Source organism: Pleurodeles waltl, chromosome 3_1, assembly GCF_031143425.1.
Source record: "Pleurodeles waltl isolate 20211129_DDA chromosome 3_1, aPleWal1.hap1.20221129, whole genome shotgun sequence".
Lineage (NCBI taxonomy): Eukaryota > Metazoa > Chordata > Amphibia > Caudata > Salamandridae > Pleurodeles > Pleurodeles waltl.
In genome coordinates this window covers 1,448,479,352-1,448,551,440 of record NC_090440.1, presented here as the reverse complement: position 1 = coordinate 1,448,551,440, position 72,089 = coordinate 1,448,479,352, and positions in this window count along the sequence as shown.

Here is a 72,089-nt window from a genome sequence, read left to right as displayed (position 1 = left end):
CAGTACCCTGAAGTAAGATCAAACGTACTCAGGAACTTGGCAGCGCCTAGCCTGTCAACGAGCTCATTAGCTTGGGGGATGGGGTGAGCATCAGTCCGTGTGACTGAGTTGAGACCCCGGTAGTCTACACAGAACCGGAGTTCTGGCTTCGCACCTGGGGCAGTAGCCTTAGGGACCAACACCACTGGGCTGGCCCAGGGACTACTGGATTTCTCGATGACCCCTAGAGTCAACATCTTGGAGACCTCCTCCTTGATGCTGGCCTTCACCTTATCCGACAACCTGTAAATTTTGTTCTTCACAGGGAGACTGTCACCAGTGTCAATATCATGAACACAGAGGTGGGTCAGTCCAGGAGTAAGGGAGAACAGGGGGGAGAACTGCTCCAACAGTTCATAGCAGTCTCCTTTCTGGTTTAGAGTTAGGGAGTCAGACAGAATGACCCCGCTTACTGACCCATCACCTTCTTGGGCAGAGAGGAGGTCGGGGAGAGGTTCACTCTCCTCTTCCGTTCCTTCATCTGTGACCAGAAGCATGTTGATCTCCGACCTCTCAAAATGAGCTTTTAGTCGGTTCACATGGAGCACCCTTAGGGGATTCCTAGGGGTTTGGAGGTCCACTAGGTAAGTGGCCTCCCCTTTCCGCTCCTTTATTTCAAATGGGCCAGACCAGCGGTCCTGGAGAGCTCTGGGCTCTACTGGCTCCATTACCCACACTTTGTCTCCAGGTTGAAACTCTACCAGGGTGGCCTTCTGGTCATACCAGTGTTTCATTACCTCTTGACTGGCCTCAAGGTTACTTTGGGCCTCTTTCCAGAAGCGGGTCATCTGGTTGCGGAGGGCCAACATATAGCTGACCACATCCTGAGGGGGTGTCTTTGGAGCTTTCTCCAATCCCTCCTGGACAATACTTAAGGGTCCCCTGACAGGGTACCCGTAGAGAAGCTCAAAGGGACTGAACCCTACCCCCCTCTGGGGGACCTCTCTGTAAGCAAAGAGAAGGCATGGTAAGAGGACGTCCCACTTACGCCTCATGGCCTCAGGGAGGCCACCAATCATGCCTTTCAGGGTCTTGTTGAATCTCTCCACAAGACCATTAGACTGGGGGTGATAGGGGGTGGTGAACTTGTAAGTTACACCACACGCATCCCACAGAGACTTCATGTATGCAGACATGAAGTTAGTGCCTCTGTCAGACACTATTTCCTTGGGGAATCCCACACGGGTAAATATCCCCATCAAGGTTCTGGCCACCACCGGTGCAGTTACGATCCTCAGAGGGATTGCCTCTGGGTAACGGGTGGCATGGTCCACCAAAACCAGGATGAACCTGTTGCCTAAGGCAGTTTTGGGGTCCAAGGGACCAACAATGTCGATGCCCACCCTTTCAAAGGGGGTGCCAACGACAGGAAGTGGAATCAGGGGGGCTTTAACCCTTTTTCCTACTTTACCACTGGCCTGGCAGGTAGGACAAGATCTGCAGAACTTATCTGATTGTGTCCTCATTTTGGGCCAATAAAAGTGGGTGACAAGCCTGTTAAAGGTCTTGCCCTGCCCCAAATGTCCTGCCAGGGGAATGTCGTGAGCCAGACCCAGTAGGAAGGTTCGGTAACATTGGGGGACCACGAGCATACGTGCTGCCCCAAAGGCCGGAACCTTAGGCTCACTGTAGAGGAGATCATTCTCCCAATATAGGTGGTGATCGCCAGAGGCGTCGCCTGCTGCCTGGTTTGAGGCTTGTTTCCTCAAACCTTCCAGAGTGGGACATTCTTTCTGCGACTTGCAGAATTCCTCCCTGGTGGGTCCACCCTCAACTTGCCAGCCAGCAAGCTCAGGTAAGTCACCTAGGGCGGCAATGTCTTCCCCAGTTGGCTCGGGAGCCTCCTCCTCAGGAGCCCCGTCAGCCACTGTGGGAACTTCTGGGGCCGGTTTCCCGCGCCCCTGGTCCCTCCTCCTGGCAGCTCTCTGGGCCATCGTTCCAAGCTCCAGATGCCCTTGACTTCCCTCTCGGTCAGCCATGGACCGTGTGGTCATGCAGACCCACTCAGGTAACCCTAACACCTCCAGGTGAGAGCTGAGCTCCACTTCTTTCCAAGCAGTGTGCTCAAGATCATTGCCTAACAGACAATCTACAGGCATGGCAGGACTCACAGCTACTTTCAGAGTACCAGAGACCCGCCCCCACTCAAAGGGAACCAGAGCCACCGGTTGGTGACTCTCGCGATTGTCAGCGACTCTGACCTGGTGGAATGTATTAGGTACTATCTGCTCTTTTGACACCAGCTGACTCTTGATAGTAGTCATACTGGCTCCAGTGTCACGCAGAGCCTCCACCTTCTGCCCATCAATGGTGACCCACTGCCGGTACTTGGAAGTATTTTTGGGCATGTGGGCCTGGGGCACCATTTCTCCTTCTCCCAGGGACACTAGGGAAATCTCTACCTGCTCCCCAAAGCTACTTGGGTCCATCTCCCCCCGAGCGCTACACTAGTCAACCCAGGTGCCTGTCCGGTAGTGGACGGTGCCCTCTTAGGGCACTGTAGATCGCCTTTGTAGTGACCATACTGGTAACACTCCATGCATTTGGGGCTAGATCTCCCTGACTTTTCATATGTCCCTGGCTTTTTCCCAAATTTGGAAAAGGAAGGGTTGCCACCCCCTCCCTGGTAATTCTTTTGGGGGCCTTTGGAGAGTTCCTTATCTGCAAGTTTATCTCCCCCCTCTTTCTTCTGTTGGGAACCCTGACCACCTTTGTGGGAGTCCCCCCAGGTACCTTCTTGGACACTCTGGTGCTAACCCAGAGGTCCGCCTCCTCAGCAAGCTTCCTGGGATCAGTCAGCTTACTATCCACTAGATGCTGGCGCAACTCTGTATAAGTAGTATTAAGCATATGCTCTCTCAGAATCAAGTCATATAAACCTTTATAATCTGCTACTTTGTTGCCCTGCACCCATCCATTCAGTGCCTTACTGGAGAAATCAAAGAAATCTACCCATGTTTGTGTGGTTTGTTTGGTGCTGTCCCTGAACCTCTGACGGTATCCCTCAGGGGTCAGCCCAAACTTGGCAAGTAAAGTGGCTTTCTGAAGTGGGTATGTGTTTTGATCAGGTTGATCCAATGTGAGAAGTGTGTCCCTCCCCAATGGCGGCACATAACCCCACATAGCTACCCCCCATTGCCCTTCAGGAACCTCATGAGCCCTTAGTGCAACTTCATAAGCAGCTAACCATTTATCTATGTCATCTCCCACCACAAAACTGGGCACCACATTTTTGGGTATACAAACCTTCTTTTCTCCAGCAGTTCCTGTCTGTATGCTGCCACCATTATTGCTGGATTCAGACTGTCTTGCCTTGATCTCCAGCTCCTTGAGACTCAGTTCATGAGCCAACAATAGTTTCTTTTCAGCCAAAGCTCTTTCAGCTTCCACCTGTTTGGCTGCTCTTTCAGCTTCCGCTTGTTTGGCTGCCCTTTCAGCTTCTGCTTGAATCTGTTTGGCTGTTCTTTCAGCTTCAATCTGTTTGGCTGCTCTTTCAGCCTCAGCTTGTTTGGCTTCTCTCTCTGCCCTCCTCTCCTCCTGTTGAGCCTTAATTTTCAGTTTTGCCATTTGCAATTGGAACTCCCTTTCCTCTCTCCTTTCCTCTGCGGTCAGGCTTTGCATAGAGACACTGCTCCCTGGTCTGGAAGGGGGCACAATTGCAGTGGTAACACCATCCACTGATAGTGAAAATTCCTCTGAGGGGCCATGTTCTGGCTCCTCTTCCTCATCATCCTCTAAATGGGCTTCTGCCCAGGCCCTCAGCGCAACTTGAAAGTCCTCCTTTCTGGAGGCCCCTTGGGTGGGTACCCTCAATGCCCTGCAGAATCCTCTTAGTTGTTTGACCGTATATGCATCCAACTGGACTAGGTCAAAGTCCCCTGTCTGAGACCCAGTCAGAGACATGTTGAGTGAGGATTTAGTTTTTGAAAATTGTCAGGAAAAAAATCGGGTTTTCAAAAAGAGATAAAAACCAAGTTGACCTTCAACTGTGGGTAGGTAGTGAAATACTTAGCTACTGTATGTCACTGCACAAATACAAGTCCTATCCTCACCGCTGATCACCAATGTTAGAAATGGGGTTTTTGGTTGGCAGTCAGGTTACCCCCTGTCCAAGCAAAAGCCCTCACTCTAGTCAGGGTAAGTCACACACAATCCAAGATTATCCTGTGCCCACCCTCTGGTAGCTTGGCACGAGCAGTGAGGCTTAACTTAGAAGGCAATGTGTAAAGTATTTGTGCAATAAATCATACAATACCACCATATAGCACCACAAAAATACACCACACAGTGTTTAGAAAAATATAGAATATTTTATCAGGATAATTGTAGGTCAAAAAGAATAAAGTTGCAATGGGAAATTGTAGAGATATCACTGAAAAGTGATACAAAGTGTCTTAAGTCTTTAGAATATAAACAAAGTCTCTTTCAAGCACAAGTACCTGGTTTAGCGTGGAAAAATCTCCTCAGAGGGCCACAAGGGAAGAGGTGCGTGGAAAAAGGGTGTGTGCGTCGATTTCTCCCCAGCACACCCGGACTTGCGTCGTTATTTTCCACGCGGGGAAGTCGGGCATCGTTTTCCTGCGCCCGGACAGTCTCTTTCTGTGGATCGCGGGGATTACCAGATGTCCCGGGTCTGTGCGTGGATTTTCCTGCTTGTTCTCCGGCTGCGTGTCGGTCTGCGGGGATGTGCGTCGAAATTACGATCTTACGGCAGGCGTCGTGTCGATTTCTCCTCTAGACTTCGATCTGCGGGGCTGCGCGTTGAAATTACGATCTCACGGCAGGCGTCGCGTCGATTTCTCCTCCAGAGGTCGGGCAGCGTTGTCCTTGTGAGGCCGTGCGTCGGATCTTCAATTGTCCCAAGAGCGTCGTGTCGATCAGCGTCGGTGTGCGGTGTTTTTCTCGCCGCGAAACAAGCTGTGCGTCGAAATTTTCGGCGCACGGAGCGTCCAAGTAAAAGAGAGAAGTCTTTTTGGTCCTGAGACTTCAGTGAACAGGAGGCAAGCTCTATCCAAGCCCTTGGAGAGCACTTTCACAGCCAGACAAGAGTTCAGCAAGGCAGCAGGACAACAGCAAGGCAGCAGTCCTTTGTAGAAAGCAGGCAGGTGAGTCCTTTGAGCAGCCAGGCAGTTCTTCTTGGCAGGATGTAGTTTCTGGTTCAGGTTTCTTCTCCAGCAAGTGTCTGATGAGGTAGGGCAGAGGCCCTGTTTTATACCCAAATGTGCCTTTGAAGTGGGGGAGACTTCAAAGAGTGGCTAAGAAGTGCACCAGGTCCCCTTTCAGTTCAATCCTGTCTGCCAGGGTCCCAGTAGGGGGTGTGGCAGTCCTTTGTGTGAGGGCAGGCCCTCCACCCTCCCAGCCCAGGAAGACCCATTCAAAATGCAGATTTATGCAAGTGAGGCTGAGTACCCTGTGTTTGGGGTGTGTCTGAGTGAATGCACAAGGGGCTGTCAACCAAGCCCAGCCAGACGTGGATTGTAAGGCACAGAAGGATTTAAGTGCAAAGAAATGCTCACTTTCTAAAAGTGGCATTTCTAGAATAGTAATATTAAATCCGACTTTACCAGTCAGTAGGATTTTGTATTACCATTCTGGCCATACTAAATATGACCTTCCTGCTCCTTTCAGATCAGCAGCTGCCACTTCACCAGTGTATGAGGGCAACCCCAATGTTAGCCTATGAAGGGAGCAGGCCTCACAGTAGTGTGAAAACGAATTTAGGAGTTTTACACTACCAGGACATATAACTACACAGGTACATGTCCTGCCTTTTACCTACACAGCACCCTGCCTTAGGGGTTACCTAGGGCACACCTTAAGGGTGACTTATATGTAGAAAAAGGGGAGTTCTAGGCTTGGCAAGAACTTTTAAATGCCAAGTCGATGTGGCAGTGAAACTGCACACACAGGCCTTGCAATGGCAAACCTCAGACAAGGAAAAGGGGCTACTTAAGTGGGTGGCACAACCAGTGCTGCTGGCCCACTAGTAGCATTTAATTTACCAGCCCTATGCACATAAAGTGCACCTTACTAGGGACTTATAAGTAAATTATTAGTCCAATCAGGTATGATTCCAGGTTACCATGTTTTAGGGGAGAGAGCATATGCACTTTAGCCTTGGTTAGCAGGTGTAAAGTGCGCAGAGTCTATAAACCAGCAAAAACAGTGTCCAAAAAGTGGAGGGAGGCAGGCAAAAAGTTAGGGGTGACTACCCTAAGGCTGTCAGGTCTAACAGTGGTTAAAGTAAAAGTGGAACAAGAGCAAGCACTGCACTACCACCATCTTTTTTTTACCTGCAGAAAAAGTAGGTGATTGCAATGGGTGAAGGAAACTGATGGGCACACTAAGATTGTGGTTGTTGTTTAGGGCCACGGGCACTTATTTTTGGGGACTGGCATTATTTGTCTGCATGTGATAACTATCGAGGGCAAGGGAGGGAAAACACACAAACAGACAGAGTAAGAGAAACATGGAGTGAGTACGCAAGAATCAGCAAGAGTGAGATAAGGGAGTAGGGCTGTGTGGTGGTAGATTTAACACTACCAGCCTTGGTATTTGGCATGCTGACGTTTAAATGCCCCAGCAACGGGCTTCTGAACAGCACTTTGGGCACTGCCACTTCTTCTATTATTATCTACCTACCTTCTGCTTCTCCTGCCACCTCTTTTGCAGCCGATGTTCTAAGCACTTAAGGTGGGCTACCGACATTGCACATGTAATAAATAAAGAAAATTGTATTATTAATGAAATAAAGCATGCTGGGAGGAATCTTTAATTTGAAAAGGCTCCTTCCTCATTCCCTATCTCAGTATCTCGGTTTGTCTCAACCCATTTCCTCTGTTTCCCATCAAAGCGATGAAACAGTTCAAAGGCAGTAGAACATGTTATATAAGAAGAGCACACCGTATGTCCTATAGGAAATGTACACCTTCATTCCCTAACGACCTTTTTTGCATCTGTAGGATGTAATTTGTTTGTGGCATACACAAAATGTAAATACGTGTAAATGAAATGTATACACTCAACAGCTAGGAAATCAAAAATTAAACACACTGTTTGTAATTCTAAAGTGTGAGGGAAAAAAGATTTGAATAGGATGGAGACATATCAAGACATTTAACTTGGTGATGAGCAAATGATAAACATTCACGGAAACCATCCTTCCACGCTTTATCATTTCTGTGCAATATACTATTATAATTAAAACTGTATGTCTGTGTAAATGTAGTGGCCATATCAATGGAACATATGCTGTCTGTAAGTTACAGTAAGCTTACACACAATAGTTTAGTTACATTAAAATATCACTTGCCTCATGCCTTTCGCTACCCCCACATAACTTGGCTGGAAGCAAAAGTTTGTTGTTCGAAAAACTGGGTCATGGTTGTAAAACTCTTGTGAAGCCCTGTTCTATGTAAAATCCCCCAACCCTCAGCTCCATCATAAACTTCTAAAACCCTTCATCATACCACAGCAATGATTCACCCCTTTTGAAAACAAAGCTTACATGTCTGGGCTAGACAGGAAAGGCCCACAGCATGACTCTGGAGAGCAAGTGTGGTTGAATTGAGTTCCTCCTTGAAAATTCAAGGTTTTTGACCTCCCTCCTCAACACATATGATAATCGTACATGTGCAGTGAGAACTTCCTCTGACAAAATTGAACCCAGAGTAGGGCTGTGAAGTTTTTGGGTTTTGAGGGACACACTATGATTGTCCTCCACCTTTCTTGAGTGTGACTTTCATCAACTCCCTAGGCTCTAGAGGACTGACAGTGGTGGTATCAACAGATTATAGTAGCTCAATGGGCCTTTGTACTTGTTATTTACCAGACAGAATAGGCAATTGGCCTCTGCTTTATTTTTAAACTAGTTTGCTAGTCCACACAATCAGGTCCTTTGCTCCCCTCATGGGTGGCAGGAATGGCATGTCTAGCTTCTGTGTGTAAAGGGTGCGTTGTTGTGGCTACAACCACACAAGAATCAATTTTGATTTCCTGGGCTAAATTGGTATCTAAAATGGAGGTTGGGGAGAACATCTGACAGTAGTGTGATCTGCAGGACTTGCCTAAAGCATTTCTTAAAGTCTTTTTCAGCAGACCAGACTTTTGGGTGTGATGGGCTGGAGAATGAGAAGTTGAAGAAAATTGCTTTGCCCCTTCCTGATACACTGTTCCCTGGAAGAGCTACCCCACAGTTTAACTGGTAATTAATTGGGGAAGTTTCATCCTCCTTTGTGCATTTGTTTTTAGTTTGCTCTGACAGGAGACTCTCATTTCTGATCTCCTTTACCTGCAGACCACTGAAGACAAAAACTATGACTGGAGCAGTTTAGGAGGAATGATCAGAAAGCAAGGACTGCCCAAAATCAGTCCCAGAGCTGGATCCTTGGGATACACAAATTCTTTAAGCAGCCTTGATATAAAGATGGAGAGGAAACTATCAACCAGTACACCAAGATGTCTTAGACGGAATCCAGCGTCCACACTGCTGGAGACCAGGAAACTCTTTTGTGTGCCAAGGTTGAGGTCACTGACTGACAAATCGTCTTTACGAGGTTTAAAACCAGGAATAAGGAACGCTGTGCAACCTGACACTAGAGGAGATGTTTGAGGATTCCCTTTAGAGGAGGAGTTGACTGGCTTCTGAGGAGGGGCCCTGAAGGGGCACTTCCAAATAGAGGACACCCTGAAAATGAGAAGTAAGAAGAGCTGAGGCAGGTGGTGAGGAATGCAGCTGCTTTAATGCCTGCCAGAATAGGAGGTGCTGTCTGGTGACCCCATGGCCCCTGTAGTGCACTGTGAACTTGTAGCACCTGTGATGGCTTGGTACTCATTAGGATCACATCTTTATAGCCTCTTCCCACACCAACATCAAAGTTTAGATTCATTGTTTGTGTGGCACAGCAAAGAATAATGAATTCACTTCAGCGGCCACACTCAGAGAATGGCAAAGACCCAAACGAAAAGTAGGCGCTACTATAAGACTGCAGTCACATTTATGCATCCGCCAGATCCTGTGCTGCATTATACCTGTATGTGTTTGGATGGTTGATGTTTAATTGGGTCAGAGGAAGACTCATTGCTGAAGGCCATCAGACACAGAGAGGCCCTGTGAAAGCTCAGGTTGTACTTGCATTGCTCACCTCTTCAGCAACAGAGCACTTCTGCATGTCAAAGTAAGGTCAGCAAGACCTCAGTGACACCAAGTGGGCTGTAGCGTGCATCACTACCATTCCAGATGAGCCATGCAAGACTGCACATCACTAAGAGTTCGGCTGCCCCCATTCTTTCTACAAAACACAGGACAATTCCTATTGGCCTAAACTCCAAGTATTGAGATTCACCACAGGGTATGATCCTGTAAAGCCTTAGTAGAGAAGGGATCAAGTAAATAAAACACATTCACAGCAGCTCCCCACTTGCTACATATTAACGTTTCATATGTAAAACACAACGCAGTACATCAACACTGTGTGTCAATGTATAGTTAATGTCTTATTATATCACTTCTTTTTGTTGATTACATGCATTCATCCTTCACCAAAACACCTTAAGCATTGCCAACATTATTGTTTCTTATATAAATTTGAAAAAAAAAGAAAAATCCAACATCAATCTATATTGCTGTATTGCAATGCTTTTTAACAAGCTGAAAAATCATGTACTAATACATAATCACCCTAAAGTTCAGTGTCCCTTCAATAGCTTAACAAGCTATCTGTGCACCTCTCTCTAGATTAGCATGCACTTGTGTGTTTAGTGCCCAGTATTGCAAGAGGAGTATGTTTTCAAATTATACGTCCTCTTGTTCAAGTATCATATAGTTTTTTTTGTACATTCAACAACACATTTAATGCAACACATGGGGATCATTGAAAAGATTCCTCTTGTCATATGTTGCCAAACCTCTTTGACCGCTTATGTTGGACCGATGCATTCAATAGAGGACATCATCAGGGCTTCTGGTTTGATTCAGACTACACAGTAAAGTATCAGGGCACTATTGATAAAATGTACTGATTGTGACAGTCTGAGCCCTGTCTGCTGTGGGACTCATGAAAATATTCTCTCTGCATTCTTTGTTGTTTCTGCAAGTTTGTTTCTAATTTTTAATATATTATTCTCTTTTCACTACAATTAATTTTTTTAAGTGTGCCATCTTTCTACTAAAAGCTCAATAAAATGATTGGTCCCAACACTTTTAAGCCTAGAACTCTGGAGCACAAACTTTCATGAACAAACATGTACTTGCTTTTGCACACTAGATGTATGTTTCATTTTGTGCTAAACATCTTTATTCTACCAATCAGAAATTATGATTTGAGATATGCAAATAATCTTGAGCAGACCAAATAAGGGTTGTAGGTACTTCTTGGACAATGCTAGGCAATATGATTCATAGGAGGGTGGATAAATAATATTTTCCCTATGTGTGATATTTCTGGTTTGCTCTAAATACCCCTCCATGTATAAGCAAGCAATAAAAAATTTTTTAAAATAACACAGAGCATACATGCTACTAGTTCCAAATTAGGAAAGTAAAGACCTCTAAAATGGTTCCCTCACAATGGTACCTAAGATTTAGTATTACCCCTCCACAGCAGTACGGTGTTTAAAAGCTATAGTTAAACATGTTTATTCAGTGATTATCCATTAATGGCAGATTTACTCATGTTTTTCTCTATTGTGTTGACTAAGCTTTCTTATAAACGTTCATATAGTACCTCAGGACTTCATTAAGGTCCTCATTACAATATCTCTATAGGTATGATTACTAATTATGATGCTTTGAGTTACCAATAGTGGTGGCATTGGTAACTTCCAGGTATCGCATGAGGCATCCTCAAGGTTCTTTGGAAGTGAGGAATCACTGGAGGAAGTCTTCATTTGGTTCCAAATTACCTTAGTTATTCCTCATTCCACACCTATGTTTGTTCCAGAGACTCTCCACCTGCTAACAGTAAATGGAATCTAGTGGTGAAATACTCTTGATCTATGGAGTTACCATGGATCTTGGTTTCCTGAATCAGTCAATGTCACCTGTTATGAGCTAAATTCGAATAACTGGGATCATCTTAACTAGCATGAAAGGAATAAGAGCTAGAATGCAATATCTGTAAAATAGTATTGTGTTAGAAAAGGGTAAATGTATCTTGACTGGCCAAATGCCCATATAAATAGAAACAATGTGTCAATTACATGCTCTTTTCTGTGAAGTAAGTGGCCATATTAAAATGGTTTTGGGATGTTTCTACAACAATGGACACTAATAAAAACATGATTCATGCGTTCAATTGAAAGTATTCTGTAGGAGCTTTCGACATGCAGGACTTTTAGCTGTCCCAAAACAACTGAACTTTAAAAGGTTCAACAAAAAACCTTCCTTTTTAAGCAAATTTCCTATCGCTGGAATGTGTTAGCTGCATTGTTTGTCAAAGAGAGCTAAAAAACAGTAAGGAGGAGAAAGGGTTATATTTCTAATACACAAGTAGCCTAATAAATATGTCAATATACGGGATACTAATCCTGCCACCTTTTTCTGGAAATATTTTATACATGGCCTACTCTGTATTTCTACAAAATAATAGCGTTCATCTTCCAATCATTTGTGTCTCACAATCACCTCTCCACTTTGTCAGTATGTCTGGTAATTTTCAGACAACACCCAAGATTACCTCTTCTCTGTCTTTACTCTTCCCTCCTTTAAACAGATTGTCATAATGTTACATGTCTTGTTTACTATTGTCAGTGTTTAGTTTCCTACATTATAAAACAGATGTTTGTGTCAAATCTATGTGCTGCGCCTAGAACTTAGACCCATGGCATTTTTATTAAAAATGATAATAAGTAAAAATAACATAATGCTCACTTATAGTATGAATGATTTTGAAAATTTAAAGATGCCTTCTTTGTAAATTAGGCTTTCATTTGTGATAGTAGTGTTTCTGTTTTCTTTTGATAAGTCTTGAAGAAGTCCTAGGAGCTATATTTCTGAAGGACGAAACACACTTGATAGAACTTTGAAAATTCAGTTATGGAACACACTACTGTACGAAAATCTGCATGTGGGTACAGCCAAAACGAAGTTTGTGAATAATGATGTTTTGTGGCCACTTTGCAATATAATTCCCAAATTCCAAATAAGAATCATTGAGTGGAGTGCAAGGTATCCATAATCTATTTGTTGTAATGTGAATAATATATTTGACATTAATGTTTCATAAATATAGGGCCAGATGTATGAAGAAATGGCCTTGCAAATCGCAAATAGTGATTTTTAAGAAATCGCTATTTACGAGTCGCAATAGGCCATGTATCATAATTGTGATTCGGAATTAGCGATGTCTTAAAAATAGCTATTTGTGGTTTGCGAGGCCGATTTACCGACTCGCAATTTGCATTTTCGCAAATTGCGATTCGGTAATTGAAAATCGCAAATTGAGACAAATTTCGAGAAAGCACACCTGGAGGAGCCTGATGACATCACAAGCAGGAAGTGAGTCATCCCAGGGAGTTTCAGGTGCCACACCCAAAGCAACATCCAGAGAGTGCAGCCCAGCCACACTGAGCAACACTCTGAAGGAGGCAGCACTCCTGAACAAGGATGGACACCTCAGCCAAAGGAAAGGAGAAGGGAGAAAGAAAGAGGATTCTCAAATTTAGCGAGCAAGAGCTGGAGGTGCTGACAGAGGAGGTGGTCAGGAGCCATGACCGCCTTTTTGGTAAAAGCTCACTCCAGGTGCCGGAAAGTGAGAAAAGGAGACTCTGGGCAGATACACAAACCAAGATCTGCGCTATTGGAGTGGCACAGCGCTCGGTCAATGAAATTAAGAAGAGGTGGTATGACCTGTGGTCCTGTGCGAAGGAGAGGGTGGCAAGAAGACTGCAGGAGGCCAGGGCCACAGGAGGCGGTCCACCCACAGAGGCACCATCCACCCCATTAGAGGACCTAGTGGAGTCCACACTCCTCCCTAAAGCAGTGACTGGGGTCAAAGAGATAGACACCTCCGGCACACCAAGTACCAGCCAAGGCAAGTGCAATATTGAATTGCAACCCCATATGTGTATGCACAAAAGCCCCTTAGGAATTAGCAAGTAATGTACAACATTGTGAGAAGTAGTCCATTCCACATCTTAGAAGCAGCACAACAATGCATTATGGGAGTGGCAGTCCACAACCCAGAGCTGAAAGTAGCACATACAATCTAATAAAGTAGAGCAACACCCAGAGGAACACAACACCCACAACACAGTGAAGAGAAGTACCTGTACCTTTATTACCATTGTGTGCCCTTACTTTCAACAATCATAACTGACATGCTGCATATTGTCGTTGCAGGTGGGTCAGGCCTAGCAGCCACAGCATGTGCCAACGTAGGGGAGACTGGCACCCATCCAGCCTCAGACTCAAACACAAGTGGTTCTCTCACCATTGCACCACTCCGACGCAGGCCCAGGACACTGCCACTGCCAGAGCTCAGTCAGGACTCGGATGAACAGCAGGAAGGGCCACATACACCATCCCCAACTGGCAGGTGCACCCAGATGCAGGAGGCCAGTTTTCAGTAGACCACAGCACCCCGCAAGATGGTGACAAATGCCTGTGCACAGGCGAATGAGGCAGGCGAGGGTCCATCCTTCTTTGGTGAGCTGGAAGCAGCTATGTTGCAGCAGCAGCGCCTACAGAACAAAAGGATAACTGGCTTACAAAAACAAATGCAGCAAAATAACACCAACATGGGGGGCCTGCATCGCCAGCTTGAGTGCCTGAATACGAATATAGAACAGCTGCATGAGGGATATGTGCAGGCATCGCAGGACACAAGGGAGCTCACTTCTGCTGTGCGGTAACTATGCCAGGAGCTGCGCCATGACAGGGTGAGCCACCGCAGACAGGAGCGACGATTCATGAACATGTTCGGGGGCTTCTGCCGCTCTGTCAACAGGCGAGCTACTTCAACCTCACTGATTGCATGTTGTGCAGTGGCTGCACAGGTGGAGGCAGCACCCAGCAGCAGGGATGTGGCTAACGGAATTGTCCAAATCACAAATGTGATTGACAACATCATGGGACAGAGGTCAGCCACACCTAGTGAGCTTGGACTGGGGGACACAGAGGACTCTTCCAGCCTCAGCAGTCTAGCTGTAACCGCAATGGACACCAGACGGCGCAGTGCCAGGCACAGCACTGCCACTGAGGCGGACAATCGAGGTGCCAGTGAGGTAACTGGGCACCGAGTGGTGTGCGTGGCCGCAAGAAGTAACTGCAGCGGCCAGAGGGGTAATGAGTTTACTATGAAGTAATAGTGCATTACTCTGAACTTCTATTGTTTCTAGTTTTTTTAACTCAATTCTTTTGCTATTCATTGGTCTAACATTACCTGACATTAAGGTAATAAATGTACTTCACTACAGATACATTTGCCAGTGCATTTGTGTTTTTCATACTTAGATCTGAAATGGTTGTGTGTGATGTCAGCAAGCCTTTGCCTTTCTTCTGCTGCACTGGTCCCATCTGCTGGCTGTAGGGGTGGTATGGGATCATCATCCTCACCAGATTCAGATTCACATATTTCTACTGGTATGCCCCTGGTGGTAGCTATATTGTGCAAGATTGCACAAGTAGCCACTATTGTACATGTGGTCTCTGGGCTGTACTGTAGTGCCCCTCCACTTTTGTGGAGGCACCGGAAGCGATTCTTCAGCAGTCCAAAGGTGTGCTCCACCACGTTGCGGGTCGCCCTGTGTGCTGCATTGTATCTCCGTTCAGCAGGTGTTGCAGGATTGAGGTAGGGTGTGTAGGTGCGCACTGCGTAGGCACTGTCTCCTGGAAGGGACAGAGGGTATGATGAGTAACTGAGCCATCTGACATCAGCACACCATCAATGCGCCATTGTATAGAGGGACAATACCTAGTAGATATCCTTCTCCAAACTCCCCAGCTAGCAGTCTTGTGTGAATGCCACTATGGCGAAAGATGTACAAATCATGTGTGCGCCCTGGGTACCTGGCCACGAGATCAGTAATGATGTATGAGGCATTGCAAATAACCTGTATATTCATAGAATGTTGATATTTACGGCTGCGGTACACATACTCTGTGGCTGATAGTGGACAGATTGCAACATGTGTCCCATCTATGGCACCTAGGACGTGGGGGAACTGTGCTATCTGGTTAAAATAAATTTTTGTCTGCTGTATATCCTGTGGGGCGTGGGGGAATCTGATGTACTGGTGTATCCTGCTCAGCATGGTGTTGATAAATGCATTGAAAAATCTAGAGAGGGTACGCTGTGATACCCCTCCAGCTGCTGCTATGACCCCTTGATAGCTCCCTGAGGTGAGTAGGTGGATGGAGCATAATACCTGCACATGGGTGGGTATGCTGTGAGTCCTTAGTGTTCTGCGCTGCAGTATGGGTTGTAGCTCAGCTATCAGATCAAGTATCATGGCTGAGTTCAACCTATACCTCTCAAATATTTCCTCCTCTGTCAGGTTAAAAAGTGTAATGCGCACTCTGAAAATGCGCTCCTGTCTCCTCCTTCCTCTCCTCAAACCTGCCAAGATCCTCATTCTCCTCACCATGACGTAGAGTGCAGCCATTGTGGAAAAGAGTCTGAGGCATTCTGGGCCTCCTTATATAGGTTGCACCTGGTTACCACCTGGTTTCACTTAGTGGTATTTTGCATGTGCAAAATGCCATTCTGCGAAAAATCGTAATTTGCGATTTTTTGATGCATCGATTTGCGACTTGGATTTTGCGAATCGCAATTTGCGCCTCACAATTTCCTACTGGAAAAAATGCGACTCGCAAAACCAGGTCGCAACGCAAAAAATTGCAATTTTTGTGATTTCTTAATTTTGGTCTGCGAATGCCTTTCATGCATCGCAGACCACGTTTTTGCATTCGCAAACGGCCGAATTTTGCGATTTGCACCGTTTGCAAGTGCAAAAAAGTTTCATACATCTGGCCCATAGTTTCTAATTTTTTTAAACTGATGAGATCTCATTTTGCAAAAGCAATCAAAGATTAACAGGTAACAGGATGACGACTACTTCTAACTCTAGTTTGAACAATGGTAAACTGGCTATGGCTCCAGGTTGAATAACCACTCCCAAAAGTATGATTTGCAGTCCTAATGGACAGTCGGACTCTTGAGTTGAAGAACCCTAGTTTCAGCAGTTCAAAGTGCTTCTCTTCTACAGCCTATTGTTATCTCCCCTTGCACGGTGAATTTTCTTTCATATCCTCGAATGAAGATTCTTTGGGTTTGAATTATGTCTGATTATGGTTTCATGTTTATTTATCATGATGGGTCCTTGAATTTCATTCTGCAATATACCAATATTTTCCTTATTTACTAGGTCTTTACTTGCGCTGAAAACATGCTTACACCTGCTCTATGCATGCCTACATTTAATAAAAAAGATAAACGTCACTGCAGTGTTTTTCATGTTGTTTTGGTTGATAGGAATACCTGATGCAATGTGTTCGCTGACCAGCTTGAAAATCTTAACCTAATGTTCCTTGGTGTCTTTCCTTGTAGGCTTCATATTTTTCATATATTTCCGTGTTTCAAGACCAAAATACAGGATGCTATGAATGTTTCCTTGTTGTCAGGTATCAAGAACAAGATCATTAAACATTGTCCATCTACAGCGGTAAGGTTGGGCTTTCCTAACTTCGTGACAATAGTGTTAAAACCCCTTTGATTAAAAGAAAGGTGGATTTAAGCTTACATATTATTTCAAAGTAATACAAAAAACTGAGAAACAATGAAAATCGAAACACACCCGTGAGTTTCATTCAGCTATGGCGCAGTCTGTTACTAGAATCTACAAAAGTGAAGTGCTGGAAAATGTTAAGCTTCATAGTGAAACTCCAATTGTATTGTTGTGCTGTGTAAGGATAATATGAAATTGAGATACTCTGTGAAATGGCACTTTTATTACACTTCGGAAAGACAAAAATCCATCTAAATTTTCAAACTCAGAAGTCCAGTTTTCACATATCATATGTGCGTTAGGCATGGCAATCACTATGAAAGAGAGAATTTTCCATTAACACTCAAAAAGTATTTTCACCAACACGGAGTCATAGTTTGCACAACAATGCTTTTATATTTAAAAAAAAAAAAAAGTCAGATTCCAGCAGCAGTATTTTGAGTATGGAGTGTTGTACCAATTTATGATTAAAATGCAAAGGAATGCTATTTCCCATGTTACTTATTCCCTTCTTTAGTTTTACTTGAATTTAAGGCTTCATATGTGGTTAGAGTGAAAATACAGATATTTTACCTTTTAGCCCAACTAATTTGCCTCACAAACAATTTACAAATGTGTGGATTTTTATCATAAAACTAAAACACTAATCACAAACATTAATCAATGTATGTCAAGAATAAACAAAGCAAGTTAGGGAAAAATAGCTGGAACTAGAATAAATAGTTTCTTTAAATAGTTAATCTGTTCATTGCAAATATGAAGCTGCTTATGACAGAAACAAATTCGTTTGAGAAAATGGAATTGGTCAGTAATTTGTAAATAACCCGGATACAATGTCCCATTATATGATTGAGTAATGGAGTGATTTTCATTCTTCACAATTCTGTTGAAGATTAATTTGACTGATTGTATTTAATTGCCCAGTCTTCCTCACTAATACACCATTGTTTTTATTAGTTTCTCTTACACGAGTTACTCTCTATCAAAGTCACCTGTTTCATGTTCCCTAGATAGAAAAGTCTATATTTAAAGTGCCACTGCATTTTATCATGATATATCTTTGATACACTTCTAGCAATTGCAAACGAAAGTATAGGCGTTTGCCACTAATGCATTCCCCTTTATGATAGTTGGGCCTTGTTTTCACTATGGTAAGTCCTGAAAAAATGCTTAAATGGGATTTACTGAATCATGATGGGGATACAATTTTCTGCGCTCTACTTTAAAAAAAGCAAATGGCAGCTCAATATAAAAGCAAAATGTCAGATATTGATATTCTGAGTATTTTCTGACCCTGTTTATGAAAAACTAGAATGATATCTTTTACTATTGACAGATATTTCTATCTTTGAGGTGTTAGAATTGTGCAGGCAAAAGAAATGGTTGCACTGTAGCACTTGCTAAATCTGTGAATAGCATCCCATCTTTGGTCTTGTGTCTAGAATTAATGAAGAACCTGTTCTGCCTCCTTCTACCTCTGGTGTAGTTTGACGGGAAGACAAGATACATTCGGCTATACCCTGCACAAAGAAACATTGATCTTTATGTAGCCACAAGGCATAGTCCATAAATGAAACACTGATCAGTCTAAGCACAGATCCAACCATTCAAAAAAAGCATTCTAGAACAAGTCGATTTCAATAACTTAATTCAGTACAAGAATTAATGCTCGGATCAATGTATACAGATAGGCCACAATACTGTCAAGTTTAGCAGGCCTGTGCATAGAGACTGTTATTGTCTTTCTGGATGATTCTTGAAGAGAAGGACCACAAACCGCTGTATAATACTATCTACTACCTAGTAGCAGGATGTTTATTGAAAGAGACAATTTTTGCATACTCTAAGTCAAAGTAACATGTCCATGTAAGTTTCCACCAAGGTTGTCGCCAGAAATATCGAGTAGGCAATAGTGCGATACTTTGTTATCCTATCTAAGGTATTGAGGGCAAAATAAGAAGCAAGTAAGACCATGTGGGTAAGTAGTAGAGATTTACTTTTCTTAATTCAATATCTATGTACCTTGAAATTATGTACTTAGCTTCAAGGTACGTTGTTGTGGAGTTAGGTGCAGAAAACATATTCATACTTTCATTTCTAAATTTTCACCCTCAATATTTCGGCTGTAATATATAGGTATCTCAGTATTGCCTACTTGATATTCCATACTTACACCTCTGCCAATTGCGAAATGAACTCTGAGTTCTCCAGGAGACCAATCCATCATTAGGCTGCACAGCCAGCAGAGGGTGAGCTGAAACTAGCCTTTGGGTCCTTTCCTACCTTAAAAGTCTGATGGGGTTTAAGTGGCTAATGACGACTCCACTGGATGCTGGCAATATGTGGTTTCTCATGGGAATGTGTCAAACCAGCCACAATCCTCTAAGTAGTTTGAGGAACATAGCGTTAAAAATGGTTTTATATCTCATATCTCTGTCTTCCCTGCTAGTAAATGTTTGCCTTATGTTATCTCTTTCTGACTTTCTTACGTAGTAAAAAAATACTTGTATAATGGAGTAGCCATTTCAGTGGGCATGCAAATGTGGATTAGCATAACCAATATCTGTGTACTTTGGGATTAGGGCATATGATTTAGGGGTAACAACCATTACCCCTTTGATGGTTTTTATATAATTCTCTGTGTACTGCTTCCTTACCCTGTGGATTAACCCAACTAACTACTTATCTTTTTAAAAAAAGGCACAATTAGATTTTGCTCATTTTGAAAACTGGTTGAGTGTGCTAGTTTTCTTTTTTTACTAATTGACTTTAAAAAAGATCTGTAGTCATATGAGTCAAAGATCCTGTGCTATCAACTCCTGTGATGTCATTGAGGGGTCAAACGATGCATGAGGTCACTGTTGCTACTCCTTTGACTTTGGTTAAATAAATATACTTAGCTAACATTTGTATTCAGTGGAAACATCTCTTTTGAGCACATTAGACTTTATTTCAACCTAATTTCACTTTGTCTAATTAAGGGTTATAGAAAATGTTTGGCTAAATATGCCTATTGGTTTTATAAGTTTCTGATTGTGTGTCATACATAATTTCATTTAAAACTGCTCAACAGATTGCCCTTAGTAGGAATTCAAAAATAATTCCACATAAAATAATGTCCTAGCTGTTTTTGAAGAAACAATGGCAGTTCTTAAGTCAAGAGTAGGAAGGGCTGTCAGAGACATATTCCAATTTCCCTTCTCTGTCTTCAAATGTGCAATTATTATTATTTTTTTTTTTTACATGAGCTAAGGTCAACATTACAAAATGTTGGCAGGCAATGCACCAGGAAATATGTGTGTTTACAGGGCATAGCAAATGAGCCTGTAGAGTCCTTTTATTCAAAATGAGTCAGATGCAAATTCTGAAGAAGGTCAATGTTATTTATTGACTATTATTACACATTGAAAGCATGGTGCACATGCCATAAAATCTTTGAATATTCAGCAGAACTCATCATCTTTAATGAACCATTTCAAACATTTTTGGAGAGATGATTTTCCAAAACGGTGGCTTAGCGCTTTACGGAAATCAACATCAGAGTAAATCACAATTAGGCGTGGGAACATTTTCTAATGTGGGCTAATGTTGCTCAATTTCATGAGTTTTCTCAGGTTTGAAATTGTAATTTATTTTCATCTGCAGCACATTGAATCAGCAGAAAATTGTCACAGGAGGTTGTATGTCAGAATATTGTCTACAGAAGTAGTGTGTCACAACTGTTGTGTCCAAAATGTACTTTGCAAAAATATCATCCCTCAGGGTGTAGACTTTTTTTATTATTAACTCCACTGATGTAATATTTTTGTAAGTTGTATTTTAGGACATCAGCCCTGATTTAGAGTTTCTCAGAAGGTTTACTCCCGTCAGGGTGATCACAAATGCCATAGGTTATAATACTCTTGAAATATGGTGGATAGAATGTGGGCAATGTTTATGAAGGAGTAACCCGTCCACCAAACTCTAAATCAGACCCATGACATTTATGGCAGATGATAGTCTAACAACAGTATTTATGTGCCATACCATCACTAAAACTGTTCAATCACAACAGAAAGAAATCTCCTCAAACCCGTCTCACACAATTACTTCTTGTGATCATTAAATGCAAGGTATTTTATTATGGTAATTTCTTCTTGCTATCTGCTGGCAAGTTCATTTTTCAAAACTTCACATTAGTTGGGACAACTTTCAGAAAATGTAGTGAAATTTGTAAACAAAAATGTAGCTATTAGACCTATCCCAGTTGCTAACAATAAATGATGTGCCACTTTTACTTGCACAACTTGCCTTAGTAAGAGATGAGAGAGTGAGAGAGCAAGAGAGAAAGAGAGAGAGAGAGAGAGATAGAGAGAGAGAAAGAGAGAGAGTGTGACTTGGCACTGAAAAAGTAATCGGTTTTCCTAACATATATAGAGAGCAGGTTAAATTGTTTAGGAGAGAAGAAGGAGACGATCTGATTGGAGTTTTCATTCTTTTTAGTCAGTGGAACCTCCAGTACCATCTTTGAGCTACTTCTTGTATAGAGAGAACCATCAGGAAAGTGGACTTTGATAGCATGATAGAAAGGTTGTTCAACAAAGTGTTTGAAAGAGCTAAATCCATTGTTTTGAAAAGATAAATAATTTCAGTCCAAGCCTCTAGGACAATTCATGGGTATAGGGGTAGGGTGATCTGCTGATTTTATTCCATGACAGCCACATGCAGAATAAATATTGTTGGCTCAAGTTATTTTGGCAGGATAATAAACCGGCAATGCCCCCATCAATATGTAATAACAGATTCCACAACAGTTATTCTGTCATTCACCAGAGTTGGTGTCTGAGTTCCAGTATTTATGACCAGTTGTGCTTTTAAAGGGGGGACACTTCTAAAGGAATGCCTTTGAAGTGCACTGGTTGCCTGCCTTCCTAGCTCCAGATTAACTACACTAACTGCAGTGAGTAGGAAGCCCTTTGTGTGGTGACAGGACACAGCCCATTCAAGAGTAAGTGGGGCTAGGTCCAGCTTCTCCCTCCTGTCCTACCATTAATGGCCCAGCCAGTCACATATGATTCCCATAGTGTGTGGTTGTGTAGGAGCAATACACAAGGCTCAACTGTCAGCCATATTCAGAGGTGTGACTCAGAGACAGGCTGCAGGCACTCAATGGATAGGCAAGAACATGCCAATTTTCTAATAGTGGCATTTTCAGAATTGCAATTTAAAAACTTCACCATATGTTATGAGTTTATATTGTGATTCCAGAGATACCAAACATGAACTGGTTGTCTATTCCAATATGAAAATGACACTTACAAAATGTTATAAGGTAACTACAATGTAATCCTATGGGAGAGATAAGTCTTGCCGTTGTGGAAAATGAATTCATGCGTTTTTCACTACCAGGATATGTAAAACCTAAAAGGAAATGGCCTTCCTTTTAGAGACATTGCACCCTGCCCTCTGGTCTATCCAGGGCCTAAAGGCCCCAGGGCCCCAGGTTTGGGCCTGTCAAAAAGTTTACTTTGCCTGATTGAAGTGGCAGTTTAAAATCTGCACATGCAGGCTGCAATGGCAGGCCTGTGGCGTGATTAAAGGGCTGCTAAAGTGGGTGGAACAATCATTGCTACAGATCCACTAATAGCATTTAATTTACGGGCCCTGGGCACATGTAGCACAATTTACTAGGGACTTACAAGTAAATTAAATATGCTAATTGGGTATGAGCTAATGTTACCATGTTTTATGCAGAGAGCATAAGCACGGGTTATCAGTGGTAAAGTGTGCAGAGTCCTAAGGCCCGCAAAAACAAAGTCAGCCAATACAGGAGGTCTGATGGAAAAAAGGTAATGGGAATCCACACCAAGAATGCTAAATCTTAAAGATAGATAGTGAAATAGAAAGATAGATAGAGGGATAGATAGATGGATAGATAGAAAGATAGATAGATAGATAGATAGATAGATAGATAGATAGATAGATAGACAGATAGATTTTTTCCTACCTTTACATGACATTTATTTTTAGTTTACCTGTCTGTATTAAGAATACTGTTAGTCCTTTTGTTGTAATTTTATTTGGCAGCTTCTTTCGCTTATACTCATATAGTCCTTCTGATTTCAGTTAAAAAGACTCACTATATAAATACCACAAAAATAAAACAATATACATTCTTGGTGTGCACATACACACACATATATGACAGGGGAGCATGTGTATAACAAGATGGCACACAAAGGGATCAGGACAGTAATCACTTGAAAAACATCGAATGAAAAACATCAATGCAAATATCATGGGCCACATTAGATCTAGAGTCATACGCATGTTGAGAAAGACAACCATGCAACCATCAACTAACGTGCAACAATCCATTTGGCATAACAAATTAGTCAATTGCACGCTAAAAACTTCTTGAATCTAATATTACATTTTAATTAGACCCCATTCATACATTCCTGTTAACTTTTCTTAGAACAAGTGGGATCAGAGGTGTTTTGCCTAGTATGTAGATGGAAGGAGAAGTTGGAAGCCTTAGGGGGCAGCTATGAAGTATTTATTCCATATTTCACTTCTATCTGTAACGGTATCTATCATCAAATGGCCCTAGTATGAGCGATGAACACATTTTTAAAAAGGTTTATTTCAGAATCTAGGTTAATGACTGTAGAAATGGGGTTGCTAGTCGGCAGGAGTATGCACCCAGTTCAAGTGGGGATCATCACTCAAGTCAGGGAAAGTCAGATAGACACTGAAAGATAACCTGTGCTCACCCTTTAGTAGCTTGGCACAGAGCAGTCAGGCTTGTCTAAAGAGGCAATGTATGAAGTATTTGTGCAACACATATACACAGTAAAACAATGAAAACACCACAAAAAGTCTCCATACAAAAGTAGAAATAAGTTGAAGCTGAGTTCTGAATTTTTAAATAAAAGGCTTCTAGAGCTTAGAAGCAAAAAGCGCTTTAGGTGTAACTTGGGGTCATGATATGCAAGGGCAAAGTCAATAGTTTAAGCGAACAGCGATGGAGCGCCGGCTGGATACAGGAGCAACGCAGACCAGATCAACACAGTACCTTGATCCTGGTCATAACAGCAAGCGGTGGGGCACAGGTGAGCGATCTGTCGCTGGATGGGTCGATTTCGGGGCTGTAGTCCAGGTGATGCATTGATTTTTCTCACACAATGGTGGTGATGTATTAGTTCCAATGACAGGGTTCCAAGCCGAGAGGAGCTGGTTTCAAAGGCAATGTGCTGGGTTTCTCTGCACAGTAAGCGGGCAACTTCGATCTCTCCAAGTTGCTTCAGTAGTCATGCACAGCTCTGAGCACTGGGCTTTCTATGGTGATGTGTTGGTTCAGAGAGAGTGGTGGATGTATCCTAATCCTTCAACAGGGTCGATGCATCAGTTGCTGCTTCCAGTAGGCAGGAGATGAGTTGGTTTTACTCGTGCAAGCAACTAGGTCCACTTCCTTTGAACCAGGCACAGGACCAGAGACTTTGATATCCCTGAGACTCTAGCAACAGGAGGCAAGCCAGCAAGCCCTTGGCGATTCCTTCAGTGGCAAGGCATAGTCCAGCTCTTCCTCAGCCTGGTCAGAGAGCAGCAGGCAGCGGGGCAGCACAGTAGAAAATCAGTCATTTCAGGTCAGCAGTCCAGCAGAGTGAAAGTCCTTGATGCAACACAGTAGTTCTTCAGAGTCAATCAATCAATCAATCAATCAACAGCATTTATACAGCATGTGGCTGCTTCAAGAGAAGCATCCTGGTGCTCAAAGCAGAGTACAGTTGTAGGTCCAAAAGTCTCTGATTTGGTGGGGTCAGAGACCCAGTACTTATACTCAAATGAGCCTTTGCTGTAGGGGTGAATTAGGGGTGAGTTTGAAGAAGGGTTTTTGAGGTGCACAAGTATCCTGTATTCCTTAGCCTTGGCTCCGGACTATCAGAAGGGGGTAATCAGCCCTTTACTAGCAAAGATGATTTATCATTACCATTCCAAAGATATGAAACATGACCCAGCTACTCCCTTCTCATCACGATTTTAGCCTAAAAGTGTATTAAGGAATTCCCTATGTTAACCTCTGAGGTGAGTGGACCTTGCAGTAGTGAAAACATCTTTGGTATTTTTTCACTACAAGGGCATGTAAAACTTTAAAGAAGCCAGCTGTGTTTACACAAATGTTCCCATGTTTAGGAGAGAAGCACAGGCATTTTAGCCCTGGTCAGCAGTGGTAAGGTGCTTGGAATCCTAAGGCCAACAAAAATAATAGCAAAAATATGAGGCAAGCAAGCTAAAGTTTGGGGGAAGATCACAGTAAGATTGGCAGGTCTAACAATGACTACATGGTTCCAGCACAGATCGTACAAAAGAAACAACTGGCACATCATTTAACTACTAAAACCCTGCAACCAAACCAGAGCTCTGGAAAATAAGGGTAGCAGACTAATCCCATTATAATCTTTGGTTTAAGTCCTACTCTCTGTTCAACCTTGTTTCAGAAAAAAATTTAGGCTGCAAAAATGCAGGAATGCGCTGCCAGACCTTGAGAAATATTCATAATTTATTAATATCTTCAAATGCAACAACAAGCAGGATGGGTTGGAATGCTACCCTGAGCAATTGCCAGTGGTTCAACTTATAGAAAGCACCCTCCCATCATCTTTTGTGTGTTTGATGTAACACCCTAAGTGGCCAAGGCTATACCCATACGTAGATTCTTTGATCACCAAGCTTCACCCGACTGAAGAACCGAATCAGGACAAAACTGGTATTTAGCGGTTTGTGCACCAGTTTAGAAATGATCTGTCTTGGCATTTTAGACTGGTCTGGTCATTTTGGAGCGGGTTTAAGACTGATTTGCGTATGGCTGGGTTCAAACAGAGATGGCATGGTGGGCAAAAAGAACAATGGGTTGGAATGCTAACATGAGCAATTGTCAATGGTTAGACGTATCGCAAGCATCCTGCGATAATCTTTTGTTAGTTTTACCTATCAATTTCTCAACAGCTCCATGATGAAATTCATCTTTTGACACATCCATCTCACCACTTTTTCAATATGCCCTCCATCCTTTCACCATTCCATCCATCCATCCATCCATGCATCCATCCAACCATCCATCCACCCGCCCATCCTCCGATTTCCATTTTTCTTACCCATTTTTCTTACCCATCCAACCTCTCACTCTAATCATTCCAATCCATCTACCTAATCTTTCACCTTTTCATTATTTAATTCATCCTTTCAACCTTGCATTACTTAGCATGTTCTCTTCCTTCCACCCATATTCTTTCGGTCAATGCCCCCTTTTTACATTTCCTTTATTTCACCCCTTGTTCTTTCCTTACTTGCTTTCACCCTTCTGTCCTTCAATTCACATTTCCTTATATTCATCTTTCCTTTCATATTTCACACAAATGTGTAAGTGACCCTAAGGAATCAGCCCCCTTATGTCCACCAGTATTCCTTTGAGGGTCTTTATTGGTACTTTCAAGCAAGCGCTCTCTAAGCTGCCCTTGAACCACTGCTCCCCTACCAGTTACCATCACCACCACAGACCCATAGTGGCCGGTGACCAGAGAGGCAAGATTGAAACAGAGAGAAAAATGTTGTGTGCCAAAAGGTAATGGGCACATGAAAAGGGCAATAATTTGATCATGCATGGGCTAGACTTCTCCATGCAGGCAAGAAACTGGGGTCCGTGATGGGCTGGTGTAACAACTGAGCACTACGCCGATAGGTTGCGTGATCCTGTAAGAGTGAGATGGAATAAAACAAAATAGTTCCTAACTCTCCCTAGAGACTGTCACAGACTGACCATCGTTCTACAATCCATCCTGCTAGCAAAGCAAAACTTTGTACAAAGTCTCCAAACTTTCCTATCTTGTTGTTTCTGAGTTTCTTTGGGGAAAACAAGGGTCCAGTAGTTCCAGCCAAGGGTTAAGAGTCTCTGAATTTCCTCTTAGTGGCTCAGACCTGGCTTTAAAATGATGCCAAACATTACAGCTGTGCACACTTAAGTGCATTAAGTGCGCTGGGGTCCCTAAACCTACATGCTTTACCATATACTAGGTACTTACAGGTAGGTTGTCTTAGCCAATTAGAATTATACCAATAGACCAATTATGGATAGAGCACTGGCCCAGGACATGGTTAGAAGAGACTAGGGTACTTTCTAAGTCAGCAACCACCAGCATCACTCAAAAAAAGGGGTGATCAGGCAAAGAGGATGGCTTTGCTACACTCATTTACTTTTTGAAGTTCTCCTGATGTGTCCTTATCTCGCCCCTTGTCCCACATCGGTTGGATGTGAAGAATTGTCCAGATAAGAGCTGGTGACTCTGCCCTGATGGTATGTGTGCCTGGGAAGGGTGCAATACATCAATAGGGCAGTGCAGTGCGTGCACGGTGAGTGAATATATTGAGTAAATATGTGCATGCGAAGAGTACATGAAGGATATAGTACTGTTCGGTGCATGCATGGTGAGTGTATGTACGAGCAAAAGAAGGATACAGTGTTGTGCAGCATGCGCATGGTGAATGTGAGTACTGGATGTATGGGTACTTGCAAGTGGCATAATATGGAAATGCTAAGGTGCTGTGCAGCACACACAAAGGGAATGTGTGTGATGAGAGTATATGTGCCTGTGGTGGCACAATACAAGAAGGTAACAGTGCTGTGTATATACACTGAGTGCACGTGTGCCTGTAATGATACATTCCATGGATAACCTGGAGTTCTATTTTGAGAGAAACATGCCTGCATGGAGAAGAACAGAGGAGGTAGAGGAATCCCCCAGCAGATTTGTGTTTTGCTGCATTCCTATGAGCTGAGTGGGAAATGCTGTGGAAGGGAGGGTTGAGGCTCCCCCTATTTGCTTCAAAGGGTTCTCTTTGCTTCAGTGAGAGATTACAAAAAAGGAGTCTGGACAGATCTCAAGAAGGAGATGAGGCTGATAAGGGAATCATAAAGAGGGGGTCTTGGAGAAGTAACACTGTGGTTGACACCCAGGTTTGAATCTGGACTGTGTTGTAGGAGAATCAACTTTGGAGACCTTCCTGCTGTGACAGATGGCTTAGTGAACGGAGGAATATGTACTTCAAAAGAAGCAGAACCACAATATAACACTTCAAAGACCCACACCCTAAATCACATTATTGTCTGGAATTGAACTATAAGAAGAGTTTGAGATTCCAAAAATTGTCATCTGCCAACCAGCCAGATGGAGGCATGGGGAGGGAAATCTCTGGAAGACTTTTAACTGTGGCTAGGAGTGGGGGCCAGGGCCTGCTAGTCTCTCTGCTGGGTCAGACATCACCCATGGCCCAAGAGCCTGGTGCACCAGCGTCTGCCTGCTTCGTAAAACCAGTGTGCCCTGTGGAGAAGAAGAGAGCTTTGGAGGTGGCAAGGTCAAGTGGGGAGCCCTGTTGAGTGTACTTGTTGTGCGAGGTGGTGGTGCGAGGTGTGAGGAATCAGCTGCTGCACTGACTCAGTGGTCTCCCATGTGCAGAACTGAGTCGGTGACCCCTGTAGGCCAGGAGAAGGCCACAGTAAAGATAGCTGTGCAAAAGATTGCTGTGTGGTAAGAACAGAAAGCATGTGCTACATCATTGTTGGAACTCCATTTGCAGGAGGGGCTGCCCCGTGCAAAGGACTGCCTCACTGAGAAGGGGTGAAGCCTCCTCCACATTGTTGAGTTGACTCTCTATACCAGGAGAGGCCGCTGTGGTAAAGCCTGCTGTGCGCTAAGGGCTGAAGCAATGCCAGGAGGGGATCCTTGAAGTACTTGTGCCGTGTTGATCAGGAAGGAACCTATAAACTGTGAGCAGTGGTCACTAGAAGCAATGAGGAAAGTGACTGATCCGGCCCCACAGAATGAGTGAGGACACCGTGGGAGCATCGCCACTACAGCTCGGGGTCAAAGACAGCAGCATTACCCCCACACCCTTTTTGGGAGAGTAGAAACTTACCCCACTAGAAGAGTGCAGGAAAATCATTTATTGCTGCTGTAGCATGGCCATGAGGAAGCAAGAGATAGCCTATGTCTGCTGAGTGCAGCTGCTGAGTCCGCATGCAGCTGACTCAGCTGTTCAGGACCAGAGGTGCTGTGAGCACCAGCATATGGAGTGCACTCCAATACTCCGTACGTTTCACTCCTGCTGGAGCAAGTTCGACTTGTTTCGGGCCTACTTGACCAGGGGAGGGACTCGCTACTGAAAGTGCAGCAGCCATAAGCGACGTTTGACTTGACTTTAAGGGTCAAAGTGGACTCTTGAGAAAAGGACTGCTAGTTGAGCATTCCCTGGATGTAGCCAACAGTGAATAGGGAATAATTCACACTTCAAGGAAAGAGTGGGACAGGGAATAGCCACTGAAACACTAGAGCCCCGACCTCAAGGAAAAATGCGTTACTGTTTGTGAATGTCATATTCTTCTTTTGATGTGTAGAGTTAGAAATGAAGTACTTTTCTTTTTTATAAGAGTATTGAGTGAGTATTTGGTTGGACATTGATTTATTGCTGCTGCTGCATGCTCTTTGAGGTTTGAGCCTATCTTCTCTCATCCGTATCCCCATCTACCCCCCAACTGAGACTTGGACTGGTCCTTCACATCTACCACTGAGAATCAAGTGCAGAAGTGGTACTTGGCCCAGCTTCTAAGAATCCATAGTAAGTCCGGGGCAAAGCCTCCACTCCTATGGCTGGGCCCAGTAGCCCTTGCAAGCCCCGTGGCCCTGTGAAATGGGTTCTAACTGTGTCCTAATGGTTAGGTATTTATCAGTGTAGATTCAGCAGGTGGATTTTCTGACACGTATGTACTGGTTTATTCCTCAGTTCATTTATCTGTCCTCTGCTGGCACAGCCTTCCGTAATTTCCAGCATTTCACATTATGTTTGTCATACTCTAAGGGGCTGATTTAAGAAAAGTGGGGCTGCACCCAGTGCAGCGCCACATTCCTTGCTCCCGTTAGCACCTCCCTACCACCACCTTGTGTGCGCCCAATTTAAAATACAGCACAACATGGCATAGGGTAGGGGGTTATAGCGTTAGAATTCCTGACTCCATTGATGCACTCTGCAGGACTAGAGCCAATATTTTAGTGCTACTACTGCAGAGTACATAGCGGGCCATTGTGTTCAATGGCATGCCCACTTTTAACGCCAGCTCTGAGCAGGCGGTAAAAGTGCCGAAGCAAATGCCACCAGAAAATCTCTTGGATTTCCTTGCGCCATTGTTTCAGCCCCCCTAATTGAGAATGCCCCCCTTGCATACATGATACCTGGGACAGACATACTGTGGCGCAAGGGTTTACAAAGTGGCGCAATGCATGCATTGTTCCACTTTGTAAATATGGCATGTGCAGAAAGCCACTTTAGCGCTGCCTTAGCGTAAAAAAATGACACTATGGTGGCACTAAGGTGGCGCTGGGGCTTCTTAAATCAGGCCCTAAATGCTTAAAATTATGTCATTATGCCATATTCAATAATTGTCTGTCCTTTCAAGGAAAAAGTGTACCATGTTAGCACAAGAACAATGTGAACAAACAATTTGAGTGGCTGCTGTTCACCTCATGTGCGATTTAGCACTGTTTTTTAGAGAAAAATGTGCCCCTGCATCCAAAATGAAAGCTGGGAAGAATTAAATACTCAAGAAGTAGAGCCAAATTACAGGTTTCTGGACCACATAATTTGGCATAATTTACCTGATGTCTTGTGAAATTACCCAAACAGAAATTATGCAAATTTTGCACTCCCTTATTCATAGATCCATGTTTCATGATGAAAGGAACAGGAAGACTGGACATATTTGCCTTTTCAAATAATGATAGTGGATGTTAGGTCCTTGGATGGTGATTGGGATATTGGTTATTGGTGTTCAGGGAGGGAATGTGGACTAGTGGTAAAGCAGTTGCTGCTGACCCTGAGGCCAAGAGATCTGTGTTATAATTGAAGCATATTCACACTACCCTATTTGGCATTTCTGGTAAGATTACTCTATCTCCTTGTGCATTACTTTTCTTATCTTCCAGTTGGCAGATATCCAGCAAAAGACTTAATAAATTATTGTCCAATCAGTGCTTTTACTTATAAAAAGGTAAAGTACAAAATTTGCACTCAACCTTACATATTCATTTACAAATGTATGCATGATGGTTGGTACAAATACCTATGACACACTCCTAACAGTTCATACTTTTAGTGAGCACCAAACACTAGAACCTCAATATCACCCTTATGTACTAGCTACCAAATAATGGGGTGTAGGTATCAAATGGTAGACCTGCTGACTTTGTCAAGGTATTGACACTTTAATAAAAGCAGTAATATATCATAGTAAACCAATGCAATACCACCACAACCACTGAAGATGGTATCATCTTACAATGCATCTCTCATGACATATAGCGATTATTTTCTTGGCCCTTGCTATTACATGTGGTGCTTCACTGTTAACTTTGTCATAGCTGTTGAACACCCAAAGTGTCACTAAAATCTGTGCATGAGTCTTGTTTATACTTTCACATATGCTGCAAAAAAATAAAAGAACCCACCAACACAGATCCCTGCACTTTAGACCCTTAAGGTTACTAGTTGCAGATCCAGGAGTGCTTGAAGACAGGCACAACCTCTTTATTTGTCACCAATGTGATCCTCTGTGAGAATTAAGGTGACATTCTCAAAAACTAGTAAGGAACTCCTCTGGGTATTGCTACACTACTGGCAGACCCAAAGCATGTTGCTGGTGTCCCCTGCCTTCTCTGGGGCACCACAAGGAGAGATTTATAAATTTTCTGAAGCCTTCACAAGTTCACAAGGACATATGGGATGACTACCATTCCTCAGCTGATCATGCTCACAGGGGCCTATGAGGTGATTTCCTTGACTGAGGTTAGTTTCTCCTTTAATGGCCTTGCACCAAAACCAATGGTTATATTTTCTTTTTTTTCTGTTTTACAAGATCTGTTCTCTGTCACATGTCTAGTCAGCATGAGCACAGCCACAATTGGGTACTCACAAAAGCATATGTTGGAGACTGGGGAGGAACCCCACAGTCCCTGCTGGATCCATGTGCATTACTCAGATGCTTTTTTGCTGCACAGGAGAGTTGGGTCTTGCCCATGCTGATCACTGGCAAAAATTCAATTTCAGATATGGCCACCCCCAAAACACAGGCACGGCATGGCAAAAACCGTAGCCAAAGAGTGGCAGTGCTCACCTTTCTTCCCTGGGGAACTGAGGCCGATGGGGGTATTATTTCAAACTAGAACACAGCAGTACAAATGTTCTTGATTGTCTCACTCCTGTCTTGATTTCTCATCAGTTCCCATGGAGATGGAATGCTACAAGGACAATCCCTTGATGATGGATGGGGACTTTTACTCCCCTTTAAGGCCCTTTAAGGCACTCTTTCCCATCCTAAGGCCTTGGGCCTCCCCAGGGAACTTTTGTACTGTCAGGTGGTGGATTCTATTTGCACGCTGCTCAAACTTCCCTAGGACCACACTTCTTGTTTTGTTTTCTGTGGCACAGTTGTGCTGATATAAATGAATGTGGGATTCATTCATATCTGGGGGCAGCCTTTAGCCACCAATCAGTCCTCTTTTTGAAATTATTGAGGCTGTTTTTCTTCTCTGCTCTCCCTCCATTGAGGTAGAGCTCAGGACCAGCCCTCTCACCACAGAATGTACCTCCTGTCCAGCCATTGGGGTTCACTTCAGTTTGGGATTTCCTCCAATGGCATGCTGTAGCTCTCAAGGCAGATACCATCCATGCCTGCACTTTTCAGATCCATAGCCTCCTCTAGCCACTTGCATGGCACTTGCAGGGTAGCAGAAGCAAGCAACAGCGTATATCTGATTGTGTAAAGAAATCAGTGCCACTGGCTTTGGAGATGTGACTCTATAGAGTCCATCCAGTCTTCATTAAAGGAGTTCCATCTCCCCAGACAAGGAGACATTCTTCTTCACAGCCTAGCAAAATCTATCTTCTATCCCCCTTCCTCTTTTCTATGCAGTGGTTTATATGTGAGGTGGAAAGTTGTAAAAGGTATGCACCTCTGCCCGATTATAGGATGAGACATCATCCCCCCACCCCTGACACAACTCTCCTGCACAACATTTTGGGACATTCCAAGATAGAGACATGAAGTGGTCTACTGAAAGACCTCTCTTAGACATAGAAACCAGATCCCTAACTACCACTTCTCTCTGGTCCTTTCCCTCTAAAACTTCAATGAAGAGCCCTTTCTGTGATTGGCTCCAAAGATCTGGTTTTCTAGCCTTTGTTCTCCTTGGGATAAGCCTTTCCAGGCCAGGTGCATTGCACAAAGTAATTAGAACATGCAAATTCTATCCCTACTTTTTCCTTGCACGGGAACAGGCCCCATCTTTGGCAAAAAGACCTATTGTGTGAGGAAGCCTTCAAACCTCTGCCTGGACAGCCAAATAATGAATTTGACACAACAAGCGGAGACAAAAACCAGGAAATCTAATTAGGAGCTGAATCAGAGAAATATGGTAAATAGTCAAATTCCAGAAGGAGCATACATAAGACAAAAGTGATAATGAATCTACACCTGGCATCCATGTTCAGCACAAGATTAGTGTACTATGCTAGTCTCTAAGCTTAACTATGGTGATATTGTACTTTAGTGCAGATTCCACCCATAAGGTTAATTGGAATAAATGATCTACCCTTTTCAGTGAAGCGCTACAGACTTACACTATAGATGCCTCCTCACATTATCAGGCCTACACCAAGTCAGTTCCAATCCTTGAAGGGTCCCGTCTGCAATTGGCTGTGTGTGAGCAGATACTGGGCTGAGTCAGATGGTATTCACACTTGCACATCCCACACATGTCTACACAAGTGTGTTCATGTGCAATAAACCCATAGTCTCTTACTCCAGCTGTGCAGCAGCAGATTTTGTTTTAAAAGGTGGATACTGGCAACTAACACTTCCAATCCATTTAAATAGAGTTTCCAGTGAGTGAGACTCATTTAGTAAGACTGACACACAAAAGGTCCAAACACCAGGTAGTCTGAAACCAAGAAATCCTGGGGTTTAAATGGGTCTGATTCAATTTTCCTACAAAACCTTTTATTCAGCAACTAAGTACAATTCCAACCAATCTCATGATACAGCATAATTCCCTATGATACAGAATAACTTCAGCCTGGGCTAAAGGAGTGCCCATCTTCCCATACTGCATCTTATAAAGGTGCACTAATGCCCATTCACTCTTTGTTTTGATTGCTGCAAAATGGAGTGACATAAAAGGTGTTCCTTTTTTATCCAGATAGCACACTTTTAACTCATGTTGTTTAAGAGGACTGAAAGGACTATGTTAAATTCTTGCTACCAGCATTTAAGTTGAAACCGTTGATGTGTTGTTAAAACACTGACAATGTAGCAAGTTTTGAGCAATGTAACGGATGGGCTATTTCAAACTCCCTTCATTATACAGTTGCCTTTTCCAGATTATCAACGTGCTAAAACATTGCCAGCTACATTACATTGACATGCCCCATAACAGTACAACACGTCTGTGATTGTAGAAAATCTTTGAGAGCTGTCTTTTCTTGTTCTTTATCTAAGAGAGAACTTATGAACTTTTACTTATAACATGTTGATTTAAAAAGGTAGCATTTTTAATAATTCAGTAAGTTGAATTTTTGATCTACAGGTTGATCGCAGTACCAGGTTTTTAATTGACTATACAACTACACACGTTATCATAGGTATTTTGTTCCTTCTCAATGTTTAAAGGTGAACTTGTAGTGTGCCAACAAATTTACTTTACTGCTAATCTATTACATAACATAACAACATAATATCAAATAAAGTATAAGGTAACCATATTTTCTGGCTGGGTGGTTTGTCTTAAAAAATAGGTGTGATAGTTGAAACTGCAGATATGTACACAAAATATATGCTTCTGTATTGTATACAGAGCAAAGCCTTAGATATATCTGGGTGACACTTACTAAAACAAACATGAAGTAAGAATCCATACTTTGAACTGGTAGCTTGATAACTCTTTAAATTAGCCTGTCGGGCAAAGCTTGCAGGAGCCAGTGATGTTGACTTTCCTGCCACCTGCAGCTCCCCTTTACCTGTATCCAGTGGTGCTGCGTGGATAGTCGTCCCAGCAGCATGATTTAGAGTAGGCCCGGGGACAAAACTCTGCTCCACTGTGTTGTAGTTGAACTCTCACTCCTAGGCAAGACTGCTGGTTTAGGGATGACAGCGTGTTTGTTTGTAGGCGAGTGGGTCACTCATACAACAAGTTGCAATTGTCAGCCAAACCGTCCTGGCTCAGAAGCAGTATTCACCTAAAACCCAAACAGTAAAAGGTGATTTCTGGCAGCCTTGATCTTGAATTCTAGATTGCAACATCACCGGGAAGTCGTAGTGGAAGGGAAGTTACCCTTTTCTCTCTTTATCAGAAAGTCTCAGTCACACACAGGCAATGAAGGAGATGCAGAAGAGTTTTCAATATATTTATCGAAAAGATTGCACTCTACGATAAAATGCATGAGCTGCAATGATTAAGTTATCGGACAGTAAAAGAAGCATGATTGTGAAGATGAGAGTTGTGAATACAAAACCCCCCACCATCTTACAATAAACATAAGATATAAAATCCCTAGCAGAGGGGCCAGATGTAGGTACATTCTGGATTGCGACCCGCAAATTGCGAGTCAGAGCGACTCACAATTTGCGAGTCGCAATTTGGAATGTTGGATGGTGTCCCTGACACCATCTGTGACTCGCAAGAGGGTCGCAAAGGCCCACCCCATGAATAATCATGAGGTGGGTCGCAATTTGCGACCCTCTTGCGAGTGGCGGCCCTCACAGAGATGGTGGCCTGCTGCGGACAGCAGACCACCATGTCTGTGACTGCTTTTTAATAAAGCAGTTTTTTTTTGTAATGCATCCCGTTTTCCTTAAAGAAAAACAAGATGCATTACAAAAACGAAAAATGAAAAGTTTTTTGCAGTGCAATTCACAACGGGGAATGGGTCCCATAGGGACCCCTTCCCTTTTGCGAATGGTTACCACCCATTACAAAGGGTGCAAACTGCGATTGGTTTGCGACCAAGTTTGCGGTCACAAAGCAATCTTGCATTGCACTGCGACTCGCAATTAGGAAGGGAACACCCCTTCCTAATTGCGACTCGCAAACCCGTTTTGCAATTCGGTAACCAGGTTACTGAATCGCTAAACGGAGTTTGTGCATTGCAAAGTGAATTTCAGCAAAATTTGCTGTTTGCGACGTGCAAAAAGCTATGTACATCTGCCCCCTAGTTATTTATTTTGCACTTCAATGATTTTTCATCTTTTGTAAAAGAAAATTGCTGCACAGCTCAGTACCTTTTCTCCAGATTTGTTACATTTGCAATATTCATGTATTTTACTATGTGGCCTAGACTTCAACGGGCCATCTAGCCATTAGGGCCACTACTAGTAGTCATCAGTGGATGAAATTAACGTTTCTGTGGTAGATGGTTTTAAAACTTCATTTAAGGCTGGGAAGGCATTGGATTAAAAAAAATGTTGGCTATTGTTTGCATTTCATTTTTTTTGCAAAAAGTGTATATGTTGTGGGGTAATATTTGATGGCATAGGAGGATGTGCATTGTTGTCAAATGCTTAGCGCTCAGTTAATTTTCGTGTTTTGCATTGCTGAATTAATTTGCAAGTGTTTGTCATCTTCCACCATTTATCGTTATTCTCCATGCAGTGTGGTGATGGGCCATAGTGTGCAGTCTAAGGCCCTCATTACAAACCTGGCGGTAAATCCCGCTTACTGCTGTGCTGAAGGCCGCCAACATACTGTGGTGGTGGCGCCAGACATACCCAGTGCCCCCACAGAAGATGCCCACAGTGATGACAGCAGTTCTGCACGCCTGGATCAAGATGACCAGCCCGGCACAACAGGGACCTCTGGACAGTCGGTTCCCCTGCCACTGTCACAAACCATGCCAGGCCCCCTCCCTCAGGAAACACCAGCACAGCACCCACACAGGGAGCCCATGCCACTATCCCCAGGACACGTCAATCAGCAGTGTGTCCATCACTACTGGGACCTCAGGCAAACCCACCAACCCAAGACAATCAGGGACCTGGGGTCAGTGGCAGTGGGCACACGGTTCAGGGGACTGAGGCACAGGACAACAGGGAAGTTGGGAGGACTGCTGTGCGACAGGGGGAGGACAGGCCCAGGGAACCGACTCTCCATGAGGCACTCTCCGACATCATGGGAGCATACCACCATTCCCAGGAGACCATGGGCATGGTACTGTCCAAGTTTCAGGAGACCCAGCGGCTGCAGGAGGAACACTACTGTGGGATCAGGGAGGACTTGATGTCCATTAACACCACCCTGGTCACCATTGTAGGGGTGCTGGCAGACCTGGCCAACACCATGAGGGACACAGTGGCACACAAACGGGCCCCTGACACTAGCCTGGACGATGAACAGCCCTCCACCTCCGCCGGCGCTAGTGGGCAGGAGGCACCACCACAGTAACAACAGGCCACCAGCACCCCACCCCCAGCAAAAGGAGAACCACCCCGCAAACGGTCCCTGAGATCCAGGAACAAGACAAAGAACATTGCCAAGACTCCCACCAGGAAATAATACCCTCCTGAATGTAACCCTTCTGTCCCACTTTGTCACCCTGCCCACCTTAAACTGCCATTGCTCCCCTTCCTTTGCCCCCATGGACAATGCACCTGTGAGACCAAGAGACTGAACTCCACCATGGACATTCCTCCACCATCACTCCAGCCCATTGCACAGCCCCCTCCACTTAATAGCACTGAAATAAACACCTTAGAATCACAAATCAATCTGGAGCTAGTCTGTACTTTCACAAATGTGTAATTGCATCCTCTCAGAAATATAGCAATGTCAATGTACATGTTCACATACCAATTTTACACAGTTGTTGGCCAGCAGTAAACATAGCAGAGGGCACAAATTGGGACCCAGATCTGTGAAATGGAAAGCCAAAGTGACATGTCAGGGTCCATACACAGAGATAAAAAGGCAGATTTATGCTAGGTCCTACAAAAGTATGAGATGTGGGAAGCAGTTCCATCCTCTTATCTGTGTCTCACTGGAAGTATTGCATGATGATGTTGTTACGGTTGTCTACATCTTCTTCTGCCTCCTCTTCTTCACAGTCCACAGGCTCCACAGATGCCACAAGACCACCATCAGGCCCATCCTCCTGCAGAAAAGGCACCTGATATCGCAAAGCCAGGTTGTGCAACATACAGCATGCCACAATGATCTGGCACACCTTCTTCGGTGAGTAGTATAAGGATCCACCTGTCAGATGGAGGCACCGGAATCTGGCCTTCAGGAGGCCGAAAGTGCACTCTATTATCCTCCTAGTTCACCCATGTGCCTCATTTTAGCGTTCCTCTGCCCTTGTCCTGGGATTCCTCACTGGGATTAGTAGCCATGACAGGATGGGGTAACCAGAGTCACCTGCAAATATCGAGGGACAACTGCTAGACATCCTCCGACCATTAGGGGATCACCCAGACACCTAATTAAACTGTGTGGGGACCTTGGGCTCACCTATTAGCCACACACGGTGCCTCTGGAGTTGCCCCATCACATAAGGGATGCTGCTGTTCCTCAAAATGTAAGAGTCAATGACAGAGCCCGGATACTTGGCATTCACAAGGAGATGTACTGGTCTGCCAAACACACCATCTGCACATTCATTGAATGGTAGATTTTCCGGTATCTGTACACCTGTTCATTCCTTCGGGGGTGACAAATGCCACATGTGTACCATCATTGGCACCAATGATGTTGGGGATATGTCCCAGGGCATAAAAGTCACCTTTCACAGTGGGAAAATCCTCCACCCGAGGGAAAAGGATGTAGCTGCGCATGTGTTTCAGCAGGGCAGATAACACTCTGGACAACACGTTAGAGAACATTGGCTGTGACATCCCTGATGCCATGGCTACTGTTGTTTGAAAAGACCCACTTGCCAGGAAATGGAGCACTGACAGGACCTGCACTAGAGGGAGGATTCCTGTGGGATGGCGGATAGCTGACATCAGGTCTGGCTCCAACTGGGCACACAGTTCCTGGATTGTTGCACGATCAAGTCTGTAAGTGATAATGATGTGTCTGTCTTCCATTGTCAACAGGTCCAGCAGGGGTTTGTACACCGGAGGATGCCGCCATCTCATCACCTGCCCCAGCGGACGTGCCCTATGGAGGAGAACGGTGAGCAGAGGGTCATACACCACATAGGTTTCACAAGGCTGTTTAGCACAATCATTAAATTATCTCTATGTGCCTTTGACTGTCCATATTCCTGGCCTAAATAGGTGTGACGCAGTTAGTTGGCCTGCCATGTGGCCCCCTGAAATGGCGGCTGTCTGACCTGTAAGGTGGGACAAGGGCAAATGAGGTAATTGCGCTGGCATTGTGCAGCGTCACGGTAGGCGGTAGAAGACCACTGCGCAATCCAGCATTGGTTATCATTGGGCCCTATGGGTTCCAGGAGCCAATAACGATGTACACCGGCGGTGACGGTACACACTGCCGGTGATGTGACCGCCATTTTCTATCTGTTCCCTCACTTGATACCTGAACTTCAACAGGAGAGGACCTACACTGCAAATGCTGCTGTGAACTGTGTCTGGAAGCAACAATGGCTACAGTGTCTGGGGAAAGGGCCCCTGCCTTCACTGCGGAGTAGTTGGAGAAACTGGTGGATGGGGTCCTCCCCCAGGACACGCTACTCTACTGTCCTCCAGACAAACAGGTGAGTGAACCGTGTGCCTGGTGGATGGGACATGATTGTACGGAGTGTCGTGGATGGAAGAGACGGGGGGACAGGCCAGCATGTGAGGATGGAGAGATTATGTTTTTATGGGACAGGGTGGGAGGTTTGTGTCCAATGTGTGAGAAGAACTGCACAGGAAAATAACATCCTTTTTAACTTCACTATTCCTTTGGGTCAGCGGTCAAGAAGGGTATTTGGCGTGCCATCGCCAAGGGAGTGCGGACCCTGGGGGTCTACCATAGACGGAGCACCCACTGGCAGAAAAGATGGGAGGACCTGGACCAAGAAGACAGCGGAGGCCCACCTGGGGATGGCCTCCCAACGTGGAAGGGGTGCCCGTCACACCATGACCCCCCTGATGTACCGGATCCTGGCAGTGGCTTATCCTGAGTTGGATGGGTGCTTGAGGGCATCAGCGCAACCAGGAGGGGGTGAGTATACTCTCATACAGCGGACTCTGGGCGCTTGATGAGGTGTCTGGGTGGGGGAGGTGGGCTGTGGGTTCCCCTAGGCTAGGGCAGACACGCAAAGGTAGATCCATTGATTTGCAGGCTGATTCCCACTCCAACCCCAAATGTGGTATTTGCCTCTACACCAGTCAGGCTCCTATGGGTTTCAGCTGTGCATGAAATGGGTCTAGACAGAGTCCCCCATGGGCATGTGCTTATCCCCTGCCCTGTTAGTGCATGGCTTAGTGCATAGGGCTGCTCCCTGTGTGTTGTGTCCGTCAACGGTAGTGGTGTTGCAGGCATTGACCATGTGTCTCCTCTGTCCCCCCCCCCTTTTTTGTTTTGTCACCCTGTCCTTGTGTGCATTAGCATTATCTGGTGGAGGATCATTGGCACCAGAGCAGGAGGGAGCTGTATCCCACATGGCCCTGGAGGGTGAGGTAATGGAGTCAGAAGGCACCTGTGTGACGGAGGGCGAGGGGAGCTCCACAACGGGGACAGGAGGAGACACCAACCACAGCGACTCCTCATCTGATGGGAGCTCCCTTGCGGTGCCATCAACAGGTACAGCCGCCTCCCCCCCTACCAGCACCGCCCTCCCAGCAGCCCCTCATCGAGTTTCCCATACCCACTCACCAAGGAAGGTGGGCATCTCCTTCGCCCCAGTCACCTCAGGCCCTGCCTCAGTCAGCCCTGCTGCCCTCAGTGAGGAGGCTATTGACCTCCTCAGATCCCTCCCTGTTGGGCAATCAACCATTTTGAATGCCATCCAGGGTTTTGCGAGGCATTTGCAGCAAACAAATGCATACCTGGAGGGCATTCATTCTGGTGCGGTGGCCCAACAGAGAGCATTTCAGGCTCTGGCCTCAGCACTGATGGTAGCCATTGTCCCTGTGTACAGCCTACCCCTCCAACTTCCTCCACACAGACACAATCTCCTGTACCTCAGCCTATCTCAAGCACACCATCAGACCAGCATGCACACTCATCAACACACAAGAGTGGACATGGCAAACATAAGCACCGCACATCCCACAGGCACTCACACAAGCACCATACCCAGGCAGACACACCAACATCCACTGCCTCCATTGTGTCCCCCTCCTCCATATCCTCCTCCTCCCTCCCTGTCTCATCTCCCCTCACACCTGCATGCACTACATCCTCAGCCACTACCTCCATCACCAGCACGCCTATCACCACACATCGCTCACGTGCAATTATCACCCCCACAACCATGCACACATCCCCTGTGTCCTCTCCCAGTGTGTCTATGAGCCCTCCTCCCAAACTACACAAACGCAGGAACACACCCACCCAACAGCCATCCACCTCACAACAGCCTCCGGCCCATGCACCTTCACCCAAATTCAGCAGACGTACACCTCTTACAACCACTACCTCTTCCTCCACTCCCGCTCCATCTTCCCGTCCCAGTGTGTCTAAGAAACTCTTCCTGGCTAAAATTGACCTCTTCCCTACACCTCCCGCCGTCCTTCCCCTAGAGCCAGGCTGTCCAGGTCCCAGCCCAGCACCTCAGCCACCAAATCATCCAGCACAATGGTTTCAGCAAGACCGGTCACATCGCGAGCGGCACCCATCAGGGCTGCCAGTGTGCCACCTAGCGAGGCCAAGGATTAGCCTATTCCGCCATCTGCCAAGGTGAAGAAGGTGCCCACATGCCAGACGGAGAAGCCGGCACCAACCAACAAGAAAGGGCTCCTCCAAGCCAAAAGGGGACAGTGCCAAGGGACCAGCGGTGACATCAAAGGTGGGGAAGGGACACAAGGTGAAGAGCAAGTCAGGACAGGGCATGGAGGCTCCAGCTGAGGGACCAAAGTCACCCTTTCTGTCAACCAGAACATCAACCTGGATGGCGATGGGCACCGCCACCTGCACGTCTGCTGCCTTAGGAACAGTCCCCAGCATCATCCCCAGTGGGCAGCCATCCAAAGCTGCAGGAGATGTCCTGCTGTGTCCCTCCACAGGTGCATGCACCACTGCCAGCACCTCCGCCACAGACACTGCCGCAGCCACCGCCACCAACTCCGCGACGTGCTCGGACAGTGCCACCACAGCTGACATGGCTATCATCCCCAGTGGGTAGCCGTCCGAGGTTGAGGAGACGTCCTGGACCCTGCACAGTGTACATGAGGCACGACACCCAGCACTGTTTGTACCTGCATGTAGCAGGCGAAGTCGCAGCAGGGTGGAGTGTGTCTCTGCCTCCATGCAGTATCATGCTACCTGTTCCGAGGCAATCTCTTGGCACACACACACAGGTAAGGGAACGGGACCTGCCACACTGCATGTGTAGTACTCTGGGCACAATGCCCCCTCCAGAAAAGTGTAGATTCACATCCACTACCCCAGTCCTTCAATCAATCAATCAAAAAAGTTTATAGAGCGCGCCACTCACCCGTGAGGGTCTCAAGGCACTTGTGGGGAGGGGGTTACTGTTCGAACAACCATCTCTTGAGGTTTTTTCTGAAGAGTATGAGGTCTTTGGTTTTGTGGAGGTTGGTGGGGAGGGAGTTCCAGGGTGTGGGGTGAGGTAGGAGAAGGACCTGCCTCCTGTGGTGGTTTGTTGGATGCAGGGGACTGTAGCTAGTGCGAGGTCGGCTGATCGGAGGTTGCGGGTGGGAGTGTGGAAGTTCACTCTTTCATTGAGGTAGGTTGGGCCATTGTTGTGGATAAAGCAGTAGGCAAACCACCCACTTGAGAGACTGTGGTTTTGCACTCCCCAGGATAAAGCAGTGGGCAAACCACCCTCTGGAGAGACTTGAGAGACTGTGGCTTTGCACTCCCCAGGACCAAACTGTGGGCATGGAGCCCCCTTGTGGAGCAGTGGCGTCGTCTGTTCATCCAGCTGAGGTGCCCACCGCCCCCTTCCCCTGAGGTGCTTGTTCATTTTCCACCTGATGCCCCTGCAGTGTTCTCTCCATTGCGAGTCAGGTATCTTGTGTGGGCTTTGCCCATGCATTTTGGGACCACAGGTCCATGGACATTGATTTAATTTATATCCGGACTTGTGTAGTTGGTGTACATATTTGTATATACTGATATTTTAATTTGGCCTATGATTTTTCAATGATTACACTCGTTACAATCATTTCATTTGGTCCTTACGTTCTTCCAGAGGGTTATGGGGTGTATATGTCATGTTACTGCATGTATTTGTGTGTATGGTGTTGGGGTGAGGGTGGGGGTGGGGGTGTTGCATGTTGAGTGTGTGTGTGTCACTCTCTTTTCCCTCCTCCCCTCCCGTGTGTGCTAGGTGCAGTACTCACGTGGTCGTCGCTGGTGTCTTTGCTGCTCCTGATACAAGAGGTAAAGCAACATAGACAGGACCTGTAACTCGGGCTCCATGGCCTCCTGGGTCCTCGTTGGGTATTGAATGGTGAGTGGTTTCTGTTTCAAGTCCTGTTTCTGCCGTGCTTTTGATGGCGTTGGTACCGCCCCGGAAAAGGTGGCGGATAGGCCTCTTGTAATACAGTGGGCGGAACCTTGTCTTCCGCCTGTCTGTTGGCAGTTACCGCCACGGTGTTTGTTTCTACCAGAGGGTTTAAGTGGCTGTCTATGTTGGCAGTTTGCGCCCTGGTAGTGATCTAATTTTTTTTACCACTGGCCTGTTGGCGGTATTACCGCTGCTTTAACTCCGACCACCAGGGTTGTAACGAGGGCCTAAGTCCATAGACTTGCAAGTGTTCTTTGCTCTCCATGCCTCCTTGCTTGCTGTAGGTGTTTGACCATGTGGTTGGAAGCCATTTTGTGCATCCAGACAGTGTGCCTTTGCCATAGGTTCACATGGTGTCTTTTTACCTATACCTTTTTGATCACTGTTGATGTTTGATCATGTGGCTGGCAGCCATTTTGTGCATCCGCCAAGTATGTCTTTGCCATAGACTTGCATGTGTTCATTGTTCTCCATACCTCCTTGATCGTTATTATTGTTTGACCATGTGGCTAGTGGCCATTTTGTGCAAACTGCCAGTGTGTCTTTGCCAAAGGCTTGCATGTGTTCTTTGTTTGCCATGCCACCTTACTCGTGTTGTTGCATGACCATGTGACTGGTAGCCATTTTGTGCATCCATCCACTGTGTTTTTGCCATAGGCTTGCATGTGTTCGTTGTTCCCCATGCCTCCTTGCTCATTGTTGTTGCATGACCATGTGGCTGGCAGACATTTTGTGCATCCAGCCAGTGTGCCTTTACCATAGGCTTGCATGGGTTCATTGTGCCCCATGCCTCCTTGCTCGCTATAGTTGTTTGACCATGTGGCTGGTGGCCATTTTGTGCAAGAGCTTGCATGTGTTCTTTTTTCTCATGGTTCCTTGCTTGATGTTGGGGTTGTTTGGCTATGTGACTGGCAGCCATTTTGTGTATCCAACCAGTGTGTGTTTTGCACTTCTCTTGCATGCGCTCTTTAGTCCCCATTCCTCCTTGCTCGCTGTTGTTTGACCATGTGGATGGTGGCCATTTCCTGCATCCAGTCAGTGTGTTTTTGCCATAGGCTTGTCTTGTTCCCCATGCCTCCTTGGTCGCTTTTGTTGCTTGGCCATGTGGGTGGCAGCTGTCCTTCCTTGCTAATTGGTTTTGGTTGAACCTGTGGCTGTTGGCCATTTTGTGCATTCATCCAGTGTGTCTTTGCCATAAGCCTGCATGTGTTCTTTGTTCCCAACACCTTCTTTATCATTGTTGTTGCTTGACCATGTGACTGGTGGCCATTCTTTGCATTCCCCCAGTGTGTCTTTGTCATAGGCTTGCATGTGTTCTTTGTTCCCCATGCCTCCTTGATCATTGTTGTTGGATGACCATGTGGCTGGAAGCAGATTTGTGTTTCCAACTAGTGTGTCTTTGTCATAGGCTTGCATGTTTTCTCTGTTCCCCATTCCTCCTTGCTCGATGTTGTTGTATGACCATGTAGCTGGTGTCAATGTTGTGCATTCACCCAGTATGCCATTGCCATAGGCTTGCAAGGATGGGTGTGATACCAGTTTAATATTGATATTCTTATGGATCATTTTTGTATTTGTATACTAAAAGAATATGAATCTGATGAACATTGCCAATATTATTTCCTTCCTTTTTCACATTTTTTATTTTGCACCTCCTTTCCTCACAATAGGTTACTTTCTTCATGTTCTCACATACAAACATTGGCAATTATTAATCATTTGTTCGATTTTTATTTATTTTGTTAATTTTTTTAACGTTTATTTTAGGTTTTTTTATTTTAACTTTTTAATTTAATTTCTTTTTTATTGTTATTTTCTTCATTTCTTTTTAATTTTAATTTAAAATTTTTAGATTGTTGTTTATTCTTTCACTTTATTTATTTCCGCATTTTGCCTTGATCCATCCATCCTCCATAGGCACACAGCAGTGCTATAGCATTAGGTCTCTTCAGATCTATTATTCCATTTCTTCCTAGACACCCTGGCTGTGGTGCCCTGCAGACTTATCAGAAGCATCATTCATTTTTTTAATGATTATTCCATTTTCCCTGGACCACTTTGCGGCCATAGGATTTTTAAGGATTATTCAGTTTACCCATGAGCCTCTCGCTGACTACCACACATGCCTCTTTTAAAACACATGGAGACAAAGCAAAGAGCTTCATCTGCACATGTTAACTGATTTGAAATACAATTTTATGGTGTGGTGGTGTTGTTTGACTTCACAATGTTTGATTAAATTGGTATTTATTACATAACTACCCAAATGCACTAATATTGCATTTTTATGTATTATTTCAACCTGCAACAATGCCCCGTTTCACTAACTACATGTTTCTTGCTTGGTTGCTTTTACGTGCACAAGAGAAGAAGAAACTTCATCTGCAGTACTACCAAAACTGCCAAAGAGAAGGACCTGTACAGTGATTTCAGTCCCCCATCTCGTCCCCGTGTGCAGCTTCGTGCTACTGCCAACCTAGAGCTTTAAGATGGCCCCAAAGAAAGTTGCGCTCAAGAAAAGTGGTCAGTGAGAAGAAGTGCCTTTCCACCAGTGGCTTGCCAACTGCCACATTTCACGGGAGATGTGTGCCTGCCAAACCGGCCTCTGGAAAGGAACATGGGAGCAGCACTCTTGCATCAGCAGCACCACCCCAACCTGATCCAAGACCATGTCTGTTAGTGAGGCAGCCACTGCAATCATAGAGAATGTGGTGCAGACAAGCAGTGATGTTCAATTAGTTTTGCCCATTTTGCAAAGTAGTACCAAATTGTTTCAGGAAATAGAGCAAAGTGCACAGCAGCTGCTGCCAGCAATAATAGATCTTCACAACATTGGAGCAGAATAGGAGGTTGAGCTTCCTGCCAAGCAAGAACCTCCTCTTTAAGAATCAATGGCTCCCAGATCTCAAGCAATAAAAAGGAAGAGTACTACTCGACCATCTTCTCCAATCACCCCTTCTGATGAGGGTGATAGGGACATGGAGTGGACCCTGGCAGAGTACAGGAGATGCCAGGGAAGGCAAGGGAAACGAAAACCTCTTGAAGGCCTTAGAATCATGGAAGGGGATGATGAGGAGGATGAAGAGCCAGTTGTTTTTGGAAGCTGGCACAGAAGAGTTCAACATTACTCTTCAACCTGCTCCAGGGGATGTGGCTCAGATAGCACCACCAACTCCCATATTTGTAAAGCCCCAGCTGAGACCTACACCAAACCCCACCTGAGTAGAATTAAGCACTGTAGCATGGCAATTGATGACACAACTACCTACCTCAAATTCTTAATCTGGCATCGGCAAGTACACCACCCTAGTTTAGGATTATTTTATTCTTAACAAACAGGAGAACATTGCAATATGCTCAATTTGCCACACAAGCTTTCGGGGTAAGCCTGGTACACAATACAGTACTGTAGGCCTGACAACCCATCTGAAAAATATCATGCAATCCGGTGAAGGAGCACTTCAAAAAAAAATCTGAAAGTGGTTGTGGTAGTGAAGGTGAGGAGAGACAGGAAAAATCTTCACAACTGATCCAATCATGGTGGGAGGCAAGGAAGAAGAGGGCGACATCCTCATGCAAAGCAGCACTGTCCCCAGCAGTGCACCAGAATCACCTGCCTCATCGGCCTCACAATGCCACAAGAAGACTCAGAGTTAGATGGAGACATATAGTAATTGCCTCATGACTCACATTGCGTCTACCTTCACCTATTTCTCAAAAGTCACCTGCGTCATTGGCCCCAGAAAAGGAGAAAATCCTAGCTTCTATTACAGGCATGTTAAGGCAGGATGGGCGCTAGGACCACAACCCCCCCAAAGGCACAATTGTACAATGGGAAGCTGGTTAAAATGTTAGTGCTGGACCTCTTCCCTTTTCCTTTTGTGGAGGAGTGTGATTCTTAGAGTTTGTGGCAGGAACCTGCCCAAAATGGAATCTTCAAAATCTGACCTATTTTGCCAGAGTTGCTGTATTAGTGCTGCATCATGATATGCTGCAATTGTTTGGACAAGCTTTGAAGCAAAGTGTTGTCATAATATCTACCTGATGACAGACACGTGGACCAGTCATCAGGCTACTGATTACATGTGCATCGCTACACACTGGATCTCTTTTGCGGGAGTAAATCAAAAACTACCTACAGGTCTTGGCCCTGAAGAAATATTTAAGAGCGTTCGGTGGAAGAAATCACATACAGCTAGAAACATCTTGGACACATTTAATAGCAAGGTGTCTCAATGGCTGCGACCCAGAGGTCTTTGAATAAGATTTGTTGCCACAAACAATAGCAGCAACATAGTCAGTGCCATGTCAGATGGTGGCTATTTCAGGTTCCTGTGTTTTGCACTGCATCAACCTGATTGTTCAAGAGTTTGTAAAAAAAAGAAGACATAGTCAACAACACACTGACCACCTACAGATGATCTTGTACTAATTTCAATCATTCTTTTAAAGCCCAAAAAGCAGTTGCAGATTATTCAGCATGTTAATAGTGTATCAGTTAGAGCCCTGGTACAGGAGGTGCCAACACATTGGAACTAAACCTATTTTATGTTGCAAAATGTGTTTGAGCAGTAAAGACAGATTAAAGACTATGGGGGTCATTCCAACTTCAGCGGGTGGCGGAGGCCGCCCGCCAAAGTTCCCCCGCCAGAAGACCGCACCGCGGTCAAAAGACCGCAGCGGTCATTCTGGCTTTCCCGCTGGGCTGGCGGGCGACCGCCAAAAGGCCGCCCGCCCGCCCAGCGGGAAAGCACCAGCAACGAGGATGCCGGCTCCGAATGGAGCCGGCGGAGTTGCTGGTGTGCGACGGGTGCAGTTGCACCCGTCACGATTTTCAGTGTCTGCCAAGCAGACACTGAAAATCAATGTGGGGCCCTGTTAGGGGGCCCCTGCAGTGCCCGTGCCAGTGGCATGGCACTGCAGGGGCCCCCAGGGGCCCCACGACAACCTTTCCCGCCAGCCTGGTTCTGGCGGTGAAAACCGCCAGAACCTGGCTGGCGGGAAGGGGGTCGGAATCCCCATGGCGGCGCTGCTTGCAGCGCCGCCGTGGAGGATTCTCAGGGGCAGCGGGAAACCGGCGGGAAACCGGCGGGAAACCGCCGGCTTCCCTTTTCTGACCGCGGCTTCACCGCTGCGGTCAGAATAGCCCCAGAAGCACCGCCAGCCTGTTGGCGGTGCTTCCTCCGTCCCCTACCCTGGCGGTCTCGGACCGCCAGGGTAGGAATGACCCCCTATGGCCTTCAATATGACCCTGGCGGTTGGTGATAAAGTGGCGGTAATACTGCCAACAGGCCGGCGCTAACTACCTCCAAATCATGACCATTGCGGAAAGATCTCCGATAGACAGCCAATGTACCACACCGATCCCCAGGGTAGAAACAAAAGCAACCACGGCGGTAGCCACCTACAGCCAGGTGTAAGTCAATGTTCCTCCCACAATATTATGACCCTGTAAACCGCCACCTTTTCCGGGGCGGTACCAACTACATCAAAAGCCTGGTGGAAACTGAACTCAGAAGGGAAAGGACTCACCTTTGGAGACACAGGGAACGACCACGCCACCATGAAACTTGAACTGCATGTCTTTCCGATGATATTCTACGTTCTGCTCCACCGCGAACACCAACGCCAGCGAAGACGACGAAGGAGAGTACAGCCACCTAGCACACAAGGGATGTGGGAGGAAAAAGTGAGTGACACACACACACACAACACACACCACACACACCCCATACACACAACCAGATGCACAAGAAAACAAGTTACTCCCCCTAAATCGGCTGAATAATGCAAGGACAAAACAATTTTACAAAAGTGAATGTAATGAGATCAACACAGTCTGTAAACTAAGTTTGGAAAGATCATAGATATATACATATGTACAGAAAAAGGGACACAGCCCAGTCCACAATTTGCCTAGGCCATATGGCCACAGGCCAAAGTCCAAGGCCACACATGTCACCTGCTTCAGCACGGAGAGAACACTGCAGGGGCATCAGTTGGTAAATAGGCAGGCACCTCAGGGGGACGGGAGATGGGAGTGCACCTCAGTCGGGAGATATAACAAGACTACTGGTTCTGGGGGGGGGCAACATGCCCTGTGCTTGATGCTGGGGAGTACAAGACCATGGTCTCTCAAGTGGGTGACTTGCCTACTGGTTCTGGAAGGGGCAACATGACCTGTGCTTGATCCTGAGGAGTGATGGGCCACAGTCTCTCCGCTGGGTGTCATACCCACTGGTTCTGGAGGGGGCAACATGCCCTGTGCTTGATCCTGGGGAGTGGTGGGCCACAGTCTCTCATCTGGGTGTCATACCCACTGGTTTTGGAGGGGGCAACATGCCCTGTGCATGATCCTGGGGATTGATGGGCCACAGTATCTCTGCTGGGTATCTCGCCCACTGGTTTTGGAGGAGGCAAGCCACACAGCAGCCCATGGAGGCAGGATTGCATACCGTCGGCTGGCAGTGATGGCTGCACAGTGGTGGTGCTGCTGGTGGGGGGAGGCTCCTGCCGATCCTCTGCAACCTCGGAGGGCTGCACAGTGGTGGTGCTGCTCGTGGGGGAGGCTCCTGCTCCTCCCCTGCAACCTCGGACGGCTGCACAGTGGTGGTGCTGCTGGTGGAGGGAGGCTCCTGCCCATCCCCTGCAACCTCGGACGGCTGCACAACCATGGTAGGTGGTGGGGCCTCTGTCACAGTTCCTGGTCCAGGACCCTTGGTCTTCCTGCCTGCTGGGGCAGGCTCCTGGGTCTTCCTGCCTGCTGGTGCAGGCCCCTTGGTCTTCTTGCCTTCGGGTTCAGGCTCCTTGGCCTTTAGGGGGACAGGTGCAGGCTCCTTTCCCTTCTTGCCTGCTGGGGCAGTCTCCTTCCCCTTTAGGCTGGCTGGTGTAGGCTCCTTCCCCTTCGGGACCTGTGGCCTGGATCCCTTTCCACCCCGAATCGGTGCAGTGACGACTGGGCCCGTGGACTGTGTGGCTGAGGTGCTTGGCTGGGTTCTTCTTACCCTGGCCATACGTGCAGGACAGGGGAGGGTTAGGGATGAGGTCAATGTTGGATAGTAACTGTATTTTAGGGACATTGGGGCGGGAAGAGGGAGAAGGAATGGGAGTGGAGGATGAGGGAGTGGTTGTTGGAGGTATTTGTCTGCTGTTTTTGGGTGCAGGTGCAATTGCATGGGCTGTATGCTGTTTTGAGGTGGATGGCTGTTGGGTGTCTTAGTGCTTACGTTTGTGTATTCTAGGAGGGGGGACATACACAGTGGGAGAGGACACAGGGGACGTGTGCATGGCTGTTGTGGAGGTGTCTACAAGTGAGGTGTGTGTTCTGCTTGGTGTGGTGATGCTGTTAGTGAATGATGATGTAGTCCATGCAGGTGTGAGTATAAATGTAACTGGGTGGGAGGGTGGGAGGTGGAGGAGGAGGAGGGGGAGACAGTGGAAATAGTGGATGTTGGTGTGTCTGCAACTGGATGGTGTTTGTGTGAGTACCTGTGGGATGAAGTGTGGTGCTTGTGTTTGCTTGTGGCACTCTTGGGTGTTGTCTTGTGTGCAGGCTCATCTGAATGTGTGCTTGGGATAGGTTGGGGTTGAGGGGAATGGGACTGGGCAGTGGAAGTTGGAGGGGGGACAGAAGGAACAGGGACAATGGCTGCCATCAGAGAGGAGGCCAGAGCCTGAATCGATCTCTGTTGGGCCTCCAATCCAGTGTGAATGCTCTCCAGGAATACATTAGATTGTTGCATCTGGGCTGCCAGCCCCTGGATGGCATTCACAATGGTTGACAACCCTACAGAGATGGATCTCAGGAGGTCAATAGCCTCCTCACTCAGGGCAGCAGGGCTCACTAGGGCAGGGTCTGAGGTGCCTGGGACAAAGGAGATGCCCACCCTCCTGGGTGAGCAGGCACGGGCAGCATGATTAGGGGCTGCTGGGAGGGTGGTGTTGGTACGGGGGTTGTGGCTGTACTTGTAGCTGGGGTGGTCCCTGAAGTGTTCGCCACCACCAGGGAGCTTCCATCGGAGGAGGTATCTGTGTCAGAACTGTCCCCTCCGGTCTCTGGTGCCCTCAGCATCGGTGGACTTTGCCTCCTGGGTCCTCAGGGATGCAGCTCTCTCCATCACTGGTGCATCTGTTCCTCCGCCAGATGATGCTAATGTACATAAGGACAGGATGACGAAACAAAATCAGGGGGGAAGAAACAAAGGATACACTTGGTCAGTGGCTGCACCAATGCCACAATTGGCGTACACAGCATCCTCACACACAGGGAACAGCCCTACACAACATGCATTGCACTACCAGAGAAGTAGTCAGCGGCCAAGGCATGGGGAGGGGCACACACCGCCAAATGCGGCACACCTGGGACCCACGCAGCCCTGACTAGTAGTGGATGCCTACGAGCAAGGTAGCTAAATTTTCCCTTCTGCACCCTAGCCACCAGGGGACCTATGCTGCAATGTCAGGCCTAGCCTAGGGGCACCCACTGACACACATCCCACACCTGGATACTACCCTACCATGCATAAATTGTAATGATGGGCACTGTACTCACCTCCTTCTGGCTGCTGTGATGCCCTCAAGCACCCATCTAGCTCAGGATAGGCCACCGCCAGTATGCAGGCCATCATAGGCGTCAGGGTTCGACGGGCACCCCTTCCTTTTCGGGAGGTCATCCCCAGCTGGGCCTCCGCCGTCTTCATGCCCAGTGTCTCAGGTCCTCCCACCATTTGCAACAGTGGGTGCTCCGCCTGCCATAGACCCCCAGGGTCTGCACCTCCTTGGTGATGACACACCATTTCCCCTTTTTTTGATGGGTGCTGACCTGCAAAGGCAATAGACACAGGAAAATAGATTTAGATAATCAGTTCAGCCTGTTACACATATGGCCCACTATACCCGTTTCTTTCACCATTTACACACACATGGCCCAGCACACAACCTGTATGCCACCCAGAGGACATCCACCCACCCTCCTTACATGAGGCCTTCACACACACAACTCCATGCATTCATGCCACATGCATCGTGCTCACAGTGTACTCACCTGTTGGTCTGGAGGCCCATACAGCAAATCGTACTGGAGTACGACTTCATCCACCAGTCTCTTCAACTCCTCCGAAGTGAAGGCTGGGGCCCTTTCCCCGGTCACACCAGCCTTGTAGGTTCCAGACACAGGTCACAGCAGCACATGCAGTGTAGGTCCTTTCCTATGGAAGGTCAGATAGCAAGTGAGGAACCTGATAGGAAATGGCGGTCACGTCTGCGGCAGTGCATACCATCACTGCCGGCGTAGATCACCATTGGCCGCTGTACCCCATAGGGCCCAAATATAACTAATGAGGTGTTGCACGGCGGTTCCCAACCGCCTCCCGCAATTCCGCACAACGCTGGGGAATGACCTCACTTCCACCTGTCCCTCCACAAAGGACAGGCAGACGCCATTTGAAGGGGGGGGGGGGCAGGCCCTGGAATAATACTGCATCACAAGGGAAATTAGGACAAATCACAATGACCCATTACATGTTTACAGGATGCAAAGTTCTGTTGTAGCTCCATTGTTCAGTTTGTGACCGGATCCTCACTCTTGCGTCCCTTAGATTGCTACCGCTGTGGATGAATGGAGATGGAGACATACCCCCGTGTACAGATCCCTGGTGGACTTGGCAACACTGGAGGACAGGCACAGTATCATCACCTATAACCTTGACATGGCCACAATCACAGAGCTGTGTGCCCAATTGGAGCCTGACCTGATATCTGCTATCCGTCACTCCACTGGGATCCCCCCTCTTGTGCAAGTGCTATCTGTACTCCATTTCCTGGCAATTTGTTCTTTCCAAGTGACAGTGGGCTTGGCAGCAGGAATGTCACAGCCAATGTTCTCAATAGTGCTGACAAGAGTATTGTCTGCCCTGATAAAACACATGTGCAGCTACATTGTTTTCCCCCAGGTTGAAGATTAGGCCAAGGTGAAGGCCGTGTTCTATGCAATGGGACATATCCCCAACATAATTGGGGCAATTGATGGAACACACATTGCATTTGTCCCCCCCCACCAGAATGAACAGGTGTTCAGGAATCAGAATAGTTCCCACTGTATGGATGTACAGATGGTGTGCCTTGCGGACCAGTAAATCTCCCATGGCACTGCTAAGTATCCTGGGTCGGTGCATGATGCCTTTGTCCTGAGAAATAGCAGCATCCCAAATGTGATGGCCCAACTACAGAGGCACAGCATATGGCTAATAGGTGAGACCTGGTTCCCACCCAGTATATTTTGGTGTATGGGTATGGTGTGGGCCATATGGGATAATGTGTGGCTAAATGTTGTCCCTCAATATTTGCAGGTGACTCTGGTTACCCCAACCTATCACGGCTGCTGACCCCTGTGAGGAATGTCAGGACAAGGGCAGACGAACGTTATAATGAGGCACATGGGCGAACCAGAAGGATAATTGAAAGGACCATTGGCCTCCTGAAGACCAGGTTCCGGTGCCTCCATCTAACAGGAGGATCACTGTGCTACTCACCAAAGAAGGTCTGCCAGATAGTGGTGGTATGCAACATGTTGCATAACCTGGCCCTCAGGCGCCATGTCCCATTCCTGCAGGAGGAGGAGGCTGGAGATGCCCCTGTGCCAACAGTGGACCCTGTGGACAGTGAAGATGAGGAGGCAGAGGATAAGATTGAGGACAACAGAACATCTGTGATCCGTCAATACTTCCAATGACACACAGGTAGGACAGTGTTACTTCACATTTCAATTACATTTTTTAGAATTTGTGTGGTAATGGCATGCTGATATTTCCCACTTCTATGCCCACTTACTGTTCCCTCTGGCAATTCATTTTGCAGAAGTTGGTGACCTCACATATGCTCCTGGTGTGATCTCTGCAGCCAGCTGCAGGTCATTAATGTATGCTCATTTTCTGTACAGTTGATTTGCAGTGTTTGCACCTGTTTCAATGAATACACATTTGATATAAATGACATACTCCAAACTTCTTTTTTTTCCAAGGGTGTTTATGGAAGTGCTAAAATATGGAGGTGCAAGTGCAATGGGATGAGGTGATGATGGAGGAAATTCCAGGATATTGTTCTAGTCTGTTTCTAGCACAGGTGCATAGTCCATGGGGACAAAGGAAGGGGAGCAATGGCAGTTCAAGGTGCACAGCATGAGTGAGTGGGACACAAGGGTGACAATCAGGAGAGTCTAATTTCCTGGCAGAGGTCTTGGCAAGTGTCTCTGGCTTCTGTCTGGATCGCAGCGAAGGTTTGTGGGGGTGGTTCACCTTCTGCAAGGGGAGGGGTGCTGGTGGCCTGTGAGTCCTGTGGGGGGCCTCCTGGCCACCAGCGGCAGCAGAAGTGGAAGGCTGTTCAGATGTCTGTCTAGTGGCAGAGGCCCGCTGGTGTGATACTGCCTCCCTCATAATATTGGCCATGTCTGCTTGCACCTCTGCTATAGAGATCAGGGTGTTGTTGATGGCCTGCAAGTCCTCCCTGATCCCCTGGTACTGTCCCTACTACAGCCGCCTGTTATCCTGCACGTTGTCCAGGATCTGGCCCATCGTGTCCTGGGAATGTTGGTAGGCTCCCAAGATCTCTGCAAGTGCCTCCTGGAGAGTCGGTTCCCTGGGCCTGTCCTCCCTTTGGCGCACAGCACTCCTCCCAGTTTCCCTGTTGGCCTGTGCCTCTGTCCCCTGAACCATGTGTCCACTGACCCCAGGTCCCTCATTGTCTTGAGTATGAGGTGCGTCCTGGGGTCTCTGTAGAAGTTGACAACCTGCTGAGTGATGTGTCTTGGGGACAGAGGTGTGGGTATGCTGGGTGTGTGCTGTGGTGGTGTTTCCTGATGGGGAGGCTCTGTGGTGGTATGTGACTGGGCCTGGGTATCGGATGTCTAGTGGTCCCTGATGGGCCAGGTAGGTCATCCAGATTATGAAGACCAGAGTTGCTGTCATCACTTTGGGCCTCTTCAGTTGGGGGACTGGATATTGCTGGCACCTCCTCTTCACTGACATTGGCTGGGGTACCTGTGGGGGATGTAAATGATGGGTTATGGTTTCTGTGTCTGACATATTTTGCATCCGTGGCTTGCCCTCTTTGGTTGGTTTTGCCCTGGCAATTTTCACTGGTGTACATTGGTGTATGATGGGATAGTTAATTCTCTATGGTGTGCATGCTTTAGTGATGAGTGTCCATGCAGGGCTGTGAGGGTTTTCCATGCATTGGTAGAGCATGCAGGGCTTGGCATTGGGATGAGTGAGATATAGTGGTGGGGTGTGTGGGAAGTGGTGGAGTGATGGGAGTGAGGGTGAGAGTGGGGGTATGTGCTGGCATGCAGGTAGGGGGGTGACCAAGGGTAGGTCGCTCCCCCTGCCGCTGCAGCTCCTCCAAGTTCCCGAGTTCCTGTGTTCCTGAGACCCACCTAACTGTAAGTACCCCCCTCCTCCCAGCCCCTCGCCCTGCCCCGCGCCACTCACCTTCTCTTCTGCTCCTGCTTCTTTTCCTCCTCTCTGTCTCTTCCTCCTCGCTCCCCCTCTGCAATCTTCTTCTGTGTTCTTCTGTTCTTCCCTTCTGTTCTTCTGTTCTTCCCTTCTGTTCTTCTGTGTTCTTCCGGTCTTCTGTGTTCTTCTTCTCTGTTCTTCTCTGTGCTTCTGTGTTCTTCTTCTCGGTTCTTCTGTGTTCTTCTGTGTTCTTCTGTGTTCTTCTGTGTTCTTCTCTGTTCTTCTGTGTTCTTCTCTGTTCTTCTCTGTTCTTCTCTGTTCTTCTGCTCTTCCGGTCTTCTGTTCTTCTGTCTTCTGTTCTCCTGTCTTCTGTTCTCCTGTCTTCGGCTCTTCTACATCCTCCGTCTTCTTCCCCCGAGCCTGCCCTCCTGCTCCTTCCTCATCCCCCTCCCTCACTCGCCTCCCCCTCTCTCACCCCTAGCTAACCCGTTCGCTATCTACCTCCCTCACTCCTCCTATCTTCCTATCTCTCTAGCTCCCTATCTCACTATCTAACTCCCCCACTCTCCACCTCCTCCTACCTACCTATCTGTCTATCTATCTATTTCCCTATCTATCGACTTCTCTATCTATTTTCTCTATCTATTTCTCTATCTCTCCCCCCCTCCCGCCACCCCCTCTACTACCTATCTCCCTATCCTCTCACTCTACCTCTCTCCCTCACCCACCTCTACAACCCCCCCTCCCCTATCTTCACAACCCTACTCCTATCTCTCTCCCTAATCTCCAAACCTCCTAACACTCACCCTCCTCCACCCTAAACCCCCTCCCCCAGCTCCTCTCACTCTACCTGTCCCCCCCCCCTCCCTCGCGCTTTCCCGCCGCGACCTCCTGCACGCCCCCGCCCCCCAGCTCCCATTCGCCCCCAGCTGACCCCTCCCCCCCCCCTCCTACCTCTTATGGCGGCCGCTGCGCGACAGTGGTAGCGACCCTTGACCCAAGGGTAGGTCGCTCCCCCTGCCGCTGCAGCTCCTCCAAGTTCCCGAGTTCCTGTGTTCCTGAGACCCACCTAACTGTAAGTACCCCCCTCCTCCCAGCCCCTCGCCCTGCCCCGCGCCACTCACCTTCTCTTCTGCTCCTGCTTCTTTTCCTCCTCTCTGTCTCTTCCTCCTCGCTCCCCCTCTGCAATCTTCTTCTGTGTTCTTCTGTTCTTCCCTTCTGTTCTTCTGTTCTTCCCTTCTGTTCTTCTGTGTTCTTCCGGTCTTCTGTGTTCTTCTTCTCTGTTCTTCTCTGTGCTTCTGTGTTCTTCTTCTCGGTTCTTCTGTGTTCTTCTGTGTTCTTCTGTGTTCTTCTCTGTTCTTCTCTGTTCTTCTGTGTTCTTCTCTGTTCTTCTGTGTTCTTCTCTGTTCTTCTCTGTTCTTCTCTGTTCTTCTCTGTTCTTCTGCTCTTCCGGTCTTCTGTTCTTCTGTCTTCTGTTCTTCTGTCTTCTGTTCTCCTGTCTTCTGTTCTCCTGTCTTCGGCTCTTCTACATCCTCCGTCTTCTTCCCCCGAGCCTGCCCTCCTGCTCCTTCCTCATCCCCCTCCCTCACTCGCCTCCCCCTCTCTCACCCCTAGCTAACCCGTTCGCTATCTACCTCCCTCACTCCTCCTATCTTCCTATCTCTCTAGCTCCCTATCTCACTATCTAACTCCCCCACTCTCCACCTCCTCCTACCTACCTATCTGTCTATCTATCTATTTCCCTATCTATCGACTTCTCTATCTATTTTCTCTATCTATTTCTCTATCTCTCCCCCCCTCCCGCCACCCCCTCTACTACCTATCTCCCTATCCTCTCACTCTACCTCTCTCCCTCACCCACCTCTACAACCCCCCCTCCCCTATCTTCACAACCCTACTCCTATCTCTCTCCCTAATCTCCAAACCTCCTAACACTCACCCTCCTCCACCCTAAACCCCCTCCCCCAGCTCCTCTCACTCTACCTGTCCCCCCCCCTCCCTCGCGCTTTCCCGCCGCGACCTCCTGCACGCCCCCGCCCCCCAGCACCCATTCGCCCCCAGCTGACCCCTCCCCCCCCCCTCCTACCTCTTATGGCGGCCGCTGCGCGACAGTGGTAGCGACCCTTGACCCAAGGGTAGGTCGCTCCCCCTGCCGCTGCAGCTCCTCCAAGTTCCCGAGTTCCTGTGTTCCTGAGACCCACCTAACTGTAAGTACCCCCCTCCTCCCAGCCCCTCGCCCTGCCCCGCGCCACTCACCTTCTCTTCTGCTCCTGCTTCTTTTCCTCCTCTCTGTCTCTTCCTCCTCGCTCCCCCTCTGCAATCTTCTTCTGTGTTCTTCTGTTCTTCCCTTCTGTTCTTCTGTTCTTCCCTTCTGTTCTTCTGTGTTCTTCCGGTCTTCTGTGTTCTTCTTCTCTGTTCTTCTCTGTGCTTCTGTGTTCTTCTTCTCGGTTCTTCTGTGTTCTTCTGTGTTCTTCTGTGTTCTTCTGTGTTCTTCTGTGTTCTTCTCTGTTCTTCTCTGTTCTTCTGTGTTCTTCTCTGTTCTTCTCTGTTCTTCTCTGTTCTTCTGCTCTTCCGGTCTTCTGTTCTTCTGTCTTCTGTTCTCCTGTCTTCTGTTCTCCTGTCTTCGGCTCTTCTACATCCTCCGTCTTCTTCCCCCGAGCCTGCCCTCCTGCTCCTTCCTCATCCCCCTCCCTCACTCGCCTCCCCCTCTCTCACCCCTAGCTAACCCGTTCGCTATCTACCTCCCTCACTCCTCCTATCTTCCTATCTCTCTAGCTCCCTATCTCACTATCTAACTCCCCCACTCTCCACCTCCTCCTACCTACCTATCTGTCTATCTATCTATTTCCCTATCTATCGACTTCTCTATCTATTTTCTCTATCTATTTCTCTATCTCTCCCCCCCTCCCGCCACCCCCTCTACTACCTATCTCCCTATCCTCTCACTCTACCTCTCTCCCTCACCCACCTCTACAACCCCCCCTCCCCTATCTTCACAACCCTACTCCTATCTCTCTCCCTAATCTCCAAACCTCCTAACACTCACCCTCCTCCACCCTAAACCCCCTCCCCCAGCTCCTCTCACTCTACCTGTCCCCCCCCCTCCCTCGCGCTTTCCCGCCGCGACCTCCTGCACGCCCCCGCCCCCCAGCTCCCATTCGCCCCCAGCTGACCCCTCCCCCCCCCTCCTACCTCTTATGGCGGCCGCTGCGCGACAGTGGTAGCGACCCTTGACCCAAGGGTAGGTCGCTCCCCCTGCCGCTGCAGCTCCTCCAAGTTCCCGAGTTCCTGTGTTCCTGAGACCCACCTCACTGTAAGTACCCCCCTCCTCCCAGCCCCTCGCCCTGCCCCGCGCCACTCACCTTCTCTTCTGCTCCTGCTTCTTTTCCTCCTCTCTGTCTCTTCCTCCTCGCTCCCCCTCTGCAATCTTCTTCTGTGTTCTTCTGTTCTTCCCTTCTGTTCTTCTGTTCTTCCCTTCTGTTCTTCTGTGTTCTTCCGGTCTTCTGTGTTCTTCTTCTCTGTTCTTCTCTGTGCTTCTGTGTTCTTCTTCTCGGTTCTTCTGTGTTCTTCTGTGTTCTTCTGTGTTCTTCTGTGTTCTTCTGTGTTCTTCTCTGTTCTTCTGTGTTCTTCTCTGTTCTTCTCTGTTCTTCTCTGTTCTTCTCTGTTCTTCTGCTCTTCCGGTCTTCTGTTCTTCTGTCTTCTGTTCTCCTGTCTTCTGTTCTCCTGTCTTCGGCTCTTCTACATCCTCCGTCTTCTTCCCCCGAGCCTGCCCTCCTGCTCCTTCCTCATCCCCCTCCCTCACTCGCCTCCCCCTCTCTCACCCCTAGCTAACCCGTTCGCTATCTACCTCCCTCACTCCTCCTATCTTCCTATCTCTCTAGCTCCCTATCTCACTATCTAACTCCCCCACTCTCCACCTCCTCCTACCTACCTATCTGTCTATCTATCTATTTCCCTATCTATCGACTTCTCTATCTATTTTCTCTATCTATTTCTCTATCTCTCCCCCCCTCCCGCCACCCCCTCTACTACCTATCTCCCTATCCTCTCACTCTACCTCTCTCCCTCACCCACCTCTACAACCCCCCCTCCCCTATCTTCACAACCCTACTCCTATCTCTCTCCCTAATCTCCAAACCTCCTAACACCCACCCTCCTCCACCCTAAACCCCCTCCCCCAGCTCCTCTCACTCTACCTGTCCCCCCCCCTCCCTCGCGCTTTCCCGCCGCGACCTCCTGCACGCCCCCGCCCCCCAGCTCCCATTCGCCCCCAGCTGACCCCTCCCCCCCCCCTCCTACCTCTTATGGCGGCCGCTGCGCGACTGCGCAGCGGGCGCGCGCAGCGGGCACGCCGCTGGCGTGCCGGAGGCGCGCCAGAGGCAAGCCCGTCTGCGCCCGTCTGCGCCCGTCTGCGCCCGTCCGCGCCTGGCCCGCGCCCAGCGCCACGACCCCTGGTCCCCAGCTCCCCCAAGCCCCGCTGATCCGCTACGACCCCACCACCCTCCACGCCCTCAACCCAGGGCGCTCCAAAACCTGCTTCCTAGCTCACCCCAAACGCACCCATGGACCCTTCGCCTGCAACTCCTGCAAACGCATCTTCCACGCAACTACCACGACCACAAGCCCACGCGCCATCAACCACCTCAAGTGCATCCTGGTCAACGCTCGTTCCGTCCACAAGCACGCCGTTGAACTTTGGGACCTCCTGGACTCCACAGCCCCGGACGTCGCCTTCATCACGGAGACATGGATGAACGCCTCCTCTGCTCCAGACATCGCTACCCGCCATCCCCGAAGGCTACAAGATCTCCAGAAAAGACCGCACCAACCAAGTAGGAGGAGGTGTCGCCATCATCTTCAAAGACTCCATCAGCGTCACCACCTCCACCGAAGACCCCCCCCTCGCCGCTGAACACCTGCATTTTCAGATTCGCACCGACCCAAGGACCACCCTCAGAGGATCCCTCGTCTACCGTCCTCCCGGACCTCGCGCCTCTTTCAGCGACGCCATCGCCGACTTCATCTCCCCGCACGCCCTCGCCTCACCGGACTACATCCTCCTAGGCGACCTCAACTTCCATCTGGAACAAAACAACGACCCCAACACCACCACCCTGCTCGACAACCTCGCCAACCTCGGCCTCAAACAACTGGTGAACACCGCCACCCACATCGCCGGACACACGCTCGACCCTATCTTCTCCGCCAGCAAACACGTCTTCTTCAGCCACACCTCTGCCCTGCACTGGACCGACCACAGCTGCGTCCACTTCACATTCCGACGCGAGACCTCCCACCTCCGCACTCAACCCATCCCTCGTCGACAGTGGAACAAGATCCCTGAAGAGCAACTCTTCTCCGCTCTCGCCGCCAACCAACCCACCCTCACCACCGACCCCAACGACGCAGCTCTCAACCTCACAAACTGGATCTCCAACTGCGCTGACAACCTTGCTCCCCTCAAACGCACGCATCGACAGACCAACACCAAAAAACCTCTCTGGTTCTCTGACACCCTCAAAGAATCAAAGAAAACTTGTCGTGCCCTTGAGAAGGCCTGGCGCAAGGACCACACCGCTGACAACATGACCGCCCTCAAGAACGCTACACGCGAACACCACCACCTGATCCGCACTGCCAAAAGGAACTTTTTCACCGACAGACTAGACAAAAACAGCCACAACAGCAGAGAACTCTTCAGCATCGTCAAAGAGTTCTCCAACCCCAGCGCCAGCGCCAACGCCGTCACGCCCTCACAGGATTTGTGCGAATCCCTCGCCACTTTCTTCCATCGCAAGATCAGCGACCTCCACGACAGCTTCGGACACCAGACCCAACCATACACCACTGAACCCGCTTCCCCGGACATCACCCTCAACAACTGGACCCACATCAACACGGAAGAAACCAAAAAAGTCTACATGAGCCCCCTCGCGTCTACATGAGCCCCCTCGCCGACATCGTACGCAAGCACGACATCATCATCACCTCCTACGCCGACGACACCCAACTTGTACTCTCCCTCACCAAGGACCCCGCCAGCGCCAAGACCAACCTACAAGAGGGTATGAAGGACGTCGCAGATTGGATGAGGCTCAGCCGCCTAAAGCTGAACTCTGAAAAAACGGAAGTCCTCATCCTCGGCAACACCCCGTCCGCCTGGGACGACTCCTGGTGGCCCACGGCCCTCGGCACCGCACCGACCCCCGCAGACCACGCCCGCAACCTCGGCTTCATCTTGGACCCTCTTCTCACCATGACCAAGCAAGTCAACGCCGTGTCCTCCGCCTGCTTCCTCACTCTCCGCATGCTCCGCAAGATCTTCCGCTGGATCCCCGCCGACACCAGAAAAACCGTGACCCACGCCCTTGTCACGAGTCGCCTGGACTACGGCAACACCCTCTACGCCGGGACCACCGCCAAACTCCAAAACCGCCTGCAACGCATCCAAAACGCCTCGGCCCGCCTCATCCTCGACGTACCCCGCAACAGCCACATCTCCGCACACCTGAGACACCTGCATTGGCTCCCAGTCAGCAAAAGGATCACCTTCCGTCTTCTCACCCACGCACACAAAGCCCTCCACAACAAGGGACCGGAATACCTCAACAGACGCCTCAGCTTCTACGTCCCCACCCGCCCCCTCCGCTCCGCTGGCCTCGCACTTGCTGCCGTCCCTCGCACCCGCCGCTCCACGGCGGGTGGGAGATCTTTCTCCTTCCTGGCGGCCAAGACCTGGAACTCCCTCCCCACCAGCCTCAGGACCACCCAGGACCACTCCGCTTTCCGGAGACTCCTAAAGACTTGGCTGTTCGAGCAGCGATAACCCCCCCTTTCCCCCCTAGCGCCTTGAGACCCGCACGGGTGAGTAGCGCGCTTTACAAATGCTAATGATTTGATTTGATTTGATTTGATTTGATTTGATTTGATTTGATAGTAGTAGAGAGTTGACTTACCAGAGTCCAGTCCTACTCCGACTTGGCCAGGCCCTCAGGATGCAGGATTGCCAAGACTTGCTACTCCCAGGCTGTAAGTTGTGGGGGAGGAGGTGGGGGTCCACTGCCAGTCCTCTGTACAGCGAGCTGTTGTCTTGCTGCTATGGAATGTACCTGCCCCCGTAGGTCATTCCACCTCTTCCTGATGTCATCCCTAGTTCTTGGGTGCTGTCCCACGGCATTGACACTGTCCACGATTCTCAGCAATAGCTCCATCTTCCTAGCTATCGATATCTGCTGCACTTGTGCTCCAAATAACTGTGGCTCTACCCTGATAATTTCCTCCACCATGACCCTAAGCTCCTCCTCTGTGAAATGGGGGTGTCTTTGTGGTGTCATGGGTGTTGTGTGAGGTGTGTTGGTGAGGTTGTGTTGGGTAATGTTTTGGGGTGTGTGATGTGGGGTGCGTGAGTAGTGTATAGGTGTGAATAGTGTGTGACTCTAGTTGTGTCAGTGGTCTTGATGTCTCTCTGCTGGCAATGGTTTGAAATGGTAAAGAGTTGTGGGTAATGTGTGTGTGTGTTCTATAGTGGTGTGGGTGTGTGTGTGTGTGGTATGTGTATGGATGTCAGGTGTATGTTGTTTGAATTGTCCAATGTGGTATTGTTTTGGTTGTGTGTGTCTATTTTTAGCGCAACTGTATGTACCGCCAATGGTTTACCGCCGTTGAATGTCCACCGTGGTGATTCGTGGGTCATAATGTGATGGGCGTTTTTCTGTTTGCGTAACGGTGTGGGTTTTGTTACCGCCACTTTATCACTGATCTTTGGGCTCGCGGATTTGTGTATGTGGCTGAATACTGACTGATTGGTGTGTGTGTCATAAAATGGTGAACAGATATCCGCCGCGGCGGCAGTAAGTTGGGGGCAGTCAGTGTGGCGGTAAGTGGGATTTACCGCCAATATCATAATGAGTGCCTATTTCATTCAAAGAGGTGGGGATGCAATTGGGAAAGCTATGACCATGGATGTGGAAAAATGGGGCCTAGTCAATTGCCTGCACAGATGCTGCTTCCTTTTAAGCTTTTCACATGGGAAGTTCAAAAGGAGGACATTCAATGGGCCAAACTATCCCATTGTTGCATCTGCTACCTGACCAGCTAAAGAAGTTGTCTGAAAGGTTTGCACTCGGAGGTGTGAAGGAAAACCCAGAAGTACATGCCTTGTTTGAGAGCTTAAGCTATCCCTTGACTTGTAATGCAAGGCTGCAAAATGAAATTATCTTATCCAAAGAGTACATTTCTGCCACCCCACTTGATACACGCTACAAAAAAATTCTTCCCACTTTTATTTCTATTTTCTGAAAAGGATGTTTCAAAATATAAGAGATGGTTTGTTGAGCAAGCTGGAGACCTGCCTTTTCTTAATGTCTCAATTACCAAGTCATCTAATAATAATGCACGACTTATTGAACACCAAAGCCTAGGGACTTGTATCGTAAAAGAAAGATACAACTTCACAGCAGCATGATCTGAGAGGTGTGCCGGAGCATGAGCTATATCAGAAGCATTCACAAGCAGGCTATTTTTTAGTAGAAAAAAATCTATTCTAGACTTCTGCCCATATTTCTTATTATGAAAGGTGAATCTGGGCCCTTCCCGCCCTTCACCTGCCAAACATCCACAAGCCCCAAATCATTCATCGCCTGCTTGACCAATGACCTACTTCTAGGGGAATTAACCGTTGCCCGGGGGTGGATTTGTCCAGATCCAGATTCAACACTACGTTAAAATCCCCTCCTAGCACAACTGGATACTTAGTTTGTAAAAGAAGGTTATAGAGCTCTGTAAACGGGGTGGAATCATCCGTATTAGGGCCATAATTATCTGCAATCGTAAGCCACAACCCAAAAAAGCATACCTCGGCCACCACCCATCTACTCCTTGAATCTACCTGCACATCACCTACCCTTATCCCCCTTGCTTTTTTCTTTTTAAAAAGAATAGCAACGCCTTTAACTGGGCACAATTGATTAGTCACCATACCATGGGAGATCCACTATGTATTTCTAAGTACATTGTCCCATTCATCTCGTGAGAGATGTGTCTCCTGTAAAATAATCACATCCTCTTCTGCCTGTCTAAGAAACTCCAGAATCTTCCTTCTTCTGCGCTTGACCCTTAACACGTTGATGTTTCATGAGATTATTTTTAAGAGTAAACCCTCTTGCTACCCATCTTCTCGAGAGGCTTCTTGGGCCCTTCCCTTATTCAACTGAAACAGAGACCTCCTGAGGACTTTTATATTTTTATACTTTTTTACCGTCATGCTCCCACACCTAAAACAACACACATCCCATACCACACAATAACCCCCCCCACCCATAGTCCGCCCTCCCATGGGAACCCTCCCTTCTTCCAGCGGGACAACCAAAGTTACCCCGTGGAGCACTCCATACGTGAAGTATGTCCAATTATAACATTATTGTAACATTATTGCGATGCCTTCCTCTGTCTATTAGAGCCCTAACCTCCTCTGGATCTCTTATGTTGTGGGTTTTATTCCGCCACTTAATCCGTAGGGCAGCTGGGAACCTCAACTGCACTGTCGCACCCAAAGACCGGAGCTCTTGCATGAGTTTCCCCAGCTCCCACTGTCTATCCAAGGTCACTCTAGAGACATCTGACGGTATTCTAAAGTACAAGTCACCTTTAACAAAATTTCCCACCTTCAAAGCCTTGGAGAAGATCTTCTCTTTTATTGAATAAGTGGAAAAGTTTACTAGGATTCTTCTGGGGGATTTCCTACCCGCGTTCTTCTTGAACGGATCTCGATGTATTCTTTGAATGTCATCCTCCAGTTTCAAATGTGCTAAACCTGGCATTGTGTCTTTTATCAATGAAACCATGTATCGTTTAAGATCCGCCCCTTCCGTCCCCTCCGGAACCCCTAGGACCCTAATATTGTTTCTTCTCATATTGTTCTCCAAAAACTCTAATTTATCCTGTAGGCTCTTCTCCCCACCTTTAAGCTGTGAGATATCTTGGGTGTCAGCCAACACCCGGCCATCTTGCTCTTCCACGGCCTCCTCCAATCTACCAACCCGATCTGTCAATTGGTTAATCTTGGTCTCCAAGACCTTACAAGCTTCCTGTATTTTAGCTTGGTTACTCTCAGAAATATCAAACTTTTACTGAATCTCCTTCGTGAGGGAAATCAAAAGTTCATAAACGGCCACATTGCTAGGCTCTGAAGGGGCTAAGGTACTGGGCTCGAAAGGAGGGGCTTGTAGGAGGGAGGAATCCTCCCTACTCCCTAAAAAGCCTCTCTTTATTTGAAATGTCTGGGACATCTGAGCATCGTGACTCTCCAGACACTCCTGTTCTGATGCCTCCGAGCCCCCTAAGGTCAGTTGCGACTCCATAGGTAAAGGAGAGATCTCACTCGCCTCCTCCAGCACTGGCTGAAAATATTTAGCTATTGATCCTAGAGTAACACTTTCCCCCCCACCCCCAAAGTCACTGATACCTTCCGTGTACTTCTCAGACTCTCCCAGACTTCCCTTCATCCGAGATTGGCCCCTCCTTTTGGTTAAGCATGTATTATCCACGAATGTAATGTTTTCTGACCCCCTAGAGCCGGGCTTACCTTTTCGCATTGCCCCTAGTCTGGTAGCGCCTACCTGGGGACCTTTAAAATAGTGCTTAACCGGTGACATTAATGCTGCTCCACACACCTCTTCTCCCTGCTTCTCTATTTCCGTTAAACAGGCCCCAGGAAATGTTAACCCCTCACGGCTTCACTCCACACCCCCGAGGTTGAGTGAGACATCTGACGTGTCTTTCCGCGTGCACCTTTAACTGGTGCTACAGCGGCTTCAGTATGAATGAGGGCCAGAATTTCCAGCAATTCCTCGCAGTGGCTTGCAATCCCCACCGCTGCAAGGAAAAAAAAAAAAAGAGAAAGCGCAGAACAAAGCCAAAAAAAACGAAGCCGGGCTCGTGTCGGAGCTGCCGGCATCCGACCCGCTGCTGATTCAGCGCCCCCGTCAGGCCCCTCCTCCTCCATCAGCGTCGGCGTCGCTCAACACTCCGGCTCTGTATGGAGCACTCACGGTTCAGTGCTTAACTGGCCGCCATGTTCCCCGGTCACGGTCAAGGCCTCTGCAAGACCCTTGGCTGTCTTACCTCGCCGTAGGCTCGCTATTATTGGATGACTTGGTAATTGAGACATTAAGAAAAGACACAAGAGCTTTTTTTTAGTCGAATCAGGGTTCAGCCAGCTTGCAAATATTATGGGATGCATATAAGGCCTATATAAGGGGCAGATTGATTAGTTTGGCTGCATATAGGCGTAACGAGGAAAGGGGGAAGTTATGTAACATTGAAACCGTAATAGCAACATTGCAGGAGTCTATACAGAATGCACAGAAAACAGAGAATAAGGGCCAACTAGAGATATTGGAGCGGCAATATGAAAAAGCACGTCTGTTTGGAGTGCTTCTTAGAAATTCAGGATAGGAAGAAATGGGAAACTAGTCATTATGCATATTATGAAGACGGAGAAGGATGCAGTAAATTATTAGCTTGGAAAACAAAGTCAGATCGCTCAAAGAAATACATTTCTTCAATAAGGTCAGAGGTTACAGGGCAGATCTGTTTAGAAAGGACAGAAATAGAAGCTGCTTTTGTTTCCTTCTTTCAAACTTTGTATACGGACGGACGAGCTTCAGAATTCTGAGGAGCAGATTAGGGATTTTCTGACTGATATTAGACTGCCTGTCCTGGAGGAGTCAGCGCAATATTTATTAGAAAGAGAGTTAAGTGAGATGGAATTAGTCGAAGTTTTAAGGGATTGAAGAAAAGAAAGGCATGTAGTCCTGATAACCTCCCGAACGAGCTGTACTTGTTACTAAGGGAAGAATGAATCCCAGTTTTACTGAAATTGTTTGACCATATGTTTCTGGAAGGGGCGCATGCACCTAGATCTTGGACTGAAGCTGTAATTTGTTTGATCCTGAAACCCCGTAAGAATCCAACACAATGGTCTTCTTACCGTCCTATTTCGCTACTTAATTCAGATTATAAGATCTACACAAGCTTGTTATCTAAAAGGTTGGGGAAAGTCATCTCTGGTCTGGTACACCCAAATCAGAAGGGATTTATCAAAGGTAGACAGCTACAGGAATTAGTGCATGATTTGCTGGCTGCAGCGGACCTGGCCTTAGAGGAGAAGTTCCCTTTAGCAGTAATAACTTTTGACGAGGCCAATGCATTTGATAAGGTGAATTGGTTATTTCTGCAGGTCGCAATGGAGTTATATGGATTAGAGAGTACTTTTATTAGAGCAGTTAAAGAGCTGTATAGGTCACCAACAGCGAGAATTTTGATTAATGATGTGCTGTCACAGGAGGTAGGCATTGGTCGAGGAACACATCAGGGTTTCCCTTTGTCCCCTTTATTATTTGATTTATATATTGAGCCTCTTGCGATATTGCTTAGAAATAATGTGGAAATTCTCTACTTTCAGAGTAAGGGTTGGGAAAAGAAAGTTGCATTGTATGCGGATGATTTGATGATTTATACTAGAGATCTTGCTCTTTCACTTCCCTTTATAAACTCGTTGATAGAAGGTTTTGGGAGAATGTCGGGGTATAATGTCAATGCTGAAAAGACAGAGATTATGTGTTGGAACATGCTGCATGAATCCCTGCTAGTTAAACAGGAGATCAGATACCTGGGAGTTCAGATTACGAAAGATCTGGGTGAGGTAGCAAGGGTAAATTTTGAGAAAGTGCATTTGGAGACTAAGAAACTTCTTAAAGCATGGGCGGCTCTCCCTCTCTCCTTAATAGGTTGATCTAACATTTTGAAGATGACAATTTTGCCAACATTTACATTTTTATTTAACACTATCCCTTTGGAATGTAAGGCTAAGTGGTTTACAAAATTGCAGGGAGACTTGTCTACGTTTGTTTGGGCACATAAGGGAATAAGGATATCTTGGAAGAAGCTGTGTAAGAAGAAGGAGTGGGGGGGATAGCAGCACCGGATTTTTATAAGTATTATCTGGCTTTTCAATTTAAGAATAGCAGAATTCTTTTTAGTAAGAAGTCTGACTATACTCCACTGTGGAAAGCTTTGACAGCACATTTGGTGGAAGGGGCAAGTTTTTTTTGTATAAATTTGGTCATCCAAGGTTTTAAAAAAAAGTTAGTCTTAAGATTCCACGGCAGGCTTGCAAGGTTTGGGTACAGATTCGCAACATACTAGGGATAGCCTATTACTCCAGATTAGCCCCAATTTGGGATTCACCAGGCACTCCAGTATGTCTTCTTGATAAATTATCTATTCCGTTGAAAGTGAATGGGGTACTATTGTGGGGACAGATCATAGAGGACATTTTTGGAGCGAGCGGGGGCCGTTTCTAAATTTAAATACTATCAGTTGGTTAGCTGGATTAAATCGTTACAAGTAGGGGAAATTGGTAGATCCAGCTGGGAGGAGAAATTAACTCAGAGATTTTTACTTAAGGAAATCACATTTTGGTATCAAGCTTTGTTGGATGCAGCTGAAGAGGATCCTCCCCTCCCACTCCAGAAGTGGGGGGAGGTGTTTCCAACTATTGATATAATATCTTTGTGGCAAAAGTCATGTTCAAATCTTTGGTTCACTGTTAAATCAGCAGCAATGAGGAGGAACCACCTGTTTACTTTGCATAGATTATATTGGACTCCAGCTAGGATGTCCCGGATCGGGAAAACTCAGAAAAACTGTCCACGATGTGGTGATCCAAATGCGGATGATATCCGTATGTTTTGGAACTGTTCTAGGTTGGGAAATTTTTGGGAAGCCATTCAGAAAGTTTTAAACAAGATATTTGGTGAAGGTGTGACAATGAATTCTCTTTAGGTACTATTCGGGGTTTGTGATTTGAAAGCCCAATCACATCAACATCTTTTGTTTGTGCTGTTGCTTATTGCCCTGCGGCAAATCTGCTATAAATGGGTATGCTCATCACCTCCCACAGTGCAGGAGTGGCAAAGATCGGTAGATTGATTGTGTAATTTGGATAGAGCTGTGCCTATTAGTAAAAGGGACACTTTTTGGGTGGGATGGGAAAATGTTTGTCAAATTTTCACTTGATTGGTGGTGTTTATTATCAGATATGAAGTCCGATGATTATACCTTGTCCCCCCTTTCCGTGTATTGTCACGCTTTGGCACCAGATGGATAGTCGGTAAGGGCTTGCCATGGATGCGGGGGGATCCACGGAAGGGAGTGGCAGGTGGAGTGGTCCGTTGATATTGTGGGGTTATACACCTGGGCGCTAATGAGTAGTGGATCCTTCCTTTATTGGCATGGATTAGTGAGATGAGGACAAACAAAAAAGAAAAGAAAAAAAAAGCTGGAGACCTGGAAGAAGAACGGGTGGAACTTAGAGCCCCACTTTGTAGTTTTTGGGTGCCACCTTTAACTTCCAAACAGAGCAGTCATGTCTCACAGCAGCCAACACAAGCAACAAGGACACTGCAAACAACAGTAACATAAGAATCAGACTCAACCTCTGCTTTGGCTTGGCTTCAAGTGCAGGTCTGAAGTCCAGTGCAGAGGTAAAGGCAAAAGAGGTCGAGTAAGTGGATCCACCAATGGTCATTCAGAGGATGTTCCAGGAGTTTCTGGATGACCCAAGAGAGGTGTATGTTGATCAAAACACATTGGTCAATTGGCATGGGAAGATGTGCCAATGGACAGAGGTCAGCAGACTGGCAATAAAGGATCTTGCTTGTCCTGTAGCCAGTGTATCTGATGAGCGTGTGTTCAGTGCAGCTGGTGCAGTTGTTACAGTGAGAAGGCTAGTCTTTCGCCTCAAAATGTGGGGATAGAATAACCATTTATAAAATGAACCAGCATTTAATACCATCTGATTACAGTGTTCCCAAAACACTACAGGAGAAGGAGAATGATTGGCCAGACTCAAGTATGTTAGCTGACCCACTTCTGTGTGAACCTTAGTTTGAAAACAACTCTACTTCCCAGACTGAGTATGCCAGTGCCACCATAGAACGTTTCATTATTTCTTATTGAACCTCTTTCTTTGGAAAAGAAAAAAAAGCTTGTGGAACATTCTGTTTTGGGATTTAATTTTATGCTGCCCCACCATTTTCAGTCATACATATGAATGGATTGGAGTTGGATCAGTGTGCAGAGAAGAAGCCTCCACAACAAAACCTTAATGACATTGGAAACCATGCCAGCACTTAGCAGGGCTGACCCAGAATACCATTTATTTACAATAGTGCCAATAACAAATTCCAATGTGTTGACTGCGTCAGAGATACAATTGTGCACATAACCTACCCATGCTTGGATTGGAAGCAGTAACTATAACTAAGTACAACTATTGCAATAATGAGTGAGTGATTGTGAGTGATGATTGATGATTTATGTAGTGGCAGGTAATGAAGGAGGGTGTTCAATTACAATTAATAGTAAACTTGATTTTGGTGAATAACAATGTTTGTTGCCTGATGCGTGATCCTTTTTCATGAAGGTGAGTGGCCTTTACAAACTTTCTAAATAAACATTTACCTGTATGGTCTACTCTTTTTTTGGGTTCCTAGGAGACCATACCAATCACTTTAGTTAACAGACACAAATCTATACAACATACAGCAATTCAGTTTCTCAACTTGTTCTTAAACTGCATTGCACTACACTTCTACCTTCTTTGTAATGGGACTGGCACAGAGTTACTCGAAGTCAAGAGAAGTATGGAAGGACTCAGGATGAGACATCCTCATCAACAACAGTGGGAACAAGGGAGGTATCGACTTCAAATGGAAACCTTGACTCTGAGGTCTAGTACTCAGCTATTTGGAATGGAGAGAGGTGCGTTGATTTAGGAAATGCTGATTAGTGGGTGTTTCACTGATGACAAAAGTGAAATTCAGTCCTCCTGTTTTCTGCTCTGAGCCTTCTTAGTACACCCCTCATGAAGCTTACATTCCCTCTGTCCTTCTCCTTGACTCTACAACACAGTTTCTGTTTTACAGTTCGTAGGCCTTATCCTCTCCGGCACGACTGAAAGTTGAAAGATGAGCGCAACATTCCTGCTTACCTGCCAGAACGGTCTTGAGACAGGCACCCAAGAGTGATGGAAATTCTGAGTGAAATGCAGATGCACCACCCAATTTGGCAATCCAGTTTCCTTTTCCTTTTAACAAT